The sequence below is a fragment of the Helianthus annuus genome, chromosome 16, assembly GCF_002127325.2.
Source record: "Helianthus annuus cultivar XRQ/B chromosome 16, HanXRQr2.0-SUNRISE, whole genome shotgun sequence".
Taxonomy (NCBI): domain Eukaryota; kingdom Viridiplantae; phylum Streptophyta; class Magnoliopsida; order Asterales; family Asteraceae; genus Helianthus; species Helianthus annuus.
The window spans coordinates 59,996,052-60,068,140 of NC_035448.2; the positions used below are offsets into that span (position 1 = coordinate 59,996,052).

At 36.7% G+C, this 72,089-nt stretch overlaps 3 protein-coding genes and 2 long non-coding RNA genes across 5 annotated transcripts; 2 read left to right on the forward strand and 3 right to left on the reverse strand.

The window, feature by feature from the left end:
- Nucleotides 1-17,106: 17,106 nt before the first annotated feature.
- LOC110942687 (RING-H2 finger protein ATL67-like) lies at nt 17,107-17,649 on the reverse strand. Its single transcript, XM_022184459.1, has one exon. The coding sequence runs from the start codon at nt 17,647-17,649 to the stop codon at nt 17,107-17,109; it is 543 nt and encodes a 180-aa protein (XP_022040151.1).
- Nucleotides 17,650-31,535: 13,886 nt separating this feature from the next.
- On the reverse strand, nt 31,536-32,081 carry LOC110942686 (RING-H2 finger protein ATL66-like). Its single transcript, XM_022184458.1, has one exon. It carries the CDS (start codon nt 32,079-32,081, stop codon nt 31,536-31,538), a length of 546 nt encoding a protein of 181 aa, XP_022040150.1.
- Nucleotides 32,082-33,899: 1,818 nt separating this feature from the next.
- LOC110942685 (PKS-NRPS hybrid synthetase CHGG_01239-like) lies at nt 33,900-37,393 on the reverse strand. The gene is made up of 6 exons (XM_035985428.1): nt 37,307-37,393; nt 36,988-37,162; nt 36,824-36,942; nt 35,284-36,313; nt 34,761-35,201; nt 33,900-34,507 (listed from the first exon to the last, which is right to left on the reverse strand). Exons 1-6 carry the CDS (start codon nt 37,391-37,393, stop codon nt 33,900-33,902), a joined length of 2,460 nt encoding a protein of 819 aa, XP_035841321.1.
- Nucleotides 37,394-57,444: 20,051 nt separating this feature from the next.
- On the forward strand, nt 57,445-58,295 carry LOC110938568. Its single transcript, XR_002591494.2, has 2 exons — nt 57,445-57,697; nt 58,132-58,295. It is a non-coding gene; the product is annotated as an uncharacterized LOC110938568 (long non-coding RNA).
- A 3,853-nt stretch (nt 58,296-62,148) lies between these two features.
- Nucleotides 62,149-63,031, forward strand: LOC110938567. The gene is made up of 2 exons (XR_002591492.2): nt 62,149-62,437; nt 62,868-63,031. It is a non-coding gene; the product is annotated as an uncharacterized LOC110938567 (long non-coding RNA).
- Nucleotides 63,032-72,089: the final 9,058 nt, after the last annotated feature.

A 72,089-nucleotide genomic window follows, 5' to 3' on the forward strand; every position in this document is an offset into this window, starting at 1 on the left:
AGCGGTCATTATCGACCAATTTATATAAATAGACTAGTATAGACATAGTTTGTGATTTCTCTGTACTTATGGTCTGGATGGCGCTTTGCGCATGTATGAACGTTTATGATGATGTTATGCGTATGGTTACTTTAATGTAACCAACAGAAATGTGAAGACGTGTCTAGCCTGGGTGTGATGTTTAGTATGATGATTGGTACAACTTATGATGGGTACGACCGTGTGAATTTTATACAATTATGTGGTTGATGAGTGGCGGTAGCCATTAAATGTGATAAGTGTATTTACACAGGTTTAAAAAAAAATTTTGAGTGTATGACGTAGGAAGGGCATATTTGGGGTACTGTAAAGCGAACATTTTAGGCTTTGTTATTTTTTTATGTTGTGATGGTATTATCTAGCACTATTAGTCTTGCGTAAGACGTGTCGTGTTTATGCTTGATAGAATACCCTTATCTTATTTGACGTCTTTCTCGACGAACGATGTGGTGGTAAGACACTAGGTGTTCTGATGTCTTTCTGGTTGTGTGACGGTGACGGGCACTATTTAGGCTGCAAAGTATGAAGTCCATGGCCGAGGTTACAAGGTTCGATGGATTACACGTTTTTTTCTTGCGCGCTTGGTCCGCTAGGCAACCATGATGAAATGATGAGGTTGAGAGATTTAACACATAGTAACGATGTGAGGTGGTGACATACAGAAAGTGGTTCTCGAGGAGGATTTTATTAACGCAGCTTTCCAAGACTTGGAAAGTCAATGATGCTAGTGTTGGGACGAGATGACAGACGAATGTAACAGACGATGGATGCTACGGTTCCGTAGAAAAGGATGGCAATCGGCAGACTTTATATGCGGATGGGATGACGACGATGTTGATGATAGTAACGGTGTCTATGGAGATATGCAAAAGAGAGGTGATGCACCACATCCTTAAGATAATGGACCATCAGAATTAGTGACAGATTGTATAGAGATATAATGTAAGGTGTTGTGACACTTGATTGTGTTCTTGGCGGTGTGCATATATGTGATGTTATTGTGTGTTAGGTTCGTATTAGGACATGTGGTCCTAACCCGAGCTATGAATGTATGGGTGTGGAACGTATCATTTCCTTACGAAGGCAATTAGCAATCCAACCATGCTAGATCTATGGCGGTGCCAAGGGATTCAACACCATGTGACGCGTATGACGACCTGAGACAGAATGGCTTCAGGTAGAATACCTAGTTGACGCATGTTATTGAGAATTTTAGTGGAATTAATATTGCTCGGTGGAGACGAGACAGCGAATGTTAGAGGTGAACGTTGAAAGCTAAAATTCAGGAGAAAAACAAGAACGATTGGTGGAGTAGATTTTGAATCTACGAAAGTGGATGTATTAAGTTAATGACAAGTTTCTTGAGATCATCAACTTGGTAGGAGGAGTGCTTCACATTAGCAGGAATTTGATAAATGATGCACGAGTTTCTTACGAATGTTCCTTTGACTACAACATATGGTACTTTAAGCAAGGATAAAGTTCAGTGCGGTGATGTTTTATAGTGAGCGGGTGTCACATAAAAAAAAAAAAAACACAATCGTGTAGGGGTGAGGTTGCAGACATGTATGGTCCTTGACTAGCGGGATTCGAGGACGAATCCTCTTTTAAGGAGGGTAGACTTGTAACATCCCAAATTCTTCCTACCCAATTTTATTTTATGAGAAATTACCGAATCTAGTTTGCGAGCACGAGACGAAGTATGGTTGTAATCACAACGAATTTATTTTGGTGAAACTTGAGGGGGGCACTATGTGATATACAAAACTATAACATATTAATTTATGGACATGTTGATCTATGGAAGAACTCAAGGGACTTTATTGTAAATTCTCAATTTATATAACCATTCCCTTTCATCATGTAAAATTCGAGAGGATCTTCATCATCATCTTCGCGAAACCCTACTGCGCCGCAACCACCATCCAAAACATGCATCCTTCATTCGTTTAACATGATCAAGCACGAACCTTGATTCCTTCGCGACTTCTGATTCATCTCATGAGGCGTGTATTGTTTCGGTAGCGGTAGCGGAAACAAGATTGATCAGGTTAGTTCGTATGCTTTGATCTCTTTTAGCTTAAGTCGTTGTATAAGAGTTCTTGGGGGTCGGGTTGTAGGTTGAAAACAGAACAATGTTGAGACGTGTTAGATCACGATTCCGGGGTTTCGAAGGCTGCCATCTAAGTGCTCTTGCTGTTTGTCGGAATAGTGACCGGTACATGGTAGGGTCACGGCTTGGGTGGTTAAAAGAAATCTGATTAGGTTTACATGTTGATGGCTATCCTTAGTTAATCACGAACTGGAAACCTTGTTACCCTACGGAACCGAACCGTGAATATTGTGTAGTTGCATTATGTGGTGGCTTATTTGTTAGGGTGATAATGAAGGGTTGTAACGGCATGAAGAGTATTAATGATGGTAGAGGGAAACGAAGGGGAGGATGGTATGCATGGAGGTGGCGATGGTGTACGGAGGTGATGGTGATGGTGATGGTGATGGCGGCACAGTTACGACGATGACGTACGACTGTGTGCGGTTCATTAAGATGGTGCGTGATGGAGTTTTGGCTTGTAAGGGATGCCGTATGATGATGGTGATGTTACTCTTTAGACCAAAATCCATTAGTTGTTGCATGGTTAGAGGAATTCGCATGCATGGTGCTTGGGTCTTGACTGGAATGGTAGTGATTAACTAAGAAATTACATGATGGTGATGGGTTAATTGTCTTCGGCTTACACTTTTATATTCGATTATTCACACGGGTTTATAGGCTTTACTCAAGACATTCTGCGATTCTTTTACTACATTCACAACATCCAGTTCGCGTATTAATCTGGTACACATGACCAGCCTTGAGAAGGTGTTGCGGTATGGTCGATTGCTAGGAATCAAACAAGTAAGCATCTTGGCGTAAGGTGGTCGTTTGGAATTACCTTTCTGTGTTCGGCTCGGCGATATTGAAGGTCCGGTGGATTAGTGCAGTCCTCGAGGCGGTCTCGGTCTCGTGCAAGCTATGATTCGATGCGTACAACCATTTAGGTTTTGGTACTGTGGTTCAACAGATAAGCTATGAGTGATGGTGATGCATGGTTACTAAAATTCTAAGTTGGATATAACCATGTCATGACTGGTATAGGTGGGGGTTAACTAAGAGTTTAATTGGTGCCTGGTGTACAATTGGTAACGATTTGAGGAAAAAGTGATGAAGCTTTATGATGAGCTGTTTGAAGTTGATGGCATTGTATTATGTGTGCTCTTCGAAGATGATAACAGAATGTGAGTTTTAGTAAGTTAAGCATGCATGTCAATTCTCTCTCATGCTCATTATGTTCTTTTTTTTATTGAAAGAGTAAACTGCCATTTTGGTCCCTGTGGTTTGGCCAGTTTTGCCACTTTAGTCCAAATCTCAAACTTATTACATCTGGGGCCCTGTGGTTTGCATTTTGTTGTCATTTTAGTCCAAAACTCAAAATGTCTGGTTTTTTACTGATTTACTGACCCTTTTTTGTCCTATTGTGGAGGGGTATTTTGGTCATTTTGGAATTATTATTAACATTTTTAATTAAACAATAAACATTAATCAATAAACCCAATAAACCCATTTTGACTTCCTACATTAATCAATAAACCCAATAAACTCAAATCCATTTCCCCCAAATTCATCCACCAACAACCACCGTCAACACCGTCAACCAACAACCACCGTCAACACTGTCGCAACCAGCACCACCACCGCCTTCTCCCCCTTCGCAACACCGTCGCAACACCACCCTCTCTCTCTCTCTTTCTCAATCTCTCTCTCCTGAACTCTTCTTATTCCAGCGATGGCGGATAACAACCACCGTCGCAACCACCACCACCACACATCCACCCCCGGCCCGAGCCATTCGACCATCACCACCGCCACCTCCTCCCCCTTCTCACCACCACCGCCACCATAACCGTTCCCCAAAATCAACCAAACATCATCATCAAAACCCAGATCAAGAACAAGAACGAATTCAACCCAGAAAAACAAGAACGAATTCAACCCAAAATCATCAAATATCAAATATCATATTTGCAATAAAACCCAGAAAAACAAGAACGAATTCAACACTGTATACAAACAAAACCTAGAAAATCAAGAACATCATCAAAACCGGCAGATCTGAACCACCATCTCTCACGGCGCACCACCATCATCTCCGATCACCTTCTCCAACATCATCTCCGATCACTACATCCATCAACACACCTTCACCACAACCTTTATTATTCACCATCCATCACCGTAAATCCACCGTCAGTACAACCTCCATCAACATACTCACCACAAAATCTGACTCTCTCATTCAGTTCCGGCGAAGACAAAGGCAGCAACAGTTGTTCCTCAGGCGGCGACGGTTGTTCCTCAGCGGCGACGGATGTTTTGTTGTTGTTCATCCTGGATCTGGATCGAGTTATTGAGAGAGTGAAGAGAGAGAGTCAGATTTTGTTTAGAGAGAGAGATTCATCCTGGATCCTGGATCGAGTTATTGAGAGAGAGAAGAGAGAGAGTCAGATTTTGTTTAGAGAGAGAGAGAATGCAGATACTTTATAGAGAGATGTGTTTTTTAGGTTATTTTTTTATTTCTTATAATAACATATAAATAGATAAAGATTTAATTAATATTTAGTTAGAAAAAGACCAAAATGCCCCTGAGGAAAAGGACAAAAACCAGGGGTTTTTTTTTGAAATCTGACGTGATTTGAGTTTTGGACTAAAATGGCAACAAAATGCAAACCACAGGGCCCTAGATGTAATAAGTTTGTGATTTGGACTATAGTGGCAAAACCGGCCAAACCACAGGGACCAAAATGACAGTTTACTCTTATTGAAATTTTGGATTTAGCGGTTAATAAACATTATTAGGATGGAATTATAGAGATTGTTAGTGACGTATACGTTTGAATAAACAGGTCTTGCTTATTCTAGGATTCGAGCTTTCTTACACTTCTATAGCTCCGTATAACTCGATCGTCGTTCTGATAAGGTGAGTTCTTGAGCCCACTCTTTTAAATGTTTTTAAATCTTTCAGGCTAATGTGCATGCTAAACTCGTATGATTAGTTTCATAAAGGAAGTTGTGAAGTTCTTTTTACATATAAAAAAAACATTTTTTTTACTCGTATGTTTTTTTAGGATGAATTGTGAGTAGGGTTATATGTTTTTATATAATTATTGATTATGTACGCATATTTATATATATTTACATATATATACTCGAGTTTACGATGGAATAAAAATATTTATGAGGTGTGTAGGTACGAAGGTACATGTATGATGGTTGAAGTATATATATACATAAACGTATGCATTTATGTGTGAGCTGATGATGCCCTCTTGTAAACTTTTTCAAAGTTTAGGGTTAACGCACATGTTAGATGTATTGCTTGGATGAAGACTTTTTTTATGAAGTTGTATGGTTTATTTGTACTTACATACCAACTATACATGAGGATCATTTGCTTGCCCTTTTATGTGCTTGCGTGTGATGTGTTGGGTCATGCTACAACCAGGTCGAACAGAGGAAGTCCCCTAACAGATTATCTGTCCTTGGGGCAAGAGGAAGTTCCCTAACAGTTTATCTGTCCTTGGGCAAGAGGAAGTCCCCTAGCAGTTTAACTGCCCTTGGGGCGAGATGAGATGAAAAAATTCCTTTATCCCCTACTTTGTGTTTTGGATTTAAGGTGAGGAGATCTGTGTTGTGTGCTTGACTCATTAAAAGATGAATTTTTAAATTTTGAGGATAAAATAAATATATTTATTTATTTCCATGATGAACATGTTTTACAAGTGTTTATTTGTTAAATTATAAACTTGAACTCACTCAGCGTAGCTGACTTTTGCATACACGTTAGTTTGATTTCAGGTTAGACATATGAGCGCGAGACCACTTGGATGTTGCACGAAGCTACCCGGCATTGAAGTTGGCATTTCTAGTTGAAGACGATGCTTTAATAAATAAATTTTAAATATTAAATTTCGTATTTTTAGTTTGGAGGTTTCCCATATTTTGGGAATTTGACTTGGGAATTTGACATAAATGTTTTCCGCTGCGTATTCTATTATTATTTAAAAAAAAACATTAAGTGTTTTAGATTTTTATGCAATAATGTACCAACTTTGAGACACCCGGATTTTGGGGTCTTACACATCAGAATCATCCCATAGAAATCAAGTAACACCATTTTTGGTAGTCATAATTTTTGTGTTCATCCTATTTCTACAAAACCCACTTAAAGTGTGTGTTTTGGTGTCTAACATTTTAATTAAAACAAACTTGTTTCAAGTTTGCTATAATTGGCCCCTATACTTTATTCCAAGTTACATGTAGTTTATTTCAACAATTTTCCTTATTACTATAAGACTTATGATTTAACTAGGTTATTTATTCCTAGTTACTTCATCCTGTTTATTACCGATTTTAAATTCTTAATATAAAACTTTATATTTCCGGGGTGTTACAAGTCTACCCCCCTTAAAAAGGTTTCGTCCTCGAAACCTTTATCACGTAATTCAATGGGTTAAATTTAATGAACCCGATTTTGGTGATTTACTTGGGCATTGCTCGCATTCACTAATCGTACTAGGGAATTATAGTAATGTCTTTTTGGTTTCTAAGCGTATGCGCCTTTTACGTGTAAGGCCTCATGGGTCGTTACCTTCGGCTCTTATCCTTTATCTTTATTGATTGCTCGTCTTGGCGGTTAGACTTATTAGTCACCGGTTACCTTATACCCCATTGCCCAGGTATATCCACTTTGCCTTCTTAAGTCTTACAAACTTCTATTATCCCTATGTCATAGTTCACACTATAACGTGGTTATATTTCATATTACTTTTCTTAACCGTGATCGCTTCATGTCATGTTTAAGTTTATATAAAACTTTTCATTATCGAAAATCATCATTTTTTGTCAACCAGACCCTTCATGATCTCTTCATTTAAAATTTATTTAATTAACTTAGCAAAACCCATCGCTTCTATACTAACCTTACCTCCCCTTACTATTTTACACGGGGAGTTACAACCAGTTTCCTTGCTTTACATTATTAACTCGTAGGCTCTCTTTTACTTAGTCTCATAGGCTATTTCCTTAATTTTCCACCATTTTAAGGTGAGACTCCAACAGTTTGTTTCTTTCTAATTGTGACCCAAGGGTCTTTTTGGTCTCGTAGACCTTAACATTACTTATAATTCCTGAAGGTTGTGATGATCCCGTAGATTCATCTTTTACTCATCTCGTTCTAAAATATACTTTCGGTGTCAATGCACCCTTTTTAAGTTTAGAAATCATTCGTTTTCGTTCTTGAATTCTATGGACCTTGACCATAGTCTAAGGCTACATTTTTCTTCTTCCGAATTATCCTTCCAACTCTATGACTTCTAACTTCATTTACACGTAGGTTTGTCCTACGTTTACCGTTACTCGGTTCTTACCTATACTTCCTTACGACCCGTTACCCGGGTTCTTTATCTTAATGTTTTTAACATTCTTATTTTGCTAGTTTGCGTTTTCCTTACTATTTCAAGCGTTATTCCTTTCGCGCATCTCCTCAGTCACGAGGAATACCGTATTGTCGCCAACTATGATTGACATCACTCAAATGTAACAATAACAGAAATCAATTCATTTCATTTTATTATTCCATGTCGTTGTATGGAATTTGCCCACATCGTTTATCAATATAAACGATGTTCCTACATGTTTTATTTGGTTTGGCCAAGTCTATAACCTTGTCTTCGCCATTTACTATTATTACAAATTCCGGGTTCGGGTGTAATTACACTCCTTCCCAACACAACATTTATTCACTTCATTAAGTTACCAGGTTTGAGTGTACATGCACTCCTTCCTATTGCAATATTTATCGAGATTACTTTTACCTCGGTTTCACATACTCGTCATTATTTATTTATTTATATATATATATATATACTTATATATATATATATACATAATTCATTCATTTCACTAATCATATATGCTCATATGCAACTATCGTTCATTATGTGAATTATTGCATTCTACTTATCTTATCGTAATTTATAACGTGTACCTGATTGATATTCGCCTTGATGTACTCCGTTGTCTCAAGTCATCGCTTGATTTGAGTTCTTTGCTAGCATGTTCTTTGCCATGCTTCCAAACCTTCCTTCATTTAGATTATTTATCTCCCGTCATCTTCAGATGCGGTTATCATATCATTTGAACATTTCCAATTTATTATTAATCTTGTTATTCAATGTTGCCCGTCTTATTATACGAGGCATTTAAATATACTTATTTCATAAGTACTTATTTTATAGTCAATCTATGGTTAGGGTTTATACTACCTAATCATGTTTTATCAACACTAGACATCTCTAATCCGTAATGTTTATGTCACTATTAAACATTTCGTTTTATTACATATGCATCATTCGCTTTGGTTTAGCCAAGTTTACCACTTGCTTAAACCATTCATATTTAGTGCACTTTCCGGGTTTGTGTGTGTTAACACGCTCCTCCCGTGCATATCAAACCAATTTCCTTTTTCTAATATTCAAATAAAATTTACTAAATGACTAGTTCTTACCGGATGTTTGATCAAGCTTGAACCGAACACACTTTGTTGACAACCTTGAGCTCTGATACCAACTTGTAACACTCATCTTATAATACTATTGTTTAATCATAAAATAACAGGCTTTTTAAAAACGAAATACATAGCTAACAGAAACTTAGTTAATAAACTAAGTTATACTTCATTATAGCATTTGAACATAATCAACTAACTAGATTAAAATATTCAACGTTTAGAAGTGTTTACAAAACAACATGGTTTGAACTAAATTAGATTATCGCGGCAGCATTCAAAACTTGTGTTCGGTTCTTGATTTCCTTGCTTGATTAACATCCACAATGAAACGAGCATTACCTAGGGTCAAAACCACATCAATTATTAGTTTTGACATCATAATATCAAATAAATTCAAGTTCTTTTGCTAAACAACGAAAAACAAACAAAATCAAAGTTTTATTTCAAACCGACCGTAGGTTACGGTTTGCCAAGCTCAAAACAGGACTGCCAGATTGTGAGCCACGGTTTAGAACCGTGGCCTACGGTTCGCCCAGCTTAAAGCAGAACTGCCAGACTGTGAGCCACGGTTCAGAACCGTGACCCACGGTTCGCCCAGCTCAAAGCAGAATTGCCAAACTGTGAGCCACGGTTCAGAACCGTGATCCACGGTTCGCCCAGCTCAGCCTTCTTTATTTTTTTTTCGCTTAATTCCTCATAACTTTTTATTTACATATCCGTTTTAGCCGATTCTTTTCTTATATATCTGTATTAAGATTACGGATCTACATATAAATTTCACTTAACGAAACCCGGATTATGAACGAATGGCCCACAAAATCCTTGTTTCGATTATTCGACCCGTTAACTATGTGTGCAAAATGTTCGCCAATTTATTCTTTGGCATTCTAATCTTATTTACCCATTCCCCGGGCTTGAAATTCTTGGCATATCTGTACCATTACATGGCTTAACGCTCGTATTCGAATTTCATGCTTGTTTTCTATAAATTCAAGCATTGCCACTTTATGCAATTCTTGCAACTAGTTTCTACCATTCGACCCGATAACACGAATTCATAACCTTAACTTAGTATAACCATTCATTACTAAAATTGCTATCTAGCACCAGCGCAATATGAGGCTTTCAAATCTTTACGCGCAAGAATCGATATAAGGACATAGTTTTTGACCCGTTTGGTTGACGAGTGAAAATCCTCACTTTAATGTCAAGCCAAACTATTTCTAACCAATATTTGACCCGTTCTCTATGATACACCGAACGATTCTAACCGTTCATTTCAACCTGTATGGTTTATTCCCACCATACTTTAACCATTTACTTTGACCCATTTGGTTTGCCGAGTGAACTTCGTGTAGGATCGTGCGACTGACCCAAACGAGTCGATCAGAGGAGTTTTTATCAGTTTCAGGTGCGGAAAACAAGAAAATGATATAGAAACAGCTAGCAATTCACTTAAATCACTGATTTGATTGATATAACAGCTCGTACAGTCACAAAACACACCGGCAGCACTTCGGTATGAAAAACAAGAACGTTCCAACCGATTTCGCCTGAAAGACTATATATAGGACACTTCATTCCGCTTGAAATGAACAAGATACAGTTGGAGCGGAATTAGTAACATTGTGATTCCGCTTGAAAATGACAAATGTCATTTCAAGCGGAATAGGGTCTCTACGAGCGGAATCAGCCTCTTAGACACCTAAACATGCTAATTTCTCGTACAACGTGCCCTGATCTATTCTATCTAGTCTAAGACTCGATACAAGATGAAGTCGACAGATGCATGCACTAACACTTCGTCACTTCCACGGCTTACCAAACATACTCTAATCATTAAATTTGACCTGTTCGATATATCGAGTGAACTTCGTCACTTCAATGACACATCAAACGCGCATATCACACCACGATACTATTAACAAGCTATAATTAAACATTCTTGCATAATGTAACGAAACTAATAGTTACGTACCTTCAAAGCGCTCCTTTCAAACGTGTATCACCACCGGCTTGTCCGCTTGACGACCCGGTTTCCTTGCCTAAAAGTTCAATTCACAAACCGTTTAGAACCCTTTTTATAAGTCTTAACGCATAATTTTCAACATTTATTTTTCACTTAGGCATTTTAACGAAAACCTAACGGGTATAATTTTACATATTTAAAATCTAGTTCGTAACTTGTTATTTTTGCCTAATATAAACATACATTTCAATTCCATTATATCAAACATGCATGCTATCATCAGAATCATCCCATAGAAATCAAGTAACACCATTTTTGGTAGTCATAATTCTTGTGTTCATCCTATTTCTACAAAACCCATTTAACCTATAAATGGATTATCATGAGCTTCATAATTTAAACACAAATTCAGCAAGTTATTGACTAGGATTTACACCTAGACATGTTTTCATTACTAATTTCATCTAAACACCAATTAATCAAGCTCAGATTTCGATCTCACAAATCATCAAGAAATTTGAGATGGAACTAAATGATGAAATGTAGCATACCTTATAATCCCTTCACCGAGGTGATCACGAATTTGCACTTGGATTTCGATTTGGGTTAGATTTACCCTTTCAATTTGTCAATTTTGAGCCAGTTAGGGTTTGATATGGGGAGCTTCCTGGCTTCTCTGGAGAATTCGACCAGAACACACACTTAAATTGTGTGTTTTGGTGTCTAACATTTTAATTAAAACAAACTTGTTCCAAGTTACATGTAGTTTATTTCAACAATTTTCCTTATTACTATAAGACTTATGATTTAACTAGGTTATTTATTCCTAGTTACTTTATCCTGTTTATTACGGATTTTAAATTCTTAATATAAAACTTAATATTTCCGGGGTGTTACAAGTCTACCCCCCTTAAAGAGGTTTCGTCCTCGAAACCTTTATCACGTAAATCAATGGGTTAAATTTAATGAACCAGATTTTGGTGATTTACTTGGGCATTGCTCGCTTTCACTAATCGTACTAGGGAATTATAGTAATGTCTTTTTGGTTTCTAAGCGTATGCGCCTTTTACGTGTAAGGCCTCATGGGCCGTTACCTTCGGCTCTTATCCTTTATCTTTATTGATTGCTCGTCTTGGCGGTTAGACTTATTAGTCACCGGTTACCTTATACCCCATTGCCCGGGTATATCCACTTTGCCTTCTTAAGTCTTACAAACTTCTATTATCCCTATGTCATAGTTCACACTATAACGTGGTTATATTTCATATTACTTTTCTTAACAGTGATCGCTTCACGTCATTTTTAAGTTTATATAAAACTTTTCATTATCGAAAATCGTCATTTTTTTGTCAACCAGACCCTTCATGATCTCTTCATTTAAATTTATTTAATTAACTTAGCAAAACCCATCGCTTCTATACTAACCTTACCTCCCGTTACTATTTTACACGGGGAGTTACAACCAGTTTCCTTGCTTTACATTATTAACTCGTAGGCTCTCTTTTACTTAGTCTCATAGGCTATTTCCTTAATTTTCCACCTTTTTAAGGTGAGACTCCAACAGTTTGTTTATTTCTAATTGTGACCCAAGGGTCTTTTTGGTCTCGTAGACCTTAACATTACTTATAATTCCTGAAGGTTGTGATGATCCCGTAGATTCATCTTTTACTCATCTCGTTCTAAAATATACTTTTGGTGTCAATGCACCCTTTTTAAGTTTAGAAATCATTCGTTTTCGTTCTTGAATTCTATGGACCTTGACCGTAGTCTAATGCTACATTTGTTTTCTTCTGAATTATCCTTCCAACTCTATGACTTCTAACGTCATTTACACGTAGGTTTGTCCTACGTTTACCGTTACTCGGTTCTTACCTATACTTCCTTACGACCCGTTACCCAGGTTCTTTATCTTAATGTTTTTAACATTCTTATTTTACTAGTTTGCGTTTTCCTTACTATTTCAAGCGTTATTCCTTTCGCGCATCTCCTCCGTCATGAGGAATACCGTATTGTCGCCAACTATGGTTGACATCACTCTATTGTAACAATAACAGAAATCAATTCATTTCATTTTATTATTCCATGTCGTTGTATGGAATTTGCCCACATCGTTTATCAATATAAACGATGTTCCTACATGTTTTATTTGGTTTGGCCAAGTCTATAACCTTGTCTTCGCCATTTACTACTATTACAAATTCCGAGTTCGGGTGTAATTACACTCCTTCCCAACACAACATTTATTCACTTCATTAAGTTCCCGGGTTCGAGTGTACATGCACTCCTTCCCATTGCAATATTTATTGAGATTACTTTTACCTCGGTTTCACATACTCGTCATTATTTATTTATATATATATATATATATATACTTATATATATACTTATATATATATACTTATATATATATATATATTTACATAATCCATTCATTTCACTAATCATATATGCTCATATGCAACTATCGTTCATTATGTGAATTATTGCATTCTACTTATCTTATCGTAATTTATAACGTGTACCTGATTGATATTTGCCTTGATGTAGTCCGTTGTCTCAAGTCATCGCTTGATTTGAGTTGCTTGCTAGCATGTTCTTTGTCATGCTTCCGAACCTTCCTTCATTTACATTATTTATCTCCCGTCATCTTCAGATGCGGTTATCGTATCATTCGAACATTTCCAATTTATTATTAATCTTGCTATTCAATGTTGCCCGTCTTATTATACGAGGCATTTAAATATACTTATTTCATAAGTACTTATTTTATAGTCAATCTATGGTTAGGGTTTATACTACCTAATCATCTTTTATCAACACTAGACATCTCGAATCTGTAATGTTTATGTCACTATTAAACATTTCGTTTTATAACATATGCATCATTCGCTTTGGTTTAGCCAAGTTTACCACTTGCTTAAACCATTCATGTTTAGTGCATTTTCCGGGTTTGTGTGTGTTAACACGCTCCTCCCGTGCATATCAAATCAATTTTCTTTTTCTAATATTCAAATAAAATTTACTAAATGACTAATTCTTACCGGATGTTTGATCAAGCTTGAACCGAACACACTTTGTTGACAACCTTGAGCTCTGATACCAACTTGTAACACTCATCTTATAATACTATTGTTTAATCATAAAATAACGGGCTTTTTAAAAACGAAATACATAGCTAACAAAAACTTATTTAATAAACTAAGTTATACTTCATTATAGCATTTGAACATAGTCAACTAACTAGATTAAAATATTCAACGTTTAGAAGTGTTTACAAAACAACATGGTTTGAACTAAATTAGATTATCGCGGCAGCATTCAAAACTTGTGTTTGGTTCTTGATTTCCTTGCTTGATCAACATCACAACGAAACGAGCATTACCTAGGGTCAAAACCACATCAATTATTAGTTTTGACATCATAATATCAAATAAATTCAAGTTCTATTGCTAAACAATGAAAAACAAACAAAATCAAAGTTTTATTTCAAACCGATCGTAGGTTACGGTTTGCCAAGCTCAAAACAGGACTGCCAGATTGTGAGCCATGGTTCAGAACCGTGGCCTACGTTTCGCATAGCTTAAAGCAGAACTGCCAGACTGTGAGCCACGGTTCAGAACCATGACCCACGGTTCGCCGCCCAGCTCAAAGCAGAATTGCCAGACTGTGAGCCACGGTTCAGAACCGTGACCCACGATTCGCCCAGCCCAGCCTTCTTTATTTTTTTTTTCGCTTAATTCCTCATAACTTTTTATTTACATATCCGTTTTAGCCGATTCTTTTTCCTATATGTCCGTATTAAGATTACAGATCTAACCATATAAATATCACTTAACGAAACCTGGATTATGAACGAATGGCCCACAAAATCCTTGTTTCGATTATTCGACCCGTTAACTATGTGTGCAAATTGTTCGCCAATTTATTCTTTGGCATTCTAATCTTATTTACCCATTCCCCGGGCTTGAAATTCTTGGCGTATCTATACCATTACATGGCTTAACGCTTGTATTCGAATTTCATGCTTGTTTTCTATAAATTCAAGCATTGCCACTTTATGCAATTCTTGCAACTAGTTTCTACCATTCGACCCGATAACACGGATTCATAACCTTAACTTAGTATAACCATTCATTACTAAAATTGCTATCTAGCACCAGCGCAATATGAGGCTTTCAAATCTTTACGCGCAAGAATCGATATAAGGACATAGTTTTTGACCCGTTTGGTTGACGAGTGAAAATCCTCACTTTAATGTCAAGCCAAACTATTTCTAACCAATATTTGACCCGTTCTCTATGATACACCGAACGATTCTAACTGTTCACTTCAACCCGTATGGTTTATTCCCACCATACTTTAACCATTTACTTTGACCCATTTGGTTTGCCGAGTGAACTTCGTCACTTCCACGGCTTACCAAACATACTCTAATCATTAAATTTGACCCGTTTGATCTATCGAGTAAATTTCGTCACTTCAATGACACATCAAACGCGCGCATATCACACCACGATACTATTAACAAGCTATAACTAAACATTCTTGCATAACGTAACGAAACTAATAGTTACGTACCTTCAAAGCGCTCCTTTCAAACGTGTATCACCACGGGCTTGTTCGCTTGACGACCCAGTTTCCTTGCCTAAAGAGTTTAATTCACAAACCGTTTCGAACCCTTTTTATAAGTCTTAACGCATAATTTGCCATATAAACCATACATGCGTTTTTTGTCCAATTTTCAACATTTATTTTTCACTTAGGCATTTTAACGAACACCTAACGGGTATAATTTTACATATTTAAAATCAAGTTCGTAACTTGTTATTTTTGCCTAATATAAACATACATTTCAATTCCATTATATCAAACATACATTTCAATTCCATTAAAGGAGGTATAGCGGTAAACTTGAAACAAGTTATTAGTAAAAAACTTAATAAGTTAAATACGTTCGTAAAATAGTGCCAAGTATCAATAATGTCGCACCACTGCTAGCGATCACTAATATCAGAAGAGCTCGTACAAATAAAATAAAGAAAAATGTAAAAAATAACACCGAATGAAAAACAGACGTATAATCGTTAAATCACGCCTGCCCGTTGTGGCGTGTTAATGCGAAGAAATTAGTCATAAACGTAATACATAGAAAAATATAACTAAGTCGATTTACGACCCTCGCATGGCGATGAACTTGTCAAACGGAGAAAATTAGACGCGTTGCGACTGGCCTATCAAACAGGAAAAAACAGACGAAAAAATGTTAAACCCCACATGCATGTAGCGACGTGTTGACTCACAAAATTTAGAACGAAAGGTTGAAAATAAAAAATAGTGTTTGGATTAAATTGAAAAAAACGAAAAACTTTGGTTTGGAAGTAAAAAAGTCAAAGGCATTAAAATGTAAAAGATAAAATCCTTTAGATTAAAAGAAAAAAAAATGAAAGAACTCCCAATACATATATTACAAGAACCTAAAGCAACAAAATGTTGCTAATTCATAGGTTGGAAATTAGGGGCGGACCCAATTATTTAGCAGCCATAGCACGGGCTACGGCTCAAGTGCGTATTCATAGTGTATATTTTCCGGTTTTATACCAAAGATACCCTTAAAATAATACAAGGATACCCCCTAACCAACCTAAACTTGTAGACTAAGGGAGCCCGATTGAAACAATGGCCCACCCAAATTATTAATAATATGATTGAAATTGTGGCCCAATTAATTAGGTATTTGTTTTACTTGATTTATTTATTGTCGTTTTTCTATATTGTATGATTGCACGGTAAAAAATGTTACGATACCCCTAATTTAGTGGGTTAGTTCCGCCACTGTTGGAAATTATATTATTTATTCATTTAGTGAATCGATACTTATTTCATTTTACTATCCTATTTTTTATTTTTAATTTATTTTGTTTTATATAATTTAAATATAAACGGAACATAAAAAATATCATAAAATAATTACATTAGATAGATATAGTTTAAACAAAATGAAAAATGGGGGATGAAGGGAAGATTTGGAGTAGTTTAGAATGGATTGTTGTTAGAGGAAAAAGTGGATGGATCATGTTTGTTATTGTGGGTACTCTTGGGAAAAATCAATCAAAATGTGTACACCAATCAAAGGATTGTTAGTATATTGTCTATAATTTCAACATGTAAGGCAACTTGCAAAATGAATACAGTTGTGATATAAACAACAAATTGGACACTTAATTTTCAGTACTTCAAACTTTTTTTTCCTCATTTAGAGACATTACATGAACACATGTTCTTCATCAACATCAAACAAACAGGTCTTTAAAATCAGTCATTAACGTCAGATCTATATGCTACAACCAAAGTATAAATGCTTTGAAACATCATAAGTCTACATGAAACAATGACAACAAGTACAAATAAGAAAAATCAAAAGTACAAAGATTCACCACTACCACTGAATACAATTTAACCTAATGTTCATGAAGCAACAGGTATAAGCCTTCATATAGCCACAGCATGAGCCCTGCAAATCGGACAGTTTTCCTTCCTCCTCAACCACTCCTTGATACATTGCGGATGAAAACTATGTTTGCATTCTATTGTTCCCATCATATCTTCCGCTTGGTATTCATCATGACAAATTGCACAAATCTCTTCACATCCTTTCTCTTTACCCAATCTACTTACTTTCACCGCGTCTTCTATAAACTTCGACTTATCTTTATAATAAGACTCACAACGCAATATAAGGCTTGCCATATCCATTGCTGTTAGATCACTGTGTTCAAGAGTTTCGGTTCCATTAAATAATCTAGCACTCACTACAGACCCGTTGATAGCTGTGAATGCCATTCTCAATATTCTATAAGGAGTTCCATCATCGTACAACACCCTGTTACTAATGTCTTCAATATTGTAATTATGGACCGTTACCGATGAGTCCGGCTTCAACTCAAGTAATACATCCACGTGATCAGCAGTTGTTGCATTTACGATTACGAAAGTCCTTGATACTCGGTCTACGACAGCGTACGAACAAGACATGATTGTACGTACACGGGTTCAAATAGGGAGGCTGCTGGGGTGGTTCACGAACGCTTTGTTGGTGGCTGACAGTGGAAGTAGGGTAGAGACGTCGAATGAAGATCTGTGTGGGATTATGGTTTGGAGTATTATTTTGTTATAACTTACTTATAAGTAGAAGCGTATGGCGGTTCGTTATCTCAATGTTTTATAGTTTAATTGTTTTTTTCAATAATCTCTTCCTCACATACGGATATATCAAATTATATATAGATAAAGTTAGGGTTTTGGTACTCATGGTTTTGGTCTAAAAAAAGGATATTTTGACAAATCAACAAATAAATTTCACATTTTATAACCATTCTCGTCAGTGACATTAATTCTATTAATTATTTTTTCAGATAATTCTAGGGATCAATCTTTTTTATCCGATTTTATATAAAAAAATTATAAGCTTTATAAACAAACTTTTTCATTTGTTAAAAAAAAAACCCTATTAAATTGGTATAATCTGTTGTAAGTAAATTATTTTTTGTGTTAATCAAACAAATTTGTTTATTTACTTTATTACTTGTTAAAAATTTATATTACATTACAATATAAGTTTAATTTGAATTGCTCAAATATAGTTGATTTTTGTTATGGTGACAAACTGAAGCAATATCGTCTAAATAACAATGGTACCGGTACATGTTCTTTTTTATAGTTTTCTTGACATGACGTACAAAATTTGTGAAAAACAAAGTTGTATTTGCAATGAGTGTATTTTGCTACCATAGGTTATAAGCAAGTGCCGGTATGCTAACGGAGTCGTGACAAACCGAGTTCATTTTTATGGTTTGTGATTGATATAAACACATATCGATATCCTTTTGGGCATATCTCTTTCGATTTCTATACCAATTGCCGATATACTATAACGAACCGAACTAATGCAAAGCGCAAGAATCCACTAGTTTATATTAGTTTGTAGTTAGTTATTTATAAAACACATAAATATAAGAAATCGAATTATTAAATAATTTGACTTCTTAAATATTAAAGGGAATCAATATTAAATTATAAAAGCATTTTCATGATTGGTGTTGTTGGGTCTGAAAATGATGAAATTCAGCTCTGATTTGCTTGAATCTTCTTGTTTCTTGTGTCTTTAGTCCTTGCAATCAATCAACCGTTCTAATACCACTCGTAGGAACGTGTTTGGACCGATTCCGATGTTCTTGAATGTACAATTAGTTGCTAAGATCTCGTATCTTGTGCGGAATCCAGGTACGAGAGTGGAATGAACAAGAACAAGTAATTACAAGATGATTTCTATTGATTGTATAACAGTACAAAACCACGAAATCACTTGGACAGAGTTCCCCACTCAAGTCCATAAACATGTAAATGAACAAGACAACAAGACTCCTATATATAGCATGTCCAGGTCTGCACCAGACAACATCCACGGATGCACGCAGGTTCGTGCGGACCTACTAGCGCGAACCTGGAAACCCTAATTCTACGCTCAGCTCGTGCAGACCTGCTTGTGTTGATCCGTGCGAGCTTGACTCTTCAGTATGCGTGGATGTACATTATTCTATCAACCTAATCTTGTTCAAACTGATCAACTACGATTCAATACATTTGACGTTCAAGCACGTGATTGACGGAAGCGATAGACATAGTGCATTCACATTTAAGGGTGTTTGGTTGTCTGGGGTTTTATACTATTTTAAATGAACATGATAAACTCAACAATAGAGCTGAGAAGTGTGTCTTTATTTGGGTATTCAAATGAAAAAATAAAGGCTATAAAATGTTTAGTTTTGATAATAAAACAGAGTTGTTTTCAAGAGATGTAAAGTTTTTTGAATCAGTTATACCTTTTAAAGATAAACTGAATTTTGGTTCAATGAATGAAAAGAGTAATATTGATAAAACAAACTTAAACTTTTTTTGATATATATGATACGTACCCTAGAACATCAAACATTCACAACACCCGATGTTGAAATAAATGATCAAAACAATAAAGGGTCGAGGACACATGGGTCTTAGAGGTCAATATTAGGAAATACGGATACTATGGGTAGGGCTCAAGGTGAGCAGCTTAGTACGAGTGATACCAATATTGATTAGGCTGAGCATGTGATGACTCCCAGTGCTGAGGATCATACTTCTGAGGATATACAAACTGATCAGGTTGAGGTCCAACCCACACCTACGAGGTCTACTAGGAGTTCTACGTTACCTAGAAACTTGAGTGATTACATTGTTGAAGGGAAAGTTAAATGTGGAATAGAAAAGGTTGTTAACTATTCCAGTTTGTCTATTAAACATAAATGCTTTACATCTGCCTTAGATAGAAGCATTGAGCCTAGAAATTTCTATGAAGCTTCCCAAGATCCCAATTGGGTATCTGCTATGAATGAAGAGATTGAAGCTCTTCATAGAAATGATACCTGGGATCTGGTAGAGTTGCCTTCTGGTAGAAGTTTGGTAGGCTGTAAATGGGTGATTAAAATAAAATATAAGTCAACAGGTGAGATAGAACGGTTTACAGCTAGGCTTATTGCCAAAGGATTTAGTCATAAACAAGGTGTTGACTTTGATGAAACGTTTTCCCTTGTTGTGAAATTAGTTACTGTAAGATGTATTATATCTATTGCTGTTAATAATGACTGGAAATTATATTAGTTAGACATTAATAATGCATTTCTATATGGTAACTTAATGAAGATGTTTATATGTCTTTGCCTGATGGCTATTATTCTAAGGATGAAAAAAGAGTTTGTAAACTTAACAGATCCTTAAATGGGCTTAAACAAGCTCCTTGAATGTGGAATGAAAAGTTAGTTACATTGTTAATTGATATGGGGTTTAGTCAAAGTAAATGTGACTATTCATTGTTTTTTAAAATTCACAAAGATGTTACTGTTTATTTGCTGGTTTATGTTGACGATATGGTTATAACTAGCAATTCTGTTCGTGAAATTGAATATGTGAAACAAAAACTTTGGTCTGAGTTCTTAATAAAAGATCTAGGAGAGTTAAAGTATTTTCTTAGGATATAAGTTATAAAACAAAGTTATGGTGTGTGTTTATCCAAATGAAATATTGTCTACAGTTATTAACAGAGTATGCCATGAGTGGGAGCAAACCTGTTAGTAACCCTATTGAACAAAATCATGTTATAATGTCTTTGTGTAAAGAAAATAGTTATATAGTTGCTAATATTACTGGTTCTCAAAAACTAGTTGGCAAGTTGATTTATCTTGCACATACTAGGCCTGATATATCATACACAGTGCACTTTTTAAGTCAGTTTATGCATTTACCTACTAATGGTCATTTAAAGGTTGCTTTTTGGTTACTGAGGTATTTGAAACAAGCTCCTTGAAGAGGTGTTATTAAGCAAAGGGCCTAGTAATATTGTTAGTACATATGCTAATTCAGATTGGGCAAAATGTCTTGTGTCTAGGAAATCAGTGACTGGGTTCTTTGCTTTTTTGGGTAATTCATTAATATCCTCGAAGAGTAAGAAGCAGGCTTATCTAGATCTTCAGCGGAAGCTGAGTATAGATCTATGTGTGCAGCTGCGTGTTAAATCATGTCGCTTAAAATGTGTTATTTGAATTGGGAATTGTTATTAGGTTACCAGTTCAGCTATTTTGTGATAATTCTGCAGTTCTGTCTATTGTAGTAAATCATGTGTTTCATGACAGGATGAAACATTTTGAGATCGATTTACTTTTCTTAAGGGATCTAATCTCAAAAGGTGTAATAAAAACTTTGGGAATTGATTCAAAGGATCAACTTGCAGATGTGTTAACAAAAGGTCTTTTGATTGGGCAACAAAAGTAGTTGTGTTTAAAACTTTGTCTGCATAATCCTTTTAATTAACTTTTTTGATTATTAAACTAAGGGGGTGTTGAAAATAACTAATAATAATAGCTATTAAATTATTTATTCTTTTATTCAGTTTAATAATGTTTGGTTATTTGTTTTTGTTACATGTAATGAGTTTGGGCTGAAAGAGGGGCTAGTGGACTCCAGATGGAAGAATTTGGGCTAGTGGACTAGTGGACTCAAGACAACTACTACTTGAAGACCGAGTGGTTATGACCATCTAACAACCCGGGTATGGATCCTCTTTATAATAAAGCCTCATCTACCACCAGACTCAACTATTGTTCAGATATTTCTCATCTGCATCTCTCTAGTTTCTCTCTCCATCAAATACTTAGGGATTTCGTAGATCTTCTTTGATTCACCTTGAATCAGTAGTTTAGGATTTGAGATTCAATTTTAGTATTGAAGATTATTGTGTTAATAATCTCATTGTGTGAGGATAGAGGGTTAGTTGCAGTCTGTATTGTCTGTTCTTTGTTTACTGTAATCGTCGAAGGTCGTGTGATTGTTATACTCATTGTTCTTGAGATTTTCTGTGTGTCAATTGCATCTGTTATACCATTTTGACAAGCTTGAACCTAACTAATTTGATGAAAAGTCATACTCCTTTGTAGCTCTAATACTATATTAAATCTTGTGATTTAGGTTTAATGATTTTTAATTTTTAATTGGTTATCAAGTTTTAAAACTCTTGAATTTTATAAGTATTATTGTGAAGAACTTAAAGAGTTGAAAAAAATATGTGAAAAGTTTAGAATTATAAGTTATATAAGATCTATGCAAACCTTAAAGGAATTAGAAGTAAGTATTCTTGTGAAGAACTTAAAGAGTTGAAAGTAAGTATTCTGGTGATGCGCGGTGGTGGTAAGTGGTGGTGTTTAACTCTCTGCAAACCTTAAAAGATTTTAGAAGTGATTGGGACAAGTCTACACCAAGAAGAGCTTGCGCAGACATTTTTTAATGAAACACCTTCGGAAAAACCAATAGTCTGTGCGTGGTCTGCGCGGCGCAGACAGAAGAGCTTGCGTAGAGTTTTTCAGAAAAAATCAAACAACACCTTAATGAATTGAAAATAATATGTGATAAGTTTAGAATTTGAAGTTATATAATTACAAGAATAGAATGATTTATAGAGATGATGCTAAGTGATTCATCTTATAGTTCTTAGTATTCAACCAATGGATTTTATTCTTTAAGATATTTTCTCTAATTGGTATACATTATCATTAACATTTTTCAACTAATACGATGACGTGTCGATAACATCTTCTTGTCTTACTAAGCTTGGTCATGATCAATGATAGCTTCTTCATGGTCAATCTTGGGATAGCATCGCAAATGCTTTCTTTCTAAGGTAGGAAACATATTTAACATTTCTCTGGTTCTTCTATGATGTTTCTTCTAATGTAGAATGTGTTTAAAAATTAAGAGATTACTCATAAGATGACTTAGAAGTCTAAATTAGGGTGGAAGAGGTTGTTTAAAGAGTGAGAGTAAAAACTTTTTTACCTTTTTTTTGAAATTAACTCCCACAATGACACATTGACGGTAGAGTGGATATATGGTCCATGATTTTAGGTTTGTTGGGTGATGCAGATGTTGATCAGTTCTGTTTAAACATAATGGAAAACATGAATAACATACCTATTACAGCAGACAGACCAGCAGAGAATTCAGTCAGAGATGCAACCATTGAGTTTAACATACTTGTCAGGATGATCTGGTTCCTCCTTAGGGTGTAAAATTATGATGGTGATGAACCGAAACAAGGGAAGGATTCAGTTATGGAGAGGGAGCCGAAATTGATGTTATTGGGGTTGTGTGAATTGTGTAATTGTCTAACCTTTAAACTCTCTAATAATCTCCTTATATATACACCCAAGAGGAAAACTAATTAGTTAATAAGAGTAATATCGTCCATCAACAATTACCATCTAATTATTAATAGGTTATTAATATATTTTGATCTATATAATATAAATGAGTATAATGGCTACAAGATTAAATATTATAATAAGTATATATTTAATCTCACATTCTCCCACTTAGCCGAGTAAACATTTATCATGAGTATTAGATGACCCTGGCCAGGAGTTAACACTCAGTTTAGCCTTAAACCAAGAACTATAGCAGAGAAATACAGTCGTTGAATCATCATTCGACTCAGGACCCCCATTAGTCATACTATAGCCTCAAGTTAAAACCTAATAGTTACGATCAAAATACGTATAAGCCCTTTAGCGCCTGATTAGTATTTATATTTGTCTATATGTCATTACACCGGCAGAACATATGTTAGAGACATACAAAATCAAACCAAGGAAATTTCATTAATTAAAACATAAGCTATACAATATGCCATTAAATAAGGTCTTTAATAAGTCCCATATTCGATACATGTTCTTCGAAAACTTTAGGTGGGAGACCTTTAGTCATCGGATCCGCAAGCATATCTTTAGTACTAATATACTCAATACAAAGATTATTTTCCTCAACTCGTTCACGTATGAACAAATATTTTGTATCGAGATATAAACCAGCTCCAGTCGAACTGTTACTATTCGAGAAACTAACGGCAGCTGAGTTATCACAGAAAAGCTTCATTGGTCTAGAAATGGAATTAACGATTTTGAGTCCAATGATCAGATTTCTAAGCAACATTCCATGACAGGTTGCGTTGTAAACAGCAATATATTCTGCCATCATTGTGGAAGTTGTGGTTAACTGTTGTTTATGACTCTTCCATGAGATAGGTCCGCCTGCTAACATAAAGATGTAGCCCGAAGTGGATTTCTTGTCATCTTTGCATTTGGCAAAGTCAGAATCAGAATAACCTACCACTTCTAAGTGATCACTTCTTCTATAAGTCAGTTTATAGTCTTTCATCCCTTGCAGATATCTAAGGACCTTCTTAGCTGCTTTCCAGTGATCTAGGCCAAGATTAGTCTGATAACGGCCTAGCATTCCAGCAATATAAGCGATATCTGGGCGAGTACAGACTTGAGCATACATCAGGATCTCGACTACTGACGCATAAGGTATCTGGCTCATTTGCTCCTTTTCAACCTCTGTTGTCAGACACTGGAATGAACCGAAAACATCTCCCTTAACTACTGGAGCGACTAAGGGTTTGCACTGTTGCATGTCGTAACGCGTAAGGACACGATCTATGTAAGTCTTTTGAGACAATCCTAAGATCCCTTTGTGCCTATCTCGGTGAATTTCGATGCCAATGACGTAAGAAGCATCTCTGAGATCCTTCATGTCAAAGTTATGCGAGAGTAACCGCTTCGACTTATGCAACATGTCTAAACTATTACTTGCCAATAGAATATCATCTACGTAAAGGACAAGTATAGTAAAATTACTCCCACTCATCTTGAGGTAGGTGCATTGATCCACTTGATTCTTCATAAAACCTTGTCTCTTCATGACTTCATCAAACTTGAGGTACCATTGACGTGATGCTTGTTTTAACCCATAAATGGATTTCTTCAACTTACAGACTAGATGCTCCTGACCTTCAGGTTGTTTCATGTAAACATCTTCGTCTAAGTCTCCGTTATGGAAACTGGTTTTGACGTCCATCTGATGCAACTCCAAAGCAAAATGAGCTACTAGGGCCATAACGATCCTTAAGGAATCTTTACGAGAGATAGGTGAAAATGTCTCTTGATAATCAATTCCCTCTTTCTAAGTGTAGCCCTTTGCAACCAATCTCGCTTTATAGCGTTCAATATTCCCATTCGGATCTAGTTTTGTTTTGAACACCCTTTTATATCCTACAGGTTTGACACCGTTGGGTAATTCTACCAAATCCCAAACGTCATTTTTCTTCATGGACTCAGGCTCATCAATCATTGCTTTATTCCATTTAGAAGACTGATCACTGCTAATGGCTTCATTATAAGAGGTAAGATCATTGACCTTTCCAGCATCCATTTCAGTCAGGTAGGTAATATAATCATCCCAATTAGTAGGCCGTCTTTGCCTAGATGACCTCCTGAGTTGATTATCGGGTTCAGCGTTGTCTTGGTTTTGAGTGTTTGATGTGCCTTCGTTATGAGGTATAATGGGTTCTGATTGTGGAGATGGAATTTGTGCAGTAGCTTCAGGTGCAGTTGTTGCATTGGATACAAGAGGAGTAAATGGAGTAATGATAAGCGACGAGTCCCCCCCCCCCCGTCTTGTACTTCTTGCAATTCTTCGTGAGGGTTGGTACTGCTCCCACTGACCTTGAAATCCTCCAGGAACGCAACACGCTTGGTTTCAACAATACGCGTGACATAGGAAGGACAATAGAAACGATAACCCTTCGAATGATCAGGATACCCGATAAAGAAACAGGTAACTGTTTTAGGGTCAAGTTTCCTTAGGAAAGGATTATTGAGTTTTGCTTCAGCAATGCGGCCTCATACTTTCATATATTTAAGACTCGGTTTCCTTCCTGTCCAAAGTTCATAAGGAGTTTTAGGGACAGACTTATAAGGAACTCTATTGAGTATATGAACAGCTGCTTTTAACGCTTCAGTCCAGGGGAATAATGGTAAATTAGTGTTGGCTAACATACTGGGCACCATGTTCATAAGGGTATGATTTCTTCGTTCAGCAACACCGTTCTGCTGAGGTGTACCAGGCATGGTGTATTGGTTTACAATCCCCTGACCCTTACAAAACTCATACAATGGACCAGGAGCTTGACCCACATCAGTATGTCTTCCATAATATTCACCGCCTCTATCTGATGTCACAACTTTAATCTGACGATCTAATTGCTTTTCAACTTCAGTTTTATAATCTTTAAAAGTTGTAAGAGACTCAGATTTTTCCTTAATGAGATACAAGTACATGTAACGAGAATAATCATCAATGAAAGTGATAAATGAAGTATGTCCTGTTATGCCAGCAATTTGGTAGGGACCACTAATGTCAGTGTGAATGAGTTCTAATAAATTAGAGCTCCTAGTGGCACCTTTCTTATTCGCTAATGTCATTTTTCCTTTAAGACATTTGACACATGTTCCAAAATCAGTGAAATCGAGAGGAGGTAAGACTTCATCTTTTATGAGACGATTTAATCGTTCTCTTGAGATGTGGCCTAAACGTTGATGCCACAACATGGATGAAGTCTCTAAGTCTCGTTTCTTTTCCATCTTTGTGAGTGATTCATTAATATTATATGACAACAAAGATTTGGAAAAATTATCATCTAGTTCTAATCTATAGAGACCACCATCCAGAATGCAAGTACCATAAACAACGGAATCATAGAGAATAGAGAGTTTGCGAAGACCATGGGAAACGACAAAACCGTCCATGTCTAACTTTGGTCATGATACAAGGTTTTGAGTTACCTCAGGAACATATAAGGTATCATCAAGTTTAATACATAAACCAGTTTTCAAAAATAATTGTAATGTTCCTATGGCCTTCACTTCTAATTCCCGATCATCCCCAACTTTAAGTGTTCTTTGGTTTCTTCCCAGCTTCCGGATTGAAAGGAATCCCTGAGTAGAGTTGGTTACATGAACCATAGAACCAGAATCAAACCACCAAGAATTAGCAAGAACATTTAAATTAAAGGACTCAAGTATCATGAAAAAAATCGTTACCTTTTTTAGCCAGCCACTCCTTGAAGTCAGGGCATTCCTTTTGCTTATGTTCTGTTTTCTTACAGAACTTGTAGTAGGGTTTGCCTAAGGAGCTCTTAGAGCTGGAAGGTGTACTTGTATTAGGACTTGGCTTTTGGACTTTAGAAGCATCCTTTCTTTGATAGTTGTTCTTCCTCTTCTTAGAGTTGGAGGGGTGAAGTTAGCAACATCAGTAGTGTGATCCATCTTCATACACTCTTCCTCCTGTACGCACATAACGACCAGCTCACTCATAGTCCATTTGTCCTTCTGGGTGGTGTAATTGATCTTGAATGCTTCATAGGATGAAGGAAACGAAGTGATGATGAAGTGAACAAGAAAACCATCACTGATTTCCATATCTAGCCCCTTCAGCTTATTGACCATGTCATGCATCATCATGATGTGTTCGCGAATGCCACTCCTCCCATCATACTTAGTCGTCACCAGCTTGAGGATAAGAGTGCTAGCGTGTGCTTTTGATGTTCCTTTGAATTGTGCCTCCACATAAGCCAGGTAGGTTTTAGCATCCTTAGAATCAGGAATAGCTCCTCTAATTGCATTGTGTATGGATTGCTTCATGAACATGAGAGACATGCGGTTACACCTAGTCCATTTTTCATGAACTATCTGCTTAGCAGCAGTATTTTGAGGAGTAAGGTCTGCTGGCTTATTCTCTCTTAAAGCGTAATCGAAGTCTAATAATACAAGTGTAAGCATGAGGGCATCCTTCCATTCAGCAAAGTTATCACCAGTCAAAGGTGGAATCCCGCAATTGGGTGCTGATAGTGGAAATAAGATGAGCAAGTTATGATACTAAAAAAGAAGTCCTAATGTGATCTAAGGGCATGTTATACTAAGGCAGGCATAAATAATGACCATTTTAATTATGAAGCTGTGATATTGTCTATTACTAACATCAAAATAATAGACTTAGTTAAAGTTCTACTTAAACGAAGACAAATCAGCTTTGGCCAGAAGTGTAATCATTTAAGTATGTGTGCAAAGTAATCGTGACAAATCAGCTTTGGCCAGAAATGAGACAATCATTTTAGTTATGCACTTGTCAAGTATGCTAGATATAAATGAATTAAATCAGCTTTGGCCAGAAATTAAGACATTTCACGTTTCTAATGCATACTCAACATAGCCTTTTATAATACTTGAACAATAAATAGATGTATTAAATTAGCTTTGGCCAGAAATGATACATCAGAAGCTCATTCAAGTTAAGCTATTTTGGTTTTGTAAAAAATTATCTGATTCTGATTAGTAAATTAAGTTTTTACAAAACCAAGTATTTAATTGCAAACCACATGTTAGCGCGGTCTCGAGTCAGGTCTCGACTGAGTTATGAGATATCGAGTCAGTTATGAGGTCTCGAGTTACAACCTTGGTCTCGAGTTGTAGCCTTATGGTCTCGAGTCGCAACCTTATGGTCTCTAGTTGTAGCCTTATGGTCTCGAGGCGCAACCTCATGGCCTCGTGTTGTATAGATTTAAAACCCTTAATCGAAACCTCAGTGGTCTCGAGTTGAAACTTTATGGTCTCGAGTCGATACCTTTGTCTCGAGTTGTAAAGATTTGAGGACCCTTATGATTTCGAGTCGAGACCTTGTGGTCTCGAGTCGAGAACTGATGGTCTCGAGTTGCAATCTGATGGTCTCGAGTCCATTGTTAACAGCTGTTATTGTGATAATAACTAAAAACTCGAAATTTTAGGGATTGTGGGATAATGTTTCCTGTTTTATTGTTGATCTAAACTTATCAAAGATTTCGAAATTATAATATGTTTATCTAACAGTTTTCGAAGTTTTAAAACATAAAATTCAGATCAAAAACAGTAAAAACACCACTAATCCAAATCATATTCCAAAACTTAAGGAATTTTCGAGTTTTTTCTTAGAACATGTAATGAACCCTAAAAATAAAACATAATTCTGGAAACCCGAAACCTGAATTTTAATGGTTTTGTAATGGATTTCGTAAAAACAAGTTTTACCCTTTATGATTTCGAGTCAATTATTTAAAAATTCTTTTCCGAACAGTGATTTGGGACATTATAAAAGGGACTCGAAACCGGCTGTTTTTAAGATTTACAAAATTATGTTTTCCAGATTTCATTCCCAGAATAATGGATACGGAAACAGAACTGATTTATCAACATATGCTCTGATACGACATGTTGATCAGTTCTGTTTAAACATAATGGAAAACATGAATAACATACCTGTTACAGCAGACATGCCAGTAGAGAATCCAGTCAGAGATGCAGCCATTAAGTTTGACATACTTGTCAGGATGATCTGGTTCCTCCTTAGGGTGTAAAATTATGATGGTGATGAACCGAAACAAGGGAAGGATTCGGTTATGGAGAGAGAGCCGAAATTTATGTTATTGGGGTTGTGTGAATTGTGTAATTGTCTAACCTTTAAACTCTCTAATAATCTCCTTATATATACACCCAAGAGGAAATCTAATTAGTTAATAAGGGTAATATGGTCCATCAATAATTACCAACTAATTATTAATATGTTATTAATATATTTTGATCTATATAATATAAATGATTATAATGATGACAAGATTAAATATTATAATAATTATATTTTTAATCTCACAGCAGAATTAACGGGTCCTTACAATAATTTAGCTTTTTACAAATATTGAAGAAAATGATTGTTTTGCTTTCTTTTCTTACATTCTATAGCTTCTTAGAGCACCTACAACGGTTGGTCTGCTCAACAAACCACCCGAAATGGACAGGGGCTTGTTGAGAGGTGGTGACTAGACAGTTCGGTGGTGTGCAAGTCCGCTTAAGCGGACTGGTTTGGTTGTGGATGAGAGGGTACCACGACACTATTTTTCAAACGATATCAATTTTATAAAAAAAAGACAAAGGTTGAAGATGATAAAACTGATTTGTAGGTTTTAGGTTGAAGATGAAGGCCTATGTTGAAGATGAAGTGTTTTTTTTTTTCGACTTAGGTCCTTAGAAATCAGGTAAAATTTAACTTAAGTTCTAAAGTTATACAATTATTACTATTTTTTTTATTTTGTTAAGACCATGGGGTGTGGGGATCGTCCCCCCCCCCTTCGCTCGTCCCACCCCCCCCCCCCCCGGGCTTATCACGTCGCAAACGGCATAATGAAGACGGAAGAGACGAACTGTTTGGTTGGCTGATTGTATATTAGTGGGCCCCTCAAGTATGTTCTCTCTCTCTCTCTCTCTCTCTCTCTCTCTCTCTCTCTCCTTTATTATATATTGGCTTTTAATTAACTTGGGTAGTCCTCCACAAGGGCGGATTTAGCATGGATCCATGGGTTCTCAGGAACCCATTTGATTCGAAGAAAATAGAAAAAATTAGTGTAAACCTTGTATGATTTAGGAAAAAATAATGAATATTAGTGAAAAACTACCAAAAGGAACCCAATGGAATCCAACCCTGGATCCGCCACTAGTCCTGCACACCCTTGGGTAGTCCCCAAGGTGATGATTCTCCACCCCATATGACATGGCGCCTACGTGACGGATAGTTCCCAAAGAGACCACCCAAACCACACCCCATAGTCTTATAACTAAAACACCAAATGTTATTTATAGATTCTTTTATTTGGATATCTTTTTTCTTTTACAATCCTATTTTTTTTTAATATAATCTATTATTTCACTAAAAATTGTTATAGTTAAAATAAATAATATTATTTATTCATTTAGTAAATCGATGTTTATTTTATTTTACCATCCTATTTTTAATTTATTTTGTTTTACACAATTTAAATATAAACGAAACATAAAAAAATATCATAAAATAATTACATTAGATATAGTTTAAATAAAATGAAAAATAGATGATGAAGTCTAGGCTTGGAATAGATTATTGTTAGAGGAAAAAGTGGAAGTTGAAGTTGTAGTGATTTGGAAGGATGTAGTATAATGTATAGGCACTCTATTGGGTTGATCACGTTTGTTGTTGTGGGTGCTATTAGGAAAAATCAATCAAAATGTACACACCAATCAAAGGATTGTAAGTATAATAGTATATTGTCTATAATTTCAACATGTGAGGCAACTTGCAAAATGAATACAGTTGTGATATAAACAACATATAGGACACCTAATTTTCAATATTTCAAACTTTTTTTCTCATTTAGAGGCATTACATGAACACATGTTCTTCATCAACATCAAACAAACAGGCCTTTAAAATCAGTCATTAACGTCAGATCTATATGCTACAACCAAAGTATAAATGCTTTGAAACATCACAAGTCTCCATGAAACAATGACAACAAATACAAATAAGAAAAATCATAAGTACAAAGATTCACCACTGAGTACAAATTAACCTAATGTTCATGAAGCAACAGGTATAAGCCTTCATATAGCCACAGCATGAGCCCTGCAAATCGGACAGTTTTCCTTCCACCTCAACCACTCCTTGATACATTGCGGATGAAAACTATGTTTGCATTCTATCGTTCCGATCATGTCTTCCGCTTGGTATTCATCATGACAAATCGCACAAATCTCTTCCTCACATCCTTTCTCTTTACGCAATCTACTTACTTTCACTGCATCTTCTATAAACTTTGACTTATCTTTATAATAAGATTCACAACGCAATATAAGGCTTGCCATATCCATTGCTATTAGATCACTGTGTTCAAGAGTTTCGGTTCCATTAAATATTGTAGCACTCACTACAGACCCGTTGATAGCTGTGAATGCCATTCTCAATATTCTATAAGGAGTTCCATCATCGTACAACACCCTGTTAATAATGTCTTCAATATTGTAATTATGGACCGTTACTGATAAGTCCGGGTTCAAGTCAAGTAATACATCCACGCGATCATCAGTTGTTGCATTTACGATTACGAAAGTCCTTGATACTCGGTCTATGACAGCGTACGAACAAGACATGATTGTGCGTACACGGGTTCAAATAGGGAGGCTGGGGTGGTTCACGAACGCTTTGTTGGTGGCTGACAGTGGTAGTCGGGTAGAGGCGTCGAATGAAGATCTGTGTGGGATTATGGTTTGGAGTATTATTTTGTTACAACTACTTATAAGTAGAAGCGTATGGCGGTTCGTTATCTCACATACGGATATATCAAATTATAGATAGAGTAAGTTAGGGTTTTGGCACTCATGGTTTTGGTCTAAAAAAAGGATATTTTGACAAATCAACAAATAAATTTCACATTTTATAACCATTCTATTCAGTGACATTAATTCTATTAATTATTTTTTCAGATAATTCTAGGGATCAGTCTTTTTCATCCGATTTTATATAAAAGAATTATAAGCTTTATAAGCTTTTTTATCCGATTTTATATAAAAGAATTGTAAGCTTTATAAACGAACTTCTTCATTTGTTAAAAAAAACCTATTAAATTGGTATAATCTGTTGTCACTAAATTACTTTTTGTGTTAATCAAACAAATTTGTTTATTTACTTTATTACTTGTTAAAAATTTATATTACAATATAATATGAGTGTGCCTATTGGCACACCAAACCCTAGCAAAATTAGGGTTTATCTACGCTGCGTATTGGTCAATACGTAGCGTATAGGGTTAACCTTATACGCTGCGTATTGACCAATACGCAGCGTAGATAGACCATAGATCTCAGTGCCTGATAACCAATCATTGCACAGAAAACAAGGTTCTTATACGCTGCGTATTGGTCAATACGCAGCGTATATAAAACTGATGCAAATTTGGGGTCATTTTGGTAGGTTTGAAGTGTCAAATTTTTGCCAGGTTTGTATACGCTGCGTATTGCTGGCAAAAATTTGTAACTTCAAACTTACCAAAATGACCCCAAATTTGCAGCCGTTTTATATACGCTGCGTAGCGGGTAACTTCAAACTTACCAAAATGACGAACCGTAAGTCGCGTAAGTCCCTAACGAGCGTCGAAATAAGTTCGTCGTTAAAATATAAAACGACGAACTTAGTTTCGACGCTCGTTAGGGACCTACGCGCCTTGCGGTTCGACTTCGACTAAATAATAAAAAAAATATTTTAACGACGAACTTAGTTTCGACGCTCGTTAGGCCCGTACGCGCCTTACGGACGACGTCGACTAAATAATATTTTTTTATTATTTAGTCGACGTCGTCCGTAATGCGCGTACGGGCCTAACAAGCGTCGAAACTAAGTTCGTCGTTAAAATATATATTTTTTTTATTATTTAGTCGAAGTCGAACCGTAAGGCGCGTAGGTCCCTAACGAGCGTCGAAACTAAGATCGAAATTTTATACTTTAACGACGATCTCCGTTTCGACGCTCGTTAGAGACCTAGGCGCCTTACGGTTCGACTTCGACTAAATAATAAAAAAAATATATATTTTAACGACGAACTTAGTTTCGACGCTCGTTAGGCCCGACGCGTCTGTCTTTGTCTGCTTTAGGATTGATTAACTCTTAGTAGTGTTGTAACCGTGGTCTATGCATTTCTTCCCACCGTTCCGCAGCTATTGATCGATGTGTCAACCACAAGGGGGTCACTAAAGGCATGGGGTAGTCTCCTTCCAACTTAGCATGTATGAAGTGTCCCCTGTCAACATGTACGAGCGTTATCGCTTGAGGTCGTGGATCTAGTGGGGTATCCGTTAATGGGAAGATGGTAGTGCTCCATTCGATGCTTAGCACGTGGAGGACAATATTATACCTTTGCGCTACGAGAAGCCCTACCTGGGGCATTTCCATCCAGTGACTTGGACCGCACGCTTTCAATGAATGCCATTCGATGCTCTTACGTATTCGTTCAAAGTCTCCTTTGTTATATGTTTCGAATATATGCTTCCAACGCGCCTTGTTATGGTCAATCTCCAGTAGTAAATCTCTTCGAATATTGGACCATGCGTGTTCCACCCGACAGCCACAGACCTGTACCCACAATGACCGTCTGGGGTCACATCTTGTATACGCGATATGTAAGAGTGAAACTCTGAGGGAATTTGATCCTTAAACCTCTGAATACTTAACAAGTGCTCGTCCCCCTTCATTAATGGAAAACCCTTATCATCTCGCGTCTCCTTGTTTTTATAACTCGTTGAACTGTTTCGTTGCATTTTAGGTTTTTCAGACTTTATAACCGAACCAGTTCCACGAGAGCCCTCTGACGGTATGTATGAGCTGTGTCGGGGTAAATCGTACCTATGTTTGGGGGAAGCGGTATATACGTTGCTGTCCTCGCCATAGGAGCTGTGTCTCGCAGCTTCGTCTAACCTCGCAGCTTCATCTAGCCTTTCTTGTACTTTCTTTGATGTAGGCCGACCGCGAGTATTTTGCTGGATGATCGGTGGTTTCTTGGTTGACGATTTCGGGTTGAAGACCGCTTTTATCTTTGAAAGCAAACTCTTTTGCTAAACGGGGGACTGCGCCTCTAAATGTTGCCGCACATTATTTAGCTCTGCTACAACATCGACCTCCTCGTCTACCAGTTTACACGGGAGCAAGTCAAGCTTACGCCAGAATACATCTATGTCGTCGAGTTGTATTATACGCCTTGCACAGTTAAGTTAATACGGTGTGAGAAACAGCTAAATCGTACAAAATAACAAAAGGTTTGTAGTTTTAATATTTTTTACCTGTACATTTGTAGTTTTCCAGCCTACAAGCACACGACAATCCATTGCTAAGCCACATATGGCAACCACATGATGCGTTAAGTTTCCGCAAGACCTCCATCTTCCTCAGTAGCTCTTTTGCCAGCAAATCAAGTGCTTCATGGGAAACCTTTCCACGTAGGTTGTCCAACATTCGGTGTCTGTGGTGGTTCATCGTTTTTTCGATGCTCTCAGTGAAACTTTTTTGTATTTCATCGTACTGAGTTTCAACTATATCAATGATGCATCTTGCTATTCGCTCCAATGAACTCCCGCGCGTAATGTATCTTTTTAAATTTGCGTGCTGGCTCTCAACTCTGTTGGTGGTGGGCTGACCAAAGTTGCGACACTTATCGGTCCACGCATAAACGAACATTTCTTTATAGTCTTTGAGCCAGTTTTCGTAGACGTAATAATAGACACCTGCAAAAATAAAATAATGAAATGTAAAAGCATGTGTAAAATATAATAGATTGGGTGAGTCGTTTGTTGAAGGAACACTTACTTTCTCGGTTGGCAACCACGAGTCGGTTATACATTTTCTCCAAGTTGTACTTGTACATGGGCTCTGATGAAGATTCGCACAATCTCCGCCAGTACGACATAAATTTCCCCCAATCTTCTTTATCGAACCCTTTCTTGCATTGTCTAGCTATATTTTGTTGGATGTGAAAGTGGCATAGAAGCCTGGTTGCGTTCGGGAATACTTTAGAACACGCGTTAATTAGGGCAAGCTCCCTACCCGTGACTATCACACGCGGCATCATACATTCATGCAATATTGACATGATCCGCTCAAGCACCCACACGTAGTTACCCCTTCGTTCTTTACAAATAACGGCATGTGCGATACAAAAAGATTTCCCAGTCGACGTCATACCCACAACCTGGACAAATGGCATGTTGTAGAGGTTTGTTTTGTAGGTCGCGTCGATCAACATCACGTGCGGGAATGCACGCCACATAGTGATTGAATAAGGATGAACAAAGAAAATCTCTGTTACGACATCTGTTTTGGGATCCTGTCGGGTGTCGTAAATGAATCGGCGGTCATGCAGCAGGCTTTCCAGTGCCTGAATAGGATTCTTTCTGTCCATTATTGTCGCTCTAATTTTTTGTACCGCATTTTGCACGTCGTTCTGAACGTGCAGGCTGTCGGGGAACTGCTTTCTTAGGGTTTGAAATATGATACGTGGCTCCATGTTTTGAGCAATTAGCTGCTCCACTAGCTTGTATTCGGCTTTAGTAAATCTTCGCACAAAACCGTGGCCCAACAGACTCGTCGTAGGTTCGTGGTTATGGTTCGCACATTCCACTTTTAACTCCCACCTGTCATTCGTCACGTCCCGTATGGCGAGTAATGAAAATGGGCAACCGATTTTTTTGCTACCAGCTTTCCTAACTGTTGCTTTACTACGGTGCTCACCACTACGGTCGCACACAAGCCATACCATCCCAGTAGTACCGCCAATATTTTTTGATCGGCGGGTAACAATTACGTAACCATACTCCTTTCCCGTTTCTTGTACCCAATTCTTCAAATCAGTTAGAGACATGAAACGCTAAAAAAAGTTACGTTAATAATAATAATAACTCTAATAATAATAATAATAATAATAATAATAATAATAATAATAATAATAATAATAATAATAAGTTACGTTAATAATAATAAAAACTCTAATAATAATAATAATAATAATAACTCTAATAATAATAATAATAATAATAATAACAACTCTAATAATAATAATAATAATAATAATAATAATAATAATAATAATAATAATAATAACTCTAATAATAATAATAATAATAATAATAATAATAATAACTCATACTTCAGGGACTAATATGGTCATTATTGAAACTATTTTAACTGAATGGTTTAACCAGGTTAACTTTCATATAAAGATTTCTTCTTTAAACACTAACTCCGTTAGCATACTTAATTGAACAATAATAATAGTAATTATTTTAATGTGATACCTCATTTATTTGAAACGGATTGCCCGGGGTAGATGGTTCATAAAGTGATGTGTTACGGGGCTCATAACCATATCCCCCATGTTCTTCGTATCCACTGTAGCCTCCGTATCCACTGTATCCACCTTCACCCCCAGATCTATCGTATCCACTGCATCCACCTTCACCCCCGTATCCACTGTAACCACCTTCACCCCATATCTATCGTATCCAATGTATCCACCTTCACCCCCGTATCCACTACAACCACCATCACCCCCGTATCCACCTTCACCGTCGTATCCACTGTAACTTCCGTATCCACCTTCATCCCCGTATACCCCGTAACCCGGATACGATTGCTGCGTCAGGTAATATGGTACATCAACAAGTGCATTCTCAGCACCGTATCCACTTTGCTGCACGTACGGAGATTCATACCCGTATCCGTAATCTTGATACACTTGATGTGCCGGGTAATTTGGTTCATCAACACGTGGAGTGGGAGTCTTGTTCAAGTCTGGCAACTGTGGTTTTTGATCAACAGGGACTTCAGACACAACCTCCTCCTCCTCATTGGCAGCATTTGCTCCCCATGTGTCGTTAGAATAGCGATTACCAAAATAATTATCGTTCCAAAATGATGACATTTTAACAAGATTGAACAAAAAACAGAACAAATGATTTTGGTTTGGGGTGTAAATTCTCTACTGAAGAAGACTATGAAACACAGAAGAATAGAAGAAGTGTTGCTTGTGCGAATGATGAAAAGAAAGCAGAGCTAAATAGACTTTTAAATTTACTCAAATAGGCAGCGTATTGATCTCTACTCCCCGTATTGCTTTATTCACGTGCCTGGACAACATCGTATCATTGTCAAATTAGTCTGACATACGCTGCGTAGAGACCTCTACGCAGCGTATAGGGTTAGCAGTATACGCAGCGTATAGGTCTCTATGCAGCGTATGTCAGACTGATTTGACATGGTACTAGGTTTGACTGTCTGGTTGTGTACCTACCCCTTACATATGCTGCGTAGAGGTCAATACGCAGCGTATTGAGGTAACCCAATACGCTGCGTATTGGTCAATACGCAGCGTATGTAAACCCTAAGTGTGCAGATAGGCAAACTCGGTGTGCAGATAGTCAGAGCCTATAATATAAAGTGTAACTTGAACTGCTCAAATATAGTTGATTTTTGTTATGGTGACAAACTGAAGCGATATCGTCTAAATAACAATGGTATCAGTACATGTTCTTTTTCATAGTTTTCTTGACATGACGTATAAAATTCATGAAAAACAAGTTGTATTTGCAATGAGTGTTTTTTGGTACCATAGGTTATAGCAAGTGCCGGTATGCTAACGGAGTCGTGACAAACCGAGTTCGTTTTTGTGGTTTGCGATTGATATAAACAGATATTGATATCCTTTTGGGCATATCTCTTTCAATTTCTATACCAATTGCCGATATACCATGACGAACCGAACGAATGCAAAGCGCAAGAATCCACTAGTTTATATTATTTTGTAGTTAGTTATTTATAAGGATCAGGATATAATAGGAATTTTTTTTGCTAAAAAGGCTAGAAAGTAATCTTGACCATCAATTGATTTAATCAATGACTAAGATTAAATGAGTGAAATTGAAGAAAAAAAGGAGGCGCGTATGTTTGTGTAGGGGCATTCTAGTTAATATAGGGCAATAGTTTTTCTCTCCTCTAATTCCCCCATTTTTTAAATGTTAATAACTCTTTCATCCGACATTATTTTTTTGTAAACATTGCACCAAAAAACGAGCGTTTTTTTTATTTTTAAAACGAGTATACTATTGCTATATTTTCGAAAACCCAGTTTACACAATGTAGGAAAAGGGTAAAAAATGACTTTTTTCTAAAACACAATGGACCAAAAACACAAAGAAATGTCTTATTTTTAAAACGCAATGGCCTAAAAACATAAAAGAAAGTGTTCTTTCTAAACGCAATGGACTGAAAACACATAATAATGTCTTTTACCTAAAACGCAATGGACTAAAAACACTTCAAAATGTGTTTTTCTTAAACGCAATGGACCAAAAACATATAAAAATGTCTTATTTCTAAAATGCAATGGCCTAAAAACACAAAAGAAAGTGTTCTTTCTAAAACGCAATGGACTGAAAACACATAAAAATGTGTTTTACCTAAAACGCAATGGACTAAAAACACTTCAAAATGTGTTTTTTCTAAAAGCAACGGACCAAAAAACACATAAAAATGTCTTTTTTCTAAAACGCAATGGCCTAAAAACACAAAAGAAAGTGTTTTCTCTAAAACGCAATGCATTAAAAACACATAAAAATGTCTTTTTTTTTCTACAACGCAATGGCCTAAAAACACAAAAGAAAGTGTTCTCACTAAAACGGAATGTACTAAAAACACATAAAAATGTGTTTTACCTAAAACGCAATGGATTAAAAACACTTCAAAATGTGGTTTTCTAAAACGCAATGAATCAGGGTATGTTTTGTCAGTGAATTGTCTGAACCAGGAAGTAAGAGATCAAAAACTGTCTATGAATTTTTGTTTTTTGGGGGTGTAACTGCCTAATTGAAGTTATCTCAGTTTTTAAGACAAAACTACCAAATAAAACTGCCATTGTCTTAATATCTCGACCCCAGCCAGGGGTTCTACCCCTTGGAACCCGCCAGGGGCTCCTGCCCTTTGGACCCTGCTCCTAGGGGCGCTGCTGATGTGCGTTAGGTGTAATATAATTTAGGTATATATTTTAAGCCCTTTTTACACTTTTTAGCCAAGTTTTAAATTTATAAAACACGATATTTACTAACACTAAACACACATATGGGCAAGTGCACCCATCGTGGACGTAGTATAGTGTTGGCAAGATACCGTGGTCGTCCAAGGACACAAGAGCTTTTAGTACCGGTTTATCCTCAACGTCTAATCAATCAAAATGTTAGAAAAAAGGTTTCTAAAATAAGAAAATAAAACTAACTAAAATGTTGAAAAATAAAATAAAAATAAAACAGATAGACAAGATGAATCACTTGGATCCGACTTGTGTGTAGTGTAACCTTTGATTATTTTCGCACTTTTGCACTTATTTAAGAGATTATCTTAGTTATTGTAGTAGGCCCCTCTTTTGAAGGCGACGTTACCCTCAACCCAGTAGTTTGAGTCAGCAAGGATACAATCCTAAAGGGTCGGATTATTGAAAGATAATTAATTAAGTTATTAATGCATAATGTGGTAGGCCCATCTTTTGAAGGCGACGTTACCCTCAGCTAAGTAGTCTGAGTCAGCAGGGATACAGTCCTAAGTAGCTGGGTTAAAGTTTTAATAGTAGTTTAACTTATGAGGGAATCAAAGAGTTTGGACCCCCGCCATCCAATACCTTTGGGTATTGAAGGAGGTCCTATTAAATTTGATCCAGGTCCTTTGCAGGATCTATACACTGAACAATGGCAAGACTCTTACCAAACCGTTCCCTTAACCCCCGACCAGGTGGCCAACATACCTCCATATAGACCGTGGAGGTATGAATGGTGAAAATCTTTTATTTTATATAGACAGTAAAATAATGCCAAGACACCACGGACAAACGATAAGGAAGAATCACCTTCAACATAAGAAACTAGTAATTAAAGTCATTAATACAAAACCAATTAAAAAGTGCAAAAGATTAAAAACAAAAAGTATTACACTAAACACTCGTCTTCACCAAGTGATGTAAGAGACTTAGGCAAACATGGCCTTTGATTGTCAAGAACTCTTACGATCAATCTTGGATCCCGAGACGACTCACACACTCTATGATGGACAGTGGATGATAGTGGTGGATGATGGTGTTATGGTGGTGGTGGGTGGTGGGTGAAGTGTGAGAGAGGTGGTGTGCCAGGGATGAGTTGCAAGAGCTCCAAACACTCCTATTTATAGGCTGAACAGAAGCTCGGGCACGGCCCCGTGTCCGCTGGGCACGGCCCCGTGTCCATCTGACTCTCTCTCTTCATTAATTGCAATTCGCAATTCCAATAAATGCGCCTGCAGGAAGTTGACCACGCCCCCGTGCCCGCTGGGCACGGCCCCGTGGTGGGCAACAGAAGCTTCTATGAGCTTGTCTTTTCTGCTGACTCTTGGGCACGGCCTCGTGCTCGCTGAGCACGGGGCGTGTTCAGTCTTCTGTCTTCTTTGTTTTGCTCGGGAAGATGCTGTCCGGAGGTCGGGCATGCCACTTTTTTTCCTTTTCTTGTATTTATGTTAGATTTAGCTGTCTTTTTGCTTCTTTTATTAATTTGAGCTAATTTAATCCTGAAAATACAAAAGGAAGAAAAAAGCACACTTTTTCCAACATTAGTTCTAAAAAAGGGTTAGTTTTATGCCACAATTGATGTAATTTATATGTTGCATTTTGTGCACATCAAATACCCCCACACTTGAATCTTTGCTTGTCCTCAAGCAAAACTCTTTATAATGTGGCTTTTTCACTCCCAAATGGAATGGGTAGAAGAGAAAGTTTTTGGGCTTGTCATAGAGTGTCGGGATTTCCAAGATTCTTTATTTAGGTTTTATTTTTATTTATTTACAATCCTATTCGTCATGATTTATTAAAAACGTTTCATAAGACAAATTACTTATTAAGGCATAACATACCTTTTATAAAATTCCATTTATATACAAGTTCACATACCTCACGGGGAATCACTCAACACTCGGCCGAAGGTGTATTTTTAGTGAATCACTCGAGAACGGCATGGAACTTACTCCTACCATAAGCTTGCCAAGCAATCAACCCTCCTCCTTTTTAACTATATACCTTTGTAAATATTAGGAGGACTTTTGGGTGAAGGGTTAGGCTTGGGCTAAAGGTGGGTGGTTGTGTTAGTGGTTAGTAAAAGGGCGAAAAGCGTAACAAACGTTGGTTTTTGAAAGACTTTTTATTTTTCACATTTTTATTTTATTTTGATGAACCATTTTGTTTCAAACAAAGTTATTTTTGATGAACTTGTTTGTTTATTTGGTTTCATCAAAATATTATATATATATATATATATATATATATATTTAAGAAGATCATTAGAAAACCGAACGTTGTTACTAAAAGAAAAAGGTAACATAAAAAGGTTTAGGTGGGTAAAAAGGGTGATTGTTTTGGTGTTAAGAAATGAAAAGGTTTAGGCTCAAAGGGGTTAACTAGGGGGATTTTGGGTAGGTGGTAAAAAAATGAAAATAATGGTGTAGAAAAAAAAGGGTTAGTCCTAATGCCTCCATCATTTACTTACTCGGGTTTAAGTTGGTAAGGACCGGGAATGTATTTTCGTGGCAAGTTCTAGAGTCGTAAGAACCAAGCGGCTATTCACACAAGAAATGAAAAATGAGCATTTAGTGTAAAGATATGTATTTGTATGCTCGATAAAGGCTCAAAACTCACTTTTGTGGGAAAGGGTTTTTTATTTGATCAAGTATATATAATCAAATTTTAACTAAGTTTGTCATGCTGTTTCATAATTTTCTTATGTTGGTTCTTTTTATCACGACGCTATCGGTTGTAAACTTGTAAAAATATAACCTTGTTAGAACTTGAATTCCCAACTTAAACTTAGACAAGTAAAAAAAATGAAAATTTTTGAAAAAAATTTGGGGTGATTAGCGGTTCCAATAGAGTTTTGTGTAAGGCTTGTTATTAGGACTTGCAAGATTCAAGGTTTTAGCATCCCCCCACACTTAAATTACACATTGTTCTCAATGTGTCCCAAAAATAAGTTTTTAGGTTGATTGAATGTGTAAAACGGTGTTAAAAGCAAAATTTTATGTTACTGGCTTCCTGGACACGGCCCCGTGTCGGATGGACACGACCCCGTCTTCAACTGCCAGTAACTAAAACTTACAGAAGATGGACACGGGGGCGTGTTGGCTGGGTACGACCCCGTGTCTGGAAAAAATCTGCAGAATTTAAACCAACAGCAGGTCTGGGAGGTGGGCACGGGGGCATGTCGGTCGGACACGACCCCGTGTGGACAGTCTGCAAGGTTGAAAAACAGGTTTCTTTCTCCGGTTTTCCTGCCCCGGCTTTAGTAGTACTAATATTTAGCACTTCTAAGCCTCGTATATACCTGTTTCATCAATAAATACCACACCATACAATACCAAACGTCCTAGATTACCAAGTTTAGCATCCAAACCATCAAGTTAAAGATAAAAACAAAGCAGAAAAATAAAAATAAGTTAGGGAAAGTAAATTGTTCAACACTTCAGCACACAGGCCAGAAATTGTTCGATAGAAAGGGAATTTAACCTGTAGGATCACCAACCATCCGCTCCTACTCCTGCTCCACCCGCCTAGTCCATGTCTTCATCACTGTCATCACCTCCTCCCCCATGCCCCGCCATGTACTCCCGGATGCTTCCGATGTCATCTTGGATATCGGAGATGTTTCTTTCAATGGCTCTGGCCCGGTGGTATGTGTTGTTGGCGAGGTTGTAGGTGTTCCTAGTGCACATAAGGTTTTCCTGCAAAAGATCATGTAAACTCTGAAAGTTAGGAAAACCGCCTCCTTGTGAGGAGGACGGGCCTGGTTCACCATGGGGTTGGTACTGGTATTGGGGAGGTGGAGCGTGAAGGACTAGCGCCTCTTGCGGGTTTCATGCATGGCCTTACATCCTCTGAAAGCTTACCGACCCATCTTCTGCCTCATAGATTAGGTTCATGGAGCGACAAATGTGTACATCGACCCGTCCTGACCATGGGCTCCTCTCGAAAGACCTAGGGATGTTCGTGAAGTGCTTGAAGAGGCGGTACACCCATCCCCCGAAGAAAATAAGGGTTGGTGCATGAGCAAGCCGGTTCAGATGCATGTTCCGGAGTAGGAGGAATGGAACATCGAGGGGTCTTCGGGTGTGAATGCAGTGGAGGACTACCAAATCTCTCAACCCAACAACGCCGCTGCTGTCATGTCTTTGACTAAGAGAGTAAGCAAGGAGCCTATGAATGTAGAGATAAAGTTGATCCCTTAGCTTAGTGCTCTTAGTGCTGCTCGGATTGTAGAACCCATCACCAATCTGAGCCCATGCGGCTTGGCGTTCGTTTTCATCCAACTCTCGCATTCCTCCGGTGTTTTCTTCACTTCCCGAATCCTCCTCCGTATACAGCCCAACTATTGCCCCGAATTATGCCATAGAGATCGAGTACCTAGTTCCACCACACCGAAATGCAACCCCATTATTGTCGAAAGGGTCGTACCTTGAATTGAAAGTGAAGGTGCTGTAGAACTCCATAGTGCACTCGTGTACCGATCGAAGTCGAGTGGTTAGGGCAACCCTTAGTGGGCCGGTAACGAGGTTGTTGAACCGGTCAAGTTGGTTCACCATGGCTAAGATGTCCGTGCATGCTTGCCTTGGGTATTCTTCGGGTCTTGTTTGAAGTGTGTCATATCTGGCCCTAGCATCAAGCTCATTTGCGTTGAATCTTGTGTACTTCTTCGACATCCGAAAGAATACACCAAAAGTTAGCACGAAACAGTGAGATTTTCGGAAAAACTGCAAACAGTGAGCTGGACACGACCCCGTGCTCAGCGGGCACGACCCCGTGTCCAGGCGTCTGTTACTAAAAAATTTCATTTTTCAACCCGGTCTCGAAAATCTGAAAATTTTTGGCCAAGGAGGTGCGGTTTCCCCTGAAAATGAAACCCCAAGTGCCGTTTTTCCCAAAACAAACCGTTTACCCTTTCAATTTTATCTTTTTCGGTTTAAAAACAAGGGTTTGTGGTTTTTATGAGAAATCGGGCAAATCTATCAACAATACAAGTGGATTTACTTCCCAACACACTAATCTAAACTAATGCTAAAAGATTTATGCAAAAATTTGAGGTTTGATCCGGATGAACTTCAAGAACCCTAGATTTTTCCCCAAATTTTTGATGTTTTAACTACATGCAAGTAAACAATCTAACTACTAATGATGATAGAATCATACCTTGATGTTGTTAGAATGAGAGGAGACGTCGAAAATCTTTGGAAAATCGCCTGGACCAGAGCTTTTTTCGGGGAAACGGGGTGTGTGGAATGATGTAATTGATATGAAAAAGGGGTTTTATCCCGACAGTTGCGTGGACACGGCCCCATGTCCAGCGGACACGGCCCCGTGCCGAGCAAAGTTTTTGATTTTTTTTTTAAAAGTGCTCGTGTGAGTGCCCTATTTTCCCAAAAACTTGGTTAGAAGACTTACCGATTTCGATGTTTACCTGCTTGTTCGTAACGTACCAGGTATGATGTTGATGCGTTTACTCGTCGACCGTTTGAAGCGAGATCTCTTCCTCCTCATCCTCAATGGATCCTCGATAGAGTTTCATCCGTTGGCCATTGACTTTGAATGGAATTCCATTCCGAGATTTAATTTCTACTGCACCGTGATGAAAAATATGGGTGATGGAAAAAGGTCCTGACCACCTAGATTTTAGCTTACCCGGAAATAATCGAAGTCGTGAATTAAACAGTAGAACTTGATCTCCCACTCGAAATTCATTAGGTTTAATGTGTTTGTCGTGTAATTTTTTCATTCTTTCCTTATAAATTTCAGAGTTAGAGTATGCATAATTCCTTAATTCGTCTAATTCATTTATTTGACAAAATCGATTTTTACCTGCAATTTCTAAATCCAAGTTTACATTTTTTATTGCCCAGTAGGCTTTGTGAGCTATTTCTACTGGCAAATGACAACTTTTTCCATAGACGAGCTTATATGGGGTTGTGCCTATAGTGGTTTTATAAGCAGTTCGAAAAGCCCATAAAGCATCATCTAATTTATCGGCCCACTCCTTTTTATTTAAACCTACGGTTTTTTCAAGTATTCGTTTTAAACCTCTATTAGTCACTTCGGCTTTTCCGTTTGTTTGAGGGTGATATGTTGTTGAGACCCGGTGATAGACCATATCTTGTTAAGAATTTTTCGAGTTGATGATTACAAAAATGGGTACCTCTATCACTTATTAATGCTTTAGGTGTTCCAAAATGAGAGAATAATTTTTTCAGAAATCTTACCACGACTCTTCCATCATTTGTTGGAAGTGCCTCAGCCTCGGCCCATTTAGACAAGTAATCGACTGCCACAAGTATATATTTGTTTCCTTTCGACGGTGGGAAAGGTTCCATGAAATCGAGTCCCCACACATCAAAAATTTCACAAACGAGAATGCCATTTTGTGGCATTTCATTTTTGGAAGAAATATTACCTGATCTTTGGCAAGCATCACATTTCTTGACAAGATTTTGCGCATCTTTGTAAATGGTCGGCCAATAAAATCCTGAATCAAATACCTTCCGTGCGGTACTAGCGGCACCATGATGTCCTCCATATGGACCTTCATGACAATGGCGGAGAATCCTTCGTGCTTCGTTGGCATGTACACACATTCGGATGAGTTGGTCGGCACACATTTTGAAAAGATAAGGATCTTCCCAAAAGTAATGCTTTACATCAGCAAAGAATTTCTTTCTTTGGTGATGTGGCCATCCCTTTGTGACTATACCGCTAGCAAAATAGTTAGCGTAGTCGGCATACCATGGTTCTTGTCTATATTCCGCCATTTCCGGGGACTCTGTTGGAAATTTTTCGTTGATTTGCTTGTCCCTGGTTGCCTCCAAAGCTGGGTCTTCTAAGCGCGAAAGATGATCTGCTGCTGTGTTTTCTGCTCCTCTTTTGTCTTTGATTTCAATATCAAATTCTTGGAGGAGTAGAATCCACCTGATCAAACGGGGCTTTGCGTCTTGTTTCTTGAAGAGGTATCGGATGGTTGCATGATCTGTATAGACTACAGTTTTAGAAAGAACAAGGTAAAAACGAAATTTATCAAGAGCAAATACCACAGCTAGTAATTCTTTTTCAGTGGTTGTGTAATTCTCTTGTGCATCGTTAAGTGTTTTACTAGCATAATAAATTGGGTGGAAATCCTTTTCTTTTCTTTGTCCCAAGACTGCTCCAACGGCAAAGTCACTTGCATCACACATGCTTTCGAAAGGTAATTTCCAATCAGGCGTTATCATGATAGGTGCATTGACTAGCATTTCCTTGAGGGTTAGAAATGCTTGAGTGCAATCCTTGTCAAAGATGAAAGGCGCATCTTTTTCAAGTAATTTCGTTAGAGGTCTTGAAATTTTAGAAAAGTCTTTGATAAACCGTCTATAAAATCCGGCATGCCCTAAGAAACTTCTGATTGCTCTAACGGAGGATGGTGGAGGTAATCGAGAAATTGTGTCTATTTTTGCTCGATCAACTTCCATTCCTTCGCTCGAGATTTTGTGACCGAGTACTATTCCCTCTGTTACCATGAAATGGCATTTTTCCCAGTTATGGGCGAGGTTAGTTTCCTCACATCGGGATAGCATTTGTTCGAGGTTATCGAGGCATTGGTCGTATGAATCTCCAAAGATAGAAAAGTCGTCCATGAAGACTTCCATTGTCTTTTCTATCATGTCATGGAAGATGGCCACCATGCAACGTTGGAATGTTGCGGGGGCATTACATAGACCGAATGGCATGCGTCGATAAGCAAAAGTTCCGTAGGGACATGTGAAAGTTGTCTTTTCTTGATCTTCAGGTGCTATCGGAATTTAAAAGTAACCTGAAAAACATCCAAGAAATAGTAAAATTTATGAACGGATAGTCGTTCTAACATTTGATCAATGAAGGGCAAAGGAAAGTGGTCTTTCCTTGTTGCTTCATTTAATCGTCTATAGTCTATGCATACTCTCCATCCTGTGACGGTTCTCGTTGGTATTAATTCATTCTTTTCATTAGTTATTACCGTCATACCCCCTTTCTTTGGGACTACTTGGACGGGACTCACCCATGGACTATCGGAGATAGGATAAATAAGTCCGGCATCAAGTGATTTGATGACCTCATTTTTAACCACTTCTTGGACATTTGGATTTACTCTTCGTTGTGGTTGTATTACTGATATGTAGTCATCGTTCATTAGAATTTTGTGCGTGCACATGGAAGAGCTTATTCCTTTTATATCTACAAGCTTCCAAGCGATCGCATTTTTATGTTTTTTCAAAAGTTTAATTAATTTTTCTTTTTCTACACTACTTAATTTAGATGAAATAATTACAGGTGAATTACCATCTTTGTCTAGAAAAGCATATTCCAAACCTTTCGGAAGTTCTTTGAGCTCAAGGGGCGAGTCTTTAGGAGACTCCTTATTTTGGGGCTCATTTTGATCAAGAACTTTAAAGGTTTGTTCTATGGCGACCTCTTCTTCAACAAAGCGGTCAATCTTTTCACTTGTATCGGGTGGCTCATCTTCATCTTCAATTAGGGGGTCATTGTTGCCAAAAGGATATTTCACTGAACGCTCAAGATCTATGCTCCTTTTGAATGCCCCTAATTGAAGAGGTAGATTATTAAACTTCCGGTTTTTCAAAGCTTCGTGAGTTTTTACAAAAGGTCATCCCAACACTAGAGGAGCGTCATCGAGGATGACAAAGTCGGTTGGGATTACCATTTGATTTGTTTGAACCAAGACATCCTCAACTACACCGATTGATTTTATTACTCTCCGATTGGATAGAAAAATGGGTATTCGAAGTGGAGCAAATCACTAATACTCAATTTTTCGAAAATGTAGTTAGGCATTATGTTAACAGAAAGATCCTTATAAATGGTGACGTTACTTATAAATGAATTTTGAAAAAAACATGGAACCGGTGTAATGTTAATTTCAAAAGAGTCTTCTTTTATTAGCGAAGTTTGATCATTAGTTAACTTAACACTTACCATTTCCTTAATTTTTGCGTTAGTATTTAGCTCTTTTAAAAACTTAGCATGAGTTGATACTAAACAATGGTTTTCAAAAGAAGGTGACAAGAGATTAATTTCTTCAAAATTAGACTCTTCTTTAATTTTAACGTTATCGGCCTCACCTCTTTCGTTATTTAACTCATGTGTTGGTTTTTCACTTATTTGTTCTTCCATTTTTAACTTTTCAACTATCGTTTCTTTATTTAATTCTTCTCTTACGCGGGACTCCTCTTCCCTTGCGCGAGATTCTTTTATGTATCTTTCGATAGTTTTAAGTTTTTCTATTATCTTATCGGCCACTTCGGTGATAGAAAAAGGATCGGGATCCTCAAAGCTTGAATCCGGTTGTTTGATCCTTGGTTCCTCATAGTACCCATATGAAGTAGATGGTTCACACCATTGTCCTTCTTTGTAAGTATATGATGGATAAGGGCCGAAATTTTGTTCTTCATAGTACTCATATGAGGTGGGTTGTTTACGCCATGGTTCCTCATAATAAGTATATGAAGGTGGTGGCTCATATCTTGACTCCTCAAAGTATGAGTATGAAGGCTCATACCTTGGCTCATCAAAATATGAGTATGAGGGATAAGGTTCATACCTTTGGTCTTCATAGGATGTGTATGAAGTCGATGGCTCGTACCTGGGCTCCTCATAATAGTTGTATGAAATGGATGGTTGAAATAATTTACAATATTGTACCGAGTGCGGGTTACCACAATTAGTGCAATAGTCTCTCATGTAATCATCCTCCTCATAGGTGTAGTTGTAACCTCCTAAGTATTGATCCATAGGGATCACTCAACAGACCACAAGAGTCTCGGAACCAGAAAACAAAAATAAAGACGAAAACAGAGGCTGAACATGGCCCCGTGTTCAATGGACACGGCCCCGTGTTCAGGGTCTGCATCTGGGCGTTTTAATAAAAGTTACTGGTCTCGTTGAGCACGGGGGCATGTCCAGTGAGCACGACCCCGTGTTCAGACTATGTATCTGGGTGTTTAACTAAAAATATGCAACACGGCCCCGTGTTCAGTGAACACGGCCCCGTATTCAGGCTACTGTAAATGCAAACTAAACTAAAATGCAGAAAAATGTGCGCGCGTTTTGAAAAAGTTTTGAAAAACTGATTAGGCCGTCGATTTTAAGCTTTCTTAAAATCCTTGTGTCCCCGGCAACAGCGCCAAAAACTTGATGTGCGTTAGGTGTAATATAATTTAGGTATATATTTTAAGCCCTTTTTACACTTTTTAGCCAAGTTTTAAATTTATAAAACACGATATTTACTAACACTAAACACACATATGGGCAAGTGCACCTATCGTGGACGTAGTATAGTGTTGGTAAGATACCGAGGTCGTCCAAGGACACAAGAGCTTTTAGTACCGGTTTATCCTCAACGTCTAATCAATCAAAATGTTAGAAAAAGGTTTTTAAACTAAGAAAATAAAACTAACTAAAATGCTAAAAAATAAAATAAAAAGATGAATCACTTGGATCCGACTTGTGTGTAGTGTAACCTTTGATTATTTTCGCACTTTTGCACTTATTTAAGAGATTATCTTAGTTGAGTCAAACGGGTTTTACCGGTAATTTCACCGTCGTGCCTACGGGCGGGTGGGTTACCGGGTTTTCCCCGGAATTGGTGGTGGACTCGGGTTACTCTCGGAGTACTCCGTTTGTCCAGTGGGTGTTCCGAGAGTGCTCGGGATTGAGTTTGTTGGCCGTTCAAAAAAAAAGAGATTATCTTAGTTATTGTAGTAGGCCCCTCTTTTGAAGGCGACGTTACCCTCAACCCAGTAGTTTGAGTCAGCAAGGATACAATCCTAAAGGGTCGGATTATTGAAAGATAATTAATTAAGTTATTAATGCATAATGTGGTAGGCCCCTCTTTTGAAGGCGACGTTACCCTCAGCTAAGTAGTCTGAGTCAGCAGGGATACAGTCCTAAGTAGCTGGGTTAAAGTTTTAATAGTAGTTTAACTTATGAGGGGATCAAAGAGCTTGGACCCCCGCCATCCAATACCTTTGGGTATTGAAGGAGGTCCTACTAAATTTGATCCAGGTCCTTTGCAGGATCTATACACTGAACAATGGCAAGACTCTTACCAAACCGTTCCCTTAACCCCCGACCAGGTGGCCAACATACCTCCATATAGACCGTGGAGGTATGAATGGTGAAAATCTTTTATTTTGTATAGACAGTAAAATAATGCCAAGACACCACGGACAAACGATAAGGAAGAATCACCTTCAACATAAGAAACTAGTAATTAAATTCATTAATACAAAACCAATTAAAAAGTGCAAAAGATTAAAAATAAAAAGTATTACACTAAACACTCGTCTTCACCAAGTGATGTAAGAGACTTAGGCAAACATGGCCTTTGATTGTCAAGAACTCTTACGATCAATCTTGGATCCCGAGACGACTCACACACTCTATGATGGACAATGGATGATGGTGTTATGGTGGTGGTGGGTGAAGTGTGAGAGAGGTGGTGTGCCAAGTGATGAGTTGCAAGAGCTCCAAACACCCCTATTTATAGGCTGAACAGAAGCTCGGGCACGGCCCCGTGTCCGCTGGGCACGGCCCCGTGTCCATCTGACTCTCTCTCTTCATTAATTGCAATTCGCAATTCCAATAAATGCGCCTGCAGGAAGTTGACCACGCCCCCTGCCTGCTGGGCATGGCCCCGTGGTGGCAACAGAAGCTTCTATGAGTTTGTCTTTTCTGCTGACACTTGGGCATGGCCCCGTGCTCGCTGAGCACGGGGCGTGTTCAGTCTTCCGTCTTCTTTGCTTTGCTCGGGAAGATGCTGTCAGGAGGTCGGGCATGCCACTTTTGTTCCTTTTCTTGTATTTATGTCAGATTTAGCTGTCTTTTTGCTTCTTTTCTTAATTTGAGCTCATTTAATCCTGAAAATACAAAAGGAAGACAAAAGCACACTTTTTCCAACATTAGTACTAAAAAAGGGTTAGTTTTATGCCACAATTGGTGTAATTTATATGTTGCATTTTGTGCACATCAGCTGCCCCCGGACCCCCGCCAAGATTACTTTGTGTTGGTGCATATTTCGTACGTCTGCCACTGTGCGAATAGTTAGATAGAGCGTGTGTTGAATATTGTATAGAATAAAGAAAGTTGGACAGATTTTAGTAATGTCAAAGTCCATCAGACGAATGGACAAGTCCATTCGAACGGATGGACAACAGAATAGTCCAAACCCCATCCGGTTGAATATGTTTTGATATTGTAAAGTCCATCCGGACGGATGGACAATAGCTCATTCGGACCAGATAGGCTGTTGCCTGCAAATAGGGAGTTGGGGTTCCCATTTGGACAAGTTTTTGGTTCCCAGAGGAGACATGCTGTCCAATTGGTCTCACGGTGTTGTAACTTGTCAAGATAAATAGAGACAAGATAATAAGTGACTTCTCGGTGTCATATCTATCTTCTACTCCTTTCTTAGTAATAATAAACGCACCGAACACATCGTATTGGGACCAAAGCTCCGTCAAACTCGGCGGTTCCTGGAATAACAGTGGTATCAGAGCTACGGTACCGAGTTAATCGATCTAACAGTCGGTTAAATCACCCAAGCTCATCAATTTTGGGTTAAACGGGAGTTTTGACGTTAAAACAGAGAAAATCATCAAAAGAAAGGTCGATTCATGGATGGATTTTGGAATTGAAGCCATCAATCTATTCGGAATTGATTTGCGCACAATCCTGTGAAGTTTCTTCATGAAATTCACAAAAATAAAGATTCTGGATCCAAAAAACGTGATTTGGAGTATTCTTGAGTTGTTACAACATTTTCACTCGGATGACCATCCGAGCGGATGATCACCCGGACCATGTCACTATCTTGGTCTTGAATGTTCATTTGTTTTTCACTCGGATGACCATCCGAGCGAATGGTCATCCGGACAAGTAGCCCATTCGATCGAATGGTCATTCGAACCATATAGTCATTCGGACAGAAGAAGACACTCTGGTGGCAAATTGTCAACATCATCCAAGATCAGTCCATCCGGACGAATGGACCTATCCCATTCGAACGGATGAACTAAAAAATCATGATCCAAGACATTTTTTGATCGCAACGACGAGGAGAGTCTCCGGAAAAAATTTGGTGATTGAAAATTTTTCGAGTTTTTAACGACTAAGCTGGGTTTTTCGGGGACATCGTCTGGGGCTTCAGTGAACAGATTTGATAATGCGATCAGGGATTGTGGAAATTAGTGGGGTAGTCATGATACTGGTGTAGGATGTTTATCATCTGACTATTTATGGGCCAAAACGTAAAATCCGCAACAATGAAAAACTGAAGTTCGGGGAAAATTGTCATATTTTTGGCATAGTCGAGTTTTTCACAGATAAAAGAGGACTGAATTGCTCAGTTTGAGGGGGAATTCAGTAATAGAGACGTCAGTATTTGCAAAAATGAGGGGGAGTAAAAATTTTCAGATGTTCCAGCATTTTTGAAATTCGTGACGCTGCAACAGTATTCGGGTGGTTTCGACTTCAGAGTGTCAGGGGGAATTTGAATCTGATCATGGGAGAAAGCTTCCGAGATCAAGATGATCCGAGGAAATGAATCTGATTGTGGACGAATGCTTCAGAGATCGGATTACATTACCAGATGATTTTTTTCCGATGAAGATTTGCTGATTGTGGAGAATACCGTTTACACGGATCTGTCATTCTTACGGTGCGTTAACGTTGATCATGGAAAATGGGATATCAGATCTTCAGGGGGAATCACGGATTTGAAGTTAACCAGTGGGGTATTTGAAGTTTCTATTAATTGTCGGTTGAGTTTTTGTACATTCTTAGATCGAGCAAGCGGAATGTGAGATCGTGGTGCTGAAATGTTATATCAAAAACTGAGCTCGGATGTGGTTAAAGCTGAAACAGAGGATGCTGCAATGACTAGTTTCAAGTTGGTGATTGTTCGTGAAGGTTTCAGTTTAGCAAATCAGAGGAGAGTCGTGAACTGTGCAAAATACCTGAAGATTAATTTCAGGGGGAATTAGTGCTTTACTCTGTCAAAGCAAACCCGAATCATCAATCAATGGGGAATCTATTATCAGATTTCAAGATGCCTGATTGAAGTTGTAGAAAAATTGAAGATTGCAGAATATTCAAACACATCTCAAGGTTCTCAAAGTGTTAGAGACGTACGAAATAGTACGGATGGATGGACAAGTCCATCCGAACTGATGGACAATAGAAGAGTCCAACCCCCATTTGGTCGAATAGGTTTTGATATTGTAAAGTCCATCCGGACATATGGTCATCCGGACGGATGGACACTAGCTCATTCAGACCGGATAGGCTGTTGCCTATAAATAGGGAGTTGGGGTTCCCATTTGGACAAGCTTTTGGTTCCCAGAGGGGACATGCTGTCCAATTGGTGTCACGATGCTGTAACTTTGGCAAGATATGAATAAAGACCAGATTATAAGTGACTGCTCGGTGTCGTATCTATCTTCTACTCCTTTCTTAGTAATAATAAACGCACCGAACACGTCGTATCGGGACCAAAGCTCCGTCAAACTCGCCGGTTCCTGGAATAGCACTTTGTAAAACGCAATGACTTAATTCAAAAACCCAGATCGTAAAAATGAAATTCAAAAATTTCTTACATAGATCGAAGCCGATTTCTTCAGATTTCTTCAATGATTAATGAAATTTGAATGTTAGAAACACTTATCAGCGATCGAATCAAACGAATCGAGTGATTCGCTTCAAAATCACAAGAAAAAATGAGATATTGTATGAATTAAAAGTGGGTTTCTTCAAAAGGGTTGAAGAACACGTTGATTGGGTGTTTAAATCATTGATTGGTGACAAAAATTGCACTATAATGTAGTGATTATTGAGATAGAAAGTAAAAAAAAAAAGGTTGAAGATGGTGCGTTTTAAAAATGGTGGATTTTGAAGTTACAGAGAGAAGAATGGAGAAGATTGGATAAAATTGACTAAAATACCATTCCTCTTTATTTTAAATTTTGCCACATGTTTTAATCCTATTGCTTTCTATCCTTCCTAGCCAAAATAAACTTTCTATTTGATCCTCACACTTCTTTATAAAACACATAAATATAAGAAATCATATTATTAAATAATTTGACTTCTTAAATATTAAATGGAATCGATAATAATTTATAAAAGCATTTTCATGATTGGTGTTGTTGGGTCTGAAAAGACCGTTATATACCTATGGAGGAGGTGGAAAATTCTAAAGATTAAAGATTGCTAAATTCAAGAATTGAAAATTTGTGTTTTCGTTAGTTTTATTAAAGATGCTTATGACACCCCTAGTGATATTCTCTGTGTTTCCAGGCTTCTAGATGATTGTATAGACCTTTTGTTTGTTGCCAACACATATGTAGACTTTATGATGCATTTATCTTTGGTGTCTCTGTCATCGGTGCAAATCCCACATTCCGGTGATATATCACCGTCACCGGTGCATCTAGGGTTTGCTTATAAGTATTTCTTGTTTCACACACAATTTTAACTTTTGGGTTATCTTTCCTTAGAAGTGTATGTTTTTTAGGGTTTTAACTTGTTCTTATTTAGCAAAGCTTGGAACTTTATTATACAAATTCACGGGCTAAATCAATGAAGATGATGATGATGATGTTCTTATTGTGTTCTTGAGTGCTCTTCTTTTGTTTTCTTAGATTTCTAGATTATTTTGGGTTCAATCATCAAATCGATTGGTGTGTTGGATCTGAAATTTGTTGAGAAACATCACTGGCATTGTAGATCTGGGTTTTGGGACCTATAATTTGATATCAGATATTAATGTTCTTGGTTGTTTAAAATTTTAGGGCTTTTGAAAAAGTTTCATAGTTTTTACAATTTCTAAGATCTAGATCTGATTATGATGGATTGGTTGTTGTTTCTTACTTAAAACACTTACAAATTTGATTTGGAAGCTTCCTATTAATTCAACTGATGAGTTGATTGTATTTATGGATTGTTTTGTGTGATTTTGGTGTTGAATAGTTAAAAGGGGTTGTTTCAGCAAGATCAACGACACCGGTTCTCGAATATGGTGACACTGACGGTTATTGATTTTAAATTGAAGAAGGTGATGGTGTGACATTATCCGTTTGGTTGAACTTTCTTGTGTGGTTTTTCCAGCGAAATTCTCTCTGTGTCTTGTGAATTTTTTGGACACACATCACTTTCACACACATCGGCTAATGCTAGTTTGCGACTTGATCTGTTGGTCAGGGTTTCCTCGAGGCACTACTAGCGACCCTCAAGCTTTAAGCCGTAATCTGTTTGGCATCGCATATCAGTGTTCACTAATTCTGTTTGAGCGACACAGAACCAGCAACACTTAAGCTTCTGACGACACTATTGCATATTCTCTTAAAATCCCTTCAAAATCTTCAAATTGCTCAAAGTGATCTTGAACTTATTCCCACATCTAGACTACCTACACTGAAGTCTAGTGATGAGTTTGTTAAATAGAAAGGAAAAATGGAAAAATAAAATTACTTCACTAATGCATCTTTTATCTAGACTTAACAAAAGTTAATGTTTGATATGTTACAAAATATACATGAAATGTATTTTCCTCTACGATTTTAGCAGGTTTGCGTATGGTTTATTGAAAATTCAAGAACTAATTGGCGATTTACGATTTTTTTAGATAAGTCTAGTGAAAGGAGATAAAAAGGTATGGAAATATGAATTCGAAACCAAGAATGAAGTTTAGAAGCGAAAGCTGAAATAATTTCTGATGTTTGGATCTGTAACAGATTGTTATGGATCCATAACAATCTGTTATCACTATTAGTTAAAAGTCAAAGCCCTTCAAGATGGTCCATGTTCTAGAGATTCATGACGGATCATCACATCTTACGCTGGTTAGGAAAACCCTAAAATTCACTATTTAAGGCGTTTTGACGGCCAATTTTGGGAAAATTCGACTAGAGACAATTACTTTCAATGGAGATTGAAGATTTAAAGTAGGAACTGAGATTTGGAAGGCTTGGATTATAGATCAGAGAGTTAAAAGGTTTTTCTATGATTGGCTTATCATTCTTACACCTTTTGTATTCGATTTCTGAGATTGTTTTCATAATGTTTTTGACTTTTAATAAGTTTCTTATGTTTCTAAACATCATGAGTAGATAACTCATTAGCCTACCTTGGTTTGGATGAATGTTGTATGAGTTGATTGCTTTCTGGGTTTGATTTATCGTGTGGTATGATTGCTATTGACAAAACTTGTTCATGATTGACTTTTAATGGTTATGCATTTTGCTTTTGATTGAGATTCGTACTTGTCCCTGTGAATTGATTTGTAACATCCTATTTTGTGAAGAAATAAGATTATATATAAAGTTTATACTTCGTATATTGTTGAACGAGTAAGATGGTTACTTGAAATGTTAGATATTTAGATGAATAGTGTAACGCCTCGTATCTTCGTATTTCTATTTTAAAAATGTTCGTATTCGTATTCTAATTTTAGAAACCTTACATTCGTATTTTAATTTCAATCTCACAATTCGAGGCGTTAATCATAATAAAATTCATATTTTATACATTTGTTTTTACACAATCGATCACTTAAATACGTATTTATACGCAAACCGACATAATTATACGTATAAATACTTATTCGCACATCCTCAATACTTGAATTATACTTTTATACTTTTTATATATACTCAATTACATAATTTATACTCAAGAAATACCAAGAAATATACCAATCATCTTTCCACCTCATCAATCCTCTTCCACATTTTTTAGCCAATCATATTTCACCCTTTTCCACCAATCATCTTTTCAATCCTCTTCCACCTTTTTTAACCAATCATATTTCACCCTTTTCCACCTTCTCTACCTATAAATACCAACCTCCTTCTACCATTTTCTTCACACCATTCTTCTCTCCATCTCTCTAATTCTCTCAATCTCTCTAAATCAAGAATTCTAAAAGTACACTAAGTGTTCTAACCATTCTTCTCTCAACCTCTTTACTTCTCTCAAATCGTCAAAGCAAGGAAGAGAACTCTAAGAGTTCTAAAAGAAAACACTAAGTGTTTTATAGGAAGCTTTGAAGCTCCAATCTCTAACTCTTCACGGAATCACCAAAGGAAACTTTGCAAAACTGTGAGTATACTTGAACCCCTTTGTCGTTTACCACCTTTTGGGGTGTAACATGTTAAACTATAAACTTACACTTAAACTTTATTTTTAAATGCACAAACATTCCTTATACATGCATGCATACTTGTTACTTGATACTTTAAACTTGGGGTTATACGTTTTGTGTTAGACTTATCATTAACTTCGTACGAGCCTATCCTTGACATATATAGCGCTATAGGATTAACGCACCGCCTGTAAAATTTAGGTTATGTTAAGAGCTTATTGTGTTTCATCACTGGTTTGATTAGTTAAACACATACCAATTTTATTGTTTATCTTGTTTCAATAGCTTGCCATGTGGAATTGTTTACAACTTATTTTTATGCTATCTATGAAAACCTGTATACTCGCCAATACATCTTTGTATTGAACTATGCTTTTAAAACATGTTGCAGGTTTTGAGATGATGTTGATGATGCATGGGACATAGTATGATGCTTAGATACACATTTAAAATTTTGTATTCTTATTGTATTGTCATTCTTGTATTTCAAGTTGTTGTATTTGATTCCAACCTTTGTAATTGACTTTTAGAAATGAAATGAAATTCATTATTTAATTATTGTCACTAATAGTGTTTTGAAGTCTCTTGCAAATCTCATTTTCGTCTCACTCCGATGTTTCCACCATCGGTTGGGGTGTGACAGATTGGTATCAGAGCCATAACTATAGGGAATTAGGAAAATTGCTATGCTTTTAACCTAGTCTATAGTTAAGTACCATATTCGACCATGTGTGATTCATATGCTAATTTCTTGAAATGTCTCTTATGTGCTAAATTCATGAAATGCTTTACGTGTCCATGCTTGTTATATTATTTCAAACATACGCCTTTCCTAACGCATTTTACTCGATTATACTAAACTCGAAAACACTCGTATTACACAAACGACACGACTTCACCAAAATAAGCGTGAAACCCACAATTTGGTAAATGATTCTCAATCCACCTATTCATTTACACGAAATTTGCCATCAAGTTAGGAGTGAAATCCTCACCTTGATGAAGAATTTCCATTTCAATTCTAGTGGATGCTTGTCAAAGTATAAAAATTAAAATTCTGACCCGACGAGTACCAACCACAGTTAGGGTACAAAATTGTCGAGTTAGGGGCAAAATCCGCACCTCGTTGACTAGTCCCACTACTCGATTTTCAAAAAAATCCCGCCAAGTCTCGAATTTTCGTTTGGTTTGGAACATGTAGTAACTGGAAGGGTGAATACCGTTATCCGAAATATCGGCGAGAGTGTTCCACCTATTAGGCCAAAGCATGTTTCTCAAATTCAAAGGAATTTTTGACCACCTTGGTTTAGTCAAAGTTCCGTTTTGGAACAATCCAAGTTTTAATCAAACCTATGTTTTACTATCATCGCTTTTGTATGACACAATTCTCTCGTTTCAAATTCAAATTTATTTTCGAGATCATTTTTCTCACATACACATCATTCTAAATCTTTTCATACATTTATACATATGCATGATTTCAAAACGTCACTCAATTTTGTTTCCATTCCTTGTAACACCAAAATGGAGACATATTGTCAAGATAGGAGTGATTCCTTACCTTGATGATTAACTCTGCTCCTTTCTTTTCTTGAAAACGACCTCACCAACGGGTTAGGGGTGATTCCTTTACCTAGGTGATCGTTACCAAAATTTTCCTTCAAAATACATTATGATGCAAACCCGATCATATTTTACACCTAAATTGTTTATCATTCGTCAAAATCCCTACTTATGCAAAATTTCAAAATTCATTGTTTTATCAAACGTATTCGTTATCTCGTAATCTATGTTCTCATAAATCATATATACAAAATTCTTGATCATACCTTAAAACGTTTTATTACCCAAATTTCAAAACCTTATGAAGTGCTACCTATCAATTTAATCGGTCCAATGAATCTCTTGCCCATGAACTTCATATTCGACTTAATCACTAAAACACGCTCACATTATATCATCATACTAAAGACTTCCATTCTCAATCGAAATTAAACCAACCTTTCTCATACACTTATAAGATCTTATAGATATTATAAGATCGTTTTACCAAAGACTCTTTTCAACATCAACGAATCATTTATTAAAACTCTTTTCAATGATCACTAAGTCCACTTTGCTAAATTTCTTTCCTAAGGATCAATGTTTTTCACAAGAACCTCCAAAATTCAAAATTTCTTGTTTCGATGTAAATGAAGCGAACTTATTATTTTCGAAAACCTTTTCCTACACCGCTCAATACGTCATTCAAATTTCAAAACACGTTGGCAAGAAGACTTCATGGGGACCGACAATCTTCAACTTACGTAAACTCTTTTAAAACAAAAGTAGCATTTTCATTCATTACAAAATACGTTATTCATAACCAATGAGTACTTTATATTCTCTTACATTTCCAAACTAGATTCTACCTTCCACATTAAACTCAATCTATTTTTGATTCGATAAACTCAACGTTTCGCTTAAACAACTATACATGCATATCATCGTACGTCTTTTAGTCACTATCTCACGACAACTTCACTTAAACCGTTCGTTTTTACATACTCAACCTTTTGATCATTTTCACATGCTTAAATTCGTTATGTTTCAATTTATACTATTGACACAATCTTTATTATTCATACCTACACTCATACTCATACGTTTTATATTTATACTTACACCCACATGCGTATTTATACTTACACTTATACTTATACTTATACTTATTCTCATACTTTTCTTCATACTCATGATTCATAAATTCGTACCCGTACGCGAGCGGAATCCGAGGGATTCCCTTACGTGGGTCCCATACATGCTTATATACTACATTCGTACCCGTACACGAGCGGAATCTGAGGGATTCGCTTACGTGGGTCCCATACATGCTTAAACATAAACATGCTTATACACTACATTCGTATACGTACTCATTCTTATTTTCAAATTCATGAATACCCTGATTCATACACAATTAGTACAAGTTATGCGGATCATGCGATGATCAATATAATCGCGGGTTCACACGGGATTATAGTGATAGGCGTATGAGAACCATAGAGTGTACTACTGTGTATGGTAAGACACGGAACGTAACATGACACCGAATAACGAAACGGACATCACGTGAACATGGTGGATACACCGCTGGTACTTCCTATATATAAGTGTTTTCACCATGTTACCAAACTTTCATAAAATGTGCCATGAGAAATTCGGTGTTTTGCAGACCTTTTAGACTTGATACAAACTTTAACAACTCACAAATGCATTGCTAAGCACGTGATATCCGATTATCCACGACGAGACCTCATTCTTAACGCATCGTTTTCGTTTGTCCAATACACATGCCATTCTTATACTTGCATTCGTTTATTAGATCAATCAATCCCTCTCCTACCTCCGTTATTCCCCGTTATCCGTTGTCCTTTGTACAAGCCTTGTTACGAAAAAATCCGTTTACACATTCGAAGTTTAAAGTACTTTCTTGGTTAAAACTATCTTTCTATTCTTTATTTATGTGCAAACACACTTAATTGGTCGTTACCTCCAAGATCGTTTTACTTAAAGTGCCTAATGTTCTCGTTCCTCGTAAATAAATGATTTCTTACAAACAAGTGATCTATCAGTCTTCTTTGAAATCAACGAAATTCTTCTTACAATTTAAAGTGCGGCCACCCTTTTTATCAAAATGCTTATCATTTTATACGGAAGTTTTTACTCCCTAGATATCATATTTTACAGTTACCTCTTCATTATGAGTTATTCAAACTTGTTTAAACTCATTTTCCTATAAACACACATGATCATTTTAGTCCAACAACCTCTTTTTACAAACCAAACTATTCGTTCCTCAAAACTTCATACTTTTCAACACATTTCAAAACTTCCAAGTCTCGATTTTAGACAATCATTCTTCTAGCCAAAATGATTTTTCTCCAAGGTCTTCCTCTTGAATAAATTTCGGGACGAAATTTCCTAAAGTAGGGGAGACTGTAACGCCTCGTATCTTCGTATTTCTATTTTAAAAATGTTCGTATTTGTATTCTAATTTTAGAAATCTTACATTCGTATTTTAATTTCAATCTCACAATTCGAGGCGTTAATCATAATAAAATTCATATTTTATACCTTTTTTACATAATCGATCATTTAAATACGTATTTATACGCAAACCGACATAATTATACGTATAAATACTTATACGCACATCCTTAATACTTGAATTATACTTTTATACTTTTTATATACTCAATTACATAATATATACTCAAGAAATACCAAGAAATATACCAATCATCTTTTCACCTCATCAATCCTCTTCCATCTTCTTTAGCCAATCATATTTCACCCTTTTCCACCAAACATCTTTTCAATCCTCTTCCACCTTTTTTAACCAATCATATTTCACCCTTTTCCACCTTCTCTACCTATAAATACCAACCTCCTTCTACCATTTTCTTCACGCCATTCTTCTCTCCATCTCTCTAATTCTCTCAATCTCTCTAAATCAAGAACTCTAAGAATTCTAAAAGGACACTAAGTGTTCCAACCATTCTTCTCTCAACCTCTCTACTTCTCTCAAATCATCAAAGCAAGGAAGAGAACTCTAAGAGTTCTAAAAGAAAACACTAAGTGTTTTAAAGGAAGCTTTGAAGCTCTAACCTCTAACTCTTCACGGAATCACCAAAGGAAACTTTGCAAAACTATGAGTATACTTGAACCCCTTTTTCGTTTACCACCTTTTGGGGTGTAACATGTTAAACTATAAACTTACACTTAAACTTTAATCTTAAATGCACAAACATTCCTTATACATACATGCATACTTGTTACTTGATACTTTAAACTTGGGGTTATACGTTTTGTGTTAGACTTATCATTAACTTCGTACGAGCCTATCCTTGACACATATAGCGCTATAGGATTAACGCACCGCCTGTAAACTTTGGGTTATGTTAAGAGCTTGTTGCGTTTCATCATTGGTTTCATTAGTTAGACACATGCCAATTTTATTGTTTATCTTGTTTCAATAGCTTGCCATGTGGAATTGTTTACAACTTATTTTTATGCTATGTATGAAAACCTGTATACTCGCCAATACATCTTTGTATTGAACTATGCTTTTAAAACATGTTGCAGGTTTTGAGATGATGTTGATGATGCATGGAACATAGTAGGATGCTTAGATACACATTTAAAATTTTGTATTCTTATTGTATTGTCATTCTTGTATTTCAAGTTGTTGTATTTGATTCCAACCTTTGTAATTGACTTTTTAAAATGAAATGAAATCCATTATTTAATTATTGTCACTAATAGTGTTATGAAGTCTCTTGCAAATCTCGTTTTCGTCTCTCTCCGATGTTTTCACCATCGATTGGGGTGTGACAAATAGTTAATGTTATAAGATATCGTTTAATTATAATAATAAGAATTAAACTCTTGAAATTGTTGTTTAGCGTGTAAGAAGGAAGCAAACAGGAAACCATGGCATTCTCATCCCAATCAACCCTTTGAGCAATATTAAGCAGCTCCCTCCTTCTATAAATAGAAACACATAGTTTGCTTTATGAATATAAGTTTCTGGAAATGCACTAAGATAGAGAAAAACCTGAACCTGCGATGCACTGTTGGGTGTTGTTATTAGTCATTTTTTTTGAAGTGCGAGTAAGAGCACAAGTAGTGAGACTTTACGTCAAATTGTCGTAGATAGTTTTATGGTATGCTCTCGTTTAAGTTTATGTTTAGTTATTTATTATTTACTTAATATTAGTAGTATTATTATTAACAGTATTAGTATTGTTATTTTAGGTATTAGGGTTATTCTCAGGGGCGGGTATTGAGTAGCATAGCCTTAGTTAGGCATGTAACATCTGCAAAAAACAGGCCTTAGAAAACCGGACCTGTTTTAAAAATCGGACTTGAACCCTAATAAATATAAAAGCGAATTAAATAAAATGGGAATTTTTAAATATTTATTTCTTTTAATATTAGCATGCGATATAATAATTATAATTGGGTTTAAAAAATAATAATTTTATAAATTATGTTCGTTTTTATAAAAGAGAAGCGTTAACATAGTTAATTTTATGGGTTAACAAAAGTTGCAAGTTAATGGGTTTTTTTTTTTTTTGAACGGCAAATTTGGATCACTGACGGACTACTGGAGTATCATCGTGCCACCAGCAGAACCACCCAATCATATCCATCTCCACTAGGCAATAATGCCTATACACCAATTCAGGAGGAAACCCAATAAATCTGGGAAAAACCTCCCTTTGTAGGAATCGAACCCATGACCTAATGGTCACAAGCCTTATCCCACCACCAAGATACCACTAGACTATAATTTGGATCACTGACGGACTACTAGAGTATCATCGTGCCACCAGCAGAACCACCCGATCATATCCATCTCCACTAGGCAATAATGCCTATACACCAATTCAGGAGGAAACCCAATAAATCTGGGAAAAACCTCCCTTTGTAGGAATCGAACCCATGACCTAATGGTCACAAGCCTTATCCCACCACCAAGAAAACCACTAATTAGGTTAGTTTTGTAATTAATAGAAACTATAAAATAAAAGAAAACCACTAATTAGGTTAGCTTATTAGATATAAACCAAGTTAGCTTTGTTAATAAAGTACAAGGGCTAAATGTGAAAATTATGGATCATAGTTTTAAAGATAAAAGAAAAGGGTGGGGTTGGAGACGGGATTCGAACTCGGGTCTCCACCAGGTCAAGATCTACGTTGTAACACCCCGAAAACATGTTTAGTAATTAAACCTCGTTAATATCAAAGAGCGGGTAAAGTACCCGATAAAAATTAACCCGGTGAATATTAGGAGTTAAACAAATAATCTTAATATTAATTAAAAGGGAAAATAAATGCTTTGAGAAAACAAAAAAAAAATATAAGAAGCCCGAGTTGACGGGACTAAAAATAAAACGAGTTATAATCTACTCGAACCCACTAAGTTAACTAGGAATGTTTAACCCAGTTAACAAGACGAAGTATTATTAGAAATAAGTAGGTTATAGTCTACTAAACAAATTAACCAAACAAGAGGGGCCAAGGAGGGACAACTTGAAAAGTTATTTAATAAAACAAAAAAATAATATACACATACAGACGTGCGTGGAGATCGACCAGGGGAAGCTCCCAGGGAGCTCTAACCCTAATTTCAACAAATGCACCAAATTGAAGCTCAAATCAAGGCCCAAATCAATGCATGAACATGAATAAACGATCACCAAGTCAAGGGGATCGTAAGGTATGTCAAATTTTTGACATTCATGAAGTTGTGAAATTTTGATTAACATAACAAGATGTGATTTATGTAAGAATCGTAGAGGCTATAGCCGAATTAGAGAAGTATGATTGTTTAGGAACAAATCCTAGTTGAAAAACTTGATGTATTAATGTTGAAAACTAGGAAATTGTTGATTACCCATATATGTGTTAAATGGGTATTATAGTTAGGTGATGAACACTTGAATTAGAATGTAAAATTTATGAATATTGATGTTATGATACAAGTTCTAGATGTAGTTCGTGAACACCAGACATAGAGCTTTGATTTTTTTGATGTTAATCATGGTAAAAATAATTAGTTATGAACTAGTTTGTAAATGTGTAAAACTATGGCCATTAGGTGTTTGTTAAAATGCCTAAATGAAAACTGAAATATTGAAATTTCAAGTGAAACGCGCATTTGAATGATATGACAAATTATGTGTAATACGAAGCGATAGGGGTTCTGAACATCATGTTGATTTAGACTAACTGTGTAAATCATATGATCAAAAGTAGTTAACTTTTGATAAGTTGCACTAACAAATGATGAAGTCAAATAGTAGTTTTTGACATAGAAAATACGTAAGGTGGAATAGTCGTGATTGTTAATGACTGATCTAACCATCTTGTGAATAATGATGATAGTTTGATGCTTAACGAGCTAGGTGGAGGCTTGGGAAAGAAGCGGGTCAAACGGGTCGAATGCGCGGAAAAAGAGCAAAATCGGATGCAAGGTAAGTAAGGCTTACACCCTTTTTTTTAGAATACCTACTTGTGTGTATTGAAAATGAATAAAGGAAAACTAGTAATTGAAATATGATGTTCCGACGTAAATAATATAGGTCGGAATAAGTGAAATGGTGAGAAACCATAAACGGGTTAAAGAGGTAAAATGGTAAACCGGACACGAGTTGACGGATTAATAAAGAGATTTAAATAGACATCACAAGACACAAGTCGTAACGGGTCAACTAAATAAGAAACGACCTATATGTAATATGAACTCAAGGGGTAAACAGGAGTAGGTTAAAGGAGTGAGACGGTAATTAAATACCATCTCGTAGTGATAAATGGTCATTTCGATTAACCGGGTCAAATGGTGTTGATAACACCATTTGACAGTAATAACTAATGACCGCTTGTTGAGTTTTGTAATCACATGAAATAACATACGATTCGCGCTGCTATTAACTAGTGATTAATAGCGAAAGGTATTTAAACGGGTCAATCCTATGACTCGAGTCAGGTACGCATAAAAAGGTTTATAGTTAAGAGTGAGTTTTTGGTCAAGTAATTAGTAAGTTGTTCGTAGTAAAAACGAGGAACTAGAAGATTAACCAAAAAGCCCTTGATGGGTGAACCGGGTAAACGACCCCTAGAGGTTGTTTAGGAACTTGTATATTGATTTTTGAAATCCTTAGATTCATGTAAAAGTCCTAGGCAAAAGTAATTATGGGTCGAATGCCTAAAAATAGTCAATTGCGAAAAAGGACTAGCCGAAGGGTAAAATTTTGGGATTTTGGGTTCCTTATGTTGAATCTACCACAGAAATAGTTTTGGTGGAAGATAAGTAGTTAATTAGCAAGAAAAGTCGAGGTGCGAAAAGAAAATAGCGAGTTTGATGCTTAGATGCTTAAAAGTCCGCTAAACGGGTCAAAATAGACTGAGTAAATTGTGGTTAAATGCTTAGATAGATACAAATGAATCGATGAATGTAAACACCTACGAAAACTCTATGATGGGAGCGAAAACGTTAACGTTTGACAAGCCCGGGATGGGTAAAATGATAGGAATTACTATTTTTCTAGAGCATGTAGTGAGATAATAATGCCAAACGGGTCGAATAATCACCTAAAGGATTTATGAGCCAATAGTGGATAAATCAGATTTTTATGCAAACCAAGGTGATTAACAGGTCCGTAATTTAATTACGGTCGCGAAGGAAAAAGTGTCGTGTAAAATGGATAAGTAGAATGAAAGTTATGGCACTTTAAAGTTTGATTTTAGATTAATAACCATAGCTGGCAGATATGCAGGTTTCAGTAATGAACCCACTGGAAATTGGGTTCCCCCGCGACACACGACGGGATCCAGGATTTGGGTCGTGACACGCGACGATTGTCGCGACACGCGAAAGAACTAAGGACTCCTCCCGCGTATCGCGGGAGGCACGATTTGGAAAATTTTATTTTATTTTCATTTGTTTGATAAAGGGACTTAATAAAACTAGTTATATTAGTTTCAAAACTAACATTGGTGTTGGTTTTGATTACAGATAAACTTTAGTAAGCTTACGGATGAAGATCAAGCTCGTTGAAGAACCGAACACAATCAAGATACAAGCTTCCGCACGGCGTTTCGTTGTCATTTTAAACGACGAACTTATTTATTCTATGTTGTAAACTTTAAGTTGCAAAAGATTAAAATTACTCGTATTTTCTACGGATCCTTAATCGTAATTACATGTTTGTTTTCGTTATATATACGAAAATCTTTAAAATAATAACAAGGGTGTTACAAGTTGGTAATCAAATCTCAAGGTTAAAAGAATAAAGTGTTCGGTTCGAGGCTTGATCGCAAATCCGGTAAGTAAAAGTATGTTAATGGCTTAGTATGATTAAAGGGTTGTGAACAACACATAGGGTTATTGTGTAATACACGTTACCCTAATGATAATGATAGCTATAGTTAATGAAATCACGTGCGTTGACACGTACAGTAAAAAGCCTTGTATTACAATACGAGCGTTTATTAATGTCAAAATTGCTAACTTTTGTAAATATTTAGTTGAAGGACACTCGCATCTGAAGATGATGAGAGTCGAACGAATTGTGGATATGATGGTGGAATAGTCCGAGGTATGACAAGCGCAGCATCCATTAAGAACCTGAATCGCATGACGATCACAAACAAAGTTAACGGCAAGAGAAGCCCGTCAGGGCAAGCATTACCAGGTGCACGTTTTAAATTAATCGCACAAATAGTAATATGCAACAAACAAGTAGAGAAGGACGGTTACATATATAGGATAAAACTTAGAAAACCTTAATAGGATATCTATTCAGGATGAATTTTCTAAGAGTAAATAAGTAGAAAGAAGTGTTATTCACAATAATGAATAACAAAACAATAACGGGATTAAATTATATAAAAAAAACTTGGACGGGAGTAATTATCCAAGTGTATGATTCTCAATATAATGCTATTGAGAAAAGTAGTGGTCCCATTAACGAATGTGATTATATAATAGTTCGATAGAAAGGAAAACATTCTATATGTTCAATTGTAAAACTAGTAAAACTAATGATTGTTGTTTAGCAATTAAATAAAGTTTTACTAAATGAAATCAGGAATATGAAATAAATAGAGGCGTTACTTACATAGGGCGTGATGTGAAAACTATAAAAAGGTCATGTGTGTCATATGTTAATCGCTTACTCTGGCCAAGTAAGTAGTGGCATATGATACCATGAACTTCTTGTAGTGGACGCATTTATGTCCAATGTAGTAAGGACGGGGTGAATGGGACGAATTAAAAAGGTACCCAAATGAATCAAACAAGTAAGATGTTTGATAGTAAACGTAAACACAAGTCGGATGACAGGAGCGTATTACGTTAGAATAACGAGCCCGAGAGAAGGGACAAAGATTAAAGTAAAGGAAAGTACAAACCAACTAATGAGAATGCTAAGACATAGAGATAAAAGTTTGACTATCATAAGTGACGAAACCTCGCACGAATAAGTCAAACGAGATAAATAAAGTATAAGAACTTGGTAGTACAAATAAGCGCAAACCGAACAACGGAAGCGCGAAATATTAATGAACCTATGAGATGGGTCGTAAAGGAATGTAGATAGGAAAAACGCAAACTAGCGAAACAAGAATGTTAAAAAAAAATATTAAGATAAAGAACCCGGGTAACGGGTCGTAAAGAAGTATAGGTGAGAACCGGGTAACGGTAAGTAAAGGACAAACCGACGTGTAAATGACGTTAGAAGTCATAAAGTCGGAAAGATAATTCGAAAGAAAACAAATGTAGCCTTAGACTACGGTCAAGGTCAAATGAAAGTCAAAAGCAAAAATAAATAATTCTAAACATAAAAAGGGGTGCCTTGACGCCATATGTATATATGTATATACAGTCGAATAAAGAATCGAATAAAAGATGATCTACAGGATCATCCTAACCTACGGGATTATACGTAATATTAAGGTCTACGGACCAAAAAGACCCTTGGGTCACAAATAGAATGAAATAAATTGTTGGGGTCTCACCTTAAAAAGGGTGAAAATCTAAAGAAATAGCCTACGAGGCTAAGTAGAAGAACCTACGGGTCACTTGAGTAAAGAGTGGAAAACTGGTTACATTTCTCCGTATAAAATAATAACGGTCAGGAATAAAACTTAGAACGGAAATTCCTAGACATAAGAAAAGACACAAGACAAAGAGAAAACGCAAACTAAAAATTTAGTTTTTAGTCAAAAGCAATGTTTTAACAAACATAAGTAGTATGAAGTGGTTTAGAAAATCTTAAACACACATAAGGCCGGAGGTGGCAAAATAGTATACCCGGGTGACGGGGTATGAAGTGACGGCGACTAATTAGTCTAGCCGGTAAAACCATTCGAAGTAAAAGTAATATTATGAACTATGAAAAGCGCTCGTCAATATAATATTAGCGTGAAGTAAACATGTTAACAGACGTAGTGATCGAGTGATCCAATGACAACTCGGTCAAATAAGCGACAAAGATAAGAAATACAAGGTGAAAGCTACGGACCATAAGAACTTGTACATAAAAGATACCCATGTCAATACAAATGACAACTTTTGACCAAGTAGAATGAATGTCTTGAAAACGAAACCAAATTCGTTTAATTTACCAATGAGCTACGTAAAGAAGGTTTCGAGGACGAAACCTCTTTAAGGGGGGTAGACTTGTAACACCCCAAAAACATGTTTAGTAATTAAACCTCGTTAATACCAAAGAGCGGGTAAAGTACCGTTAACGATAAAAATTAACCCGGTGAATATTAGGACTTAAACAAATAATCCTAATATTAATTAAAAGGGAAAATAAATGCTTTGAGAAAACCAAAAAAATATATAAGAAACCCGAGTTGACGGCACTTAAAATAAAACGAGTTATAATCTACTCGAACCCACTAAGTTAACCAGGAATGTTTAACCCAGTTAACAAGACGAAGTATTATTAGAAATAAGTAGGTTATAGCCTACTAAACAAATTAACCAAACAAGAGGGGCCAAGGAGGGACAACTTGAAAAGTTATTTAATAAAACAAAAAAAATAATATACACACACAGAAGTGCGTGGAGATCGACCAGGGGAAGCTCCCAGGGAGCTCTAACCCTAATTTCAACAAATGCACCAAATTGAAGCTCAAATCAAGGCCCAAATCAATGCATGAACATGAATAAACGATCACCAAGTCAAGGGGATCGTAAGGTATGTCGAATTATTGACATTCATGAAGTTGTGAAATTTTGATTAACATAACGAGATGCGATTTATGTAAGAATCGTAGAGGCTATAGCCGAATTAGAGAAGTATGATTGTTTAGGAACAAATCCTAGTTGAAAAACTTGATGTATTAATGTTGAAAACTAGGAAATTGTTGATTACCCATATATGTGTTAAATGGGTATTATAGTTAGGTGATGAACACTTGAATTAGAATCTAAAATTTATGAATATTGATGTAATGATACAAGTTCTAGATGTAGTTCGTGAACACTAGACATAGAGCTTTGATTTTTTTGCTGTTAATCATGGTAAAAATAACTAGTTATGAACTAGTTTGTAAATGTGTAAAACTATGCCCATTAGGTCTTTGTTAAAATGCCTAAATGAAAACTGAAATGTTGAAATTTCAAGTGAAACGCGCATTTGAATGATATGACAAATTATGTGTAATATGAAGCGATAGGGGTTCTAAACATCATGTTGATTTAGACTAACTGTGTAAATCATGTGATCAAAAGTAGTTAACTTTTGATAAGTTGAACTAACAAATGATGAAGTCAAATAGTAGTTTTTGACATAGAAAATACGTAAGGTGGAATAGTCGTGATTGTTAATGACTGATCTAACCACCTTGTGAATAATGATGATAGTTTGACGCTTAACGAGCTAGGTGGAGTCTTGGGAAAGAAGCGGGTCAAACGGATCGAATGCGCAGAAAAAGAGCAAAATCGGATGCAAGGTAAGTAAGGCTTACACCCTTTTTTTTTAGAATACCTACTTGTGTGTATTGAAAATGAATAAAGGAAAACTAGTAATTGAAATATGATGTTCCGACGTAAATAATATAGGTCCGAATAAGTGAAAATGGTGAGAAACCATAAACGGGTTAAAGAGGTAAAATGGTAAACCGGACATGAGTTGACGGATTAATAAAGAGATTTAAATAGACATCACAAGACACAAGTCGTAACGGGCCAACTAAATAAGAAACGACCTATAAGTAATATGAACTCAAGGGGTAAACCGGAGTAGGTTAAAGGAGTGAGATGGTAATTAAATACCATCTCGTAGTGATAAATGGTCATTTCGATTAATCTGGTCAAATGGTGTTGATAACACCATTTGACAGCAGGGCCGTTCCTACGTTTTTGGAGACCCTAAGCGAACTCTGAAGTAGGGGCCCTAATTTCGCCGATAAACTCTCCTCCAATCCCGACGCAATGGGTGATTACCCTTACTTTTTTCGTCTAGTGATAGCCGCTAGCCTAGAAATTGAAAGCAAGTTGCGATGGGAAGTGAGAACAATGATTGCGGCTGTATCTAGGGACTTTAGGCCGCTAAATATTGATGATTAGGTCGATTGTTGTTGTGTTGTAATAGTCGGAAATCAAGGCGAAATGGCTTTTGAAACTTGACCTTTGTTTGCTAAACAATATTTATTTTGGACTCCTTTATGAAAAATCAGTTTAGTTTTGAAATAAACGTATTTATTTGGGCCTAATACATACATATAGTATGTATAAATTTTTTTTAAAAATTTGGAGGCCCTTATTTTTTGGTGGCCCTAGGC

Excerpts from the sequence above, each read along its gene's own strand:
- LOC110942685 (XM_035985428.1), bottom strand. The coding sequence starts at position 37,393 with ATGTCATCATTTTGGAACGATAATTATTTTGGTAATCGCTATTCTAAC. Across the intron at positions 35,202-35,283 it reads CGTGGTTGCCAACCGAGAAA|GTGTCTATTATTACGTCTAC; the intron begins GTAAGTGTTCCT and ends TTATTTTTGCAG. Across the intron at positions 34,508-34,760 it reads GGAAAACTACAAATGTACAG|CGGTCTTCAACCCGAAATCG; the intron begins GTAAAAAATATT and ends CAAAGATAAAAG.
- LOC110942686 (XM_022184458.1), bottom strand. The coding sequence starts at position 32,081 with ATGTCTTGTTCGTACGCTGTCATAGACCGAGTATCAAGGACTTTCGTA.
- LOC110942687 (XM_022184459.1), bottom strand. The coding sequence starts at position 17,649 with ATGTCTTGTTCGTACGCTGTCGTAGACCGAGTATCAAGGACTTTCGTA.